Source organism: Camellia sinensis, chromosome 15 (genome assembly GCF_055761805.1).
Source record: "Camellia sinensis isolate YWXY chromosome 15, ASM5576180v1, whole genome shotgun sequence".
Taxonomy (NCBI): Eukaryota; Viridiplantae; Streptophyta; class Magnoliopsida; order Ericales; family Theaceae; genus Camellia; species Camellia sinensis.
Window position 1 is genome coordinate 126,410,931 of NC_138975.1, and position 72,089 is coordinate 126,483,019.

At 39.7% G+C, this 72,089-nt stretch overlaps 1 protein-coding gene, 2 long non-coding RNA genes and 1 pseudogene across 3 annotated transcripts in view; 2 read left to right on the forward strand and 2 right to left on the reverse strand.

Annotated features, from left to right (window-relative positions):
- LOC114282233 (uncharacterized) overlaps nucleotides 1–1,331 on the reverse strand; it is a 2,185-nt gene extending 854 nt beyond the window's left edge. Inside the window, exons 1-2 of the long non-coding RNA XR_014356850.1 lie at nucleotides 468–1,331; nucleotides 243–375 (exon numbers count right to left, since the gene is read on the reverse strand). This is a non-coding gene — a long non-coding RNA (uncharacterized LOC114282233). The remainder of the gene's footprint in view (nucleotides 1–242; nucleotides 376–467) is intronic.
- Nucleotides 1,332–22,393: 21,062 nt separating this feature from the next.
- LOC145813279 (protein FAR1-RELATED SEQUENCE 5 pseudogene) lies at nucleotides 22,394–24,709 on the forward strand (annotated as a pseudogene).
- Nucleotides 24,710–24,765: 56 nt separating this feature from the next.
- LOC145813280 (protein FAR1-RELATED SEQUENCE 5-like) lies at nucleotides 24,766–26,227 on the forward strand. Its single transcript, XM_082908564.1, has 3 exons — nucleotides 24,766–25,812; nucleotides 25,909–25,977; nucleotides 26,084–26,227. Exons 1-3 carry the CDS (start codon nucleotides 24,766–24,768, stop codon nucleotides 26,225–26,227), a joined length of 1,260 nt encoding a protein of 419 aa, XP_082764690.1.
- A 14,521-nt stretch (nucleotides 26,228–40,748) lies between these two features.
- Nucleotides 40,749–43,818, reverse strand: LOC145813430 (uncharacterized). Its single transcript, XR_014356492.1, has 2 exons — nucleotides 43,683–43,818; nucleotides 40,749–41,298 (listed from the first exon to the last, which is right to left on the reverse strand). It is a non-coding gene; the product is annotated as an uncharacterized LOC145813430 (long non-coding RNA).
- Between the last annotated feature and the right edge of the window lie 28,271 nt (nucleotides 43,819–72,089).

Below are 72,089 nucleotides of genomic sequence, written 5' to 3' on the forward strand. Positions count from 1 at the left end.
AGCAGTAAACATTCTCATAAGCACACAAAAAAAAAAAATATCAATTTCACTATGAGAACATTTTTCTGAGTTCTTTTTTGGGAGCGCGAAAACTACAGCATCCAAATAATTCCCACATGGCTGCAGCTTCTAAGAACTATGTGTTTTGTGTGAGACAAAAAGCTAAGGCAACAATACATTGTTTGATTTGTACTTCAGACTAACCAGTTACTTCAGTTGGCAAGAATCAATCTAAGAACTACCTGTGTGTAGTTTGAGACCAAGACAATTCGATCATCTGTTCTCTGGTACAGCTGGGAGAGAAACTGGGCTAAGACATGCATTTTTCCAGATAATTCAACCCAAACCCCCTCGCCACCAGTCCAAGATCCAGATCTAACAGAACAGATAGAACTCCAAGATATCAAAAATATTGGAAAAGAGTTTCAGAAATGTAAACCAAAGAAAATATGGAAGCAATGACTTACCTTCCAGAGAACATTTCTGGAGGGAAAAAGCGCAAACAGTCCTCAAATCAGGTGAATAAAAAAAAAAATTAGACATCAAAAGCATTAGTGGAATCTAAAATCCAAGTAAACACAAAGCACGGTAGTCTCTTCTATGGCTTGGACAGGAGTGAAAAAAGCCCCACAAAATATCCTTTAAACTTTAATCAGCATTTTTTATTAGCCAATGACCATCATGCATGCACCTAATTCAACCCATGAATTGCAAATTTTTAAAGGTGATCCATATATTTGGAAAGTTTGTCTATAGTTTCCTATTAATGTCTAAAACCCAGGGGAAAAAGGGGCAAAAAAAAAAAAGAAATCTAACAGAGAACAAGAAATGGAGAACTTCAACTTGAGCTTGGCATATAAACAAACACGTAATATACACAAATAAATCCAAATATACATACACACAAGATTTGAAGGTAGAGAAAATGAACAGATTGGAGATTCGTACCTCAAGCTAAAGAGAATCTTGAAAAAGGAAAGTAAATGTATATATGGGTAAGTGTATATTCAGAGATCTTTCAACTTTTTCAACATAACAGATCAAAAAAGGATGTGTTTAGACACAAATCAACTCCTCCTCCTCCTCCTCTCTCTCTCTCTCTCGCTCACATCCAGACTTGAAGCAAATACTTAAATCTAGTTCAACGAAGCAGAGAGTGAAGAAAAGAAGAAAAGGATGTGTTCAGACACAAATCAACTTGTAGTTTCTTTCTTACAATTTCAATTTCAATAACCAAATCGAGAGAGACGGGAAAGAAGAGCTTGAGAAAGAGAGAGAGAGAAATCGATACCTCGCTGGTGCAGATGGCGGTGGCGGTGGCGGTGGAGGTGGAGGTGGCGGTGGCGATGGAGCTTCGAAATCGAAATTGCAATTACAGATGCAGATGAAATCGAAATCAGAGAAATCGAGCCGGTGCAGACGGTGGTGGCGGTCGAGCTTCAAAATCGAAATCGCTCTGAATCTCAAAGGTGAACCTGTGAGAATGATCTCAGATTCAAAATAAGCTTCGAAATTGAGAGAGAATCATCGAAACATAGATTTCGAAATCGAAATTGAAATCGAGAGAGAGAGAACTTCGATTAGGGCTACAGTGAGAGATGAATCGATTTGTTGAGACGGTTTAGAGAGAGAGAGAGAGAGTGAGTGAGTGAGACAATAGGGCTACAAAATGTATTATATTTGATATTCACCGCTCGCCCATTTGAAAGAGAGAGATAGGACATTCGAAGGCGCTTTCAAACGCCTTTGGTTATTAAAACGGTGCCGTTTTGATTTTAAAAAAAGCGACGTTTAAAAAACGCCGTTAAATAAACGTCGCCAAAACTCATTTTTCTTGTAGTGCTTAGAGTGTCTCAAACGCTTACTTAGATTTGGAATCAAATTTAAATTTGATGAAACATACTTATTTTTTTTCCTCCAACCCTGACATCATACCTATATCAATTCAGGAGAAAAGCGAAAGGTTTATCCAATTGAGAGAAACTTCAGCGTTCATTAAATTTTGGGTAAATTACGCTGAGACCCTCTAAGATTTCTGTTTAATACAGATCACTCTTCACGTTTGAAAAATTAAATTCCTCTCCCTGAGATTTGTAATCTCATTACAAATTATCCCATGAATTCTTGACGTCATGCCCTAAAATTTTCTAAATGACTATTTAGCGATTTTTCCTACCATTTCTTCTTCCTATCATTATGACTACATTCAACAACTTTCTATCATTAAATTTTGCCTGAACATATTCTTATTGAGTGATGATATAGAAATATAAATTTTATATAAAATTTTCAAACACAACAATATAACTTAATGATGACCTTTCACTTTAAAACAAAAAACCCATAAACTCGATTTATATTTACAAGATCATATCACAACATTTTTACGATATTTTTTGTATAAATTTTTATATATGAATAGAATTATTCATTTTTATTTCCACCATTATTTTTCTTTCTCGTCTATTCACCCACATTTATTACAGTATTACCAAATATCGTCATTCACATTTATTATAGTATTACTAAATTTTAGTATTTTTGTATTTTTTTTTTGTATATGGTGAATTTTAAAAAAAAAAATTTAAAAATATTATACTTCTTAAGTATATCTACATTAGGTGTATCTAAATTTTTTTTTTTAAAAAAATATTTAAAATATAAAAAAATTCAATAAAAAAAAACACGAAAAATAAAAAAAAAATCATTTTTTGGTGTGAATTAAACCAAAGAAAATGATTTTTATTTCTCTTGAAATGACATTAACAAAATATTAGCATTATTTTATTATTTTATATGTATAAAGGCTAATGGACAAATATGTCATTTTAATCTAACAGGAGGGTAAGTGTAATTTTTCAAACGAATATGTATTAACAGAAACCTCAGGGGATGTCAGTGTAATTTACCCTTAAATTTTTTGAGAAAGCCATTACGCTTCACCTACACCAGACGACCGATCGGTTACATGCAAAGTTGCTCATTGCTGCTTGCAAAGTTGCATATTGCTAGTTGTCCTACCAATCTGTTGGCACCATAAATAGTAATATTATTATTATTATTGCAGGACACGTGGCACTTTCTTGATCAATCAGAAGTTAAGATAAGTTACAAGGTAGTGGTCTTGCATGGCGGAACATGAAAAACAACGTGGAAGAAGTTAAAGCACATGTGAAGAATATGATGAACAAAGTAACTTAATGGAAGGTATTGAGAGATATGTGGCATTGTGGGAATAAAGGTGAAAGAGTAGGTAATTTTAGGTGGTTATTGGGTAGTTATTGTTGGATGTTTTTTTTCCCATAAATAGTCATTGATGGCTACATTATGAGGACCTAGACCCAGATCTAGAAATCAGTCTATTTTACTTTGCATTTTTTTCCAATTCTTTACATTTTCAGTCATTTACTTTCTCGCACTACATTTCAGTTTCTTAGGAGTAGTTCTAAGTTAGTATGTTCATTGCTATAATATCCTTCGAAGCTATGGAAGTGTGAAGGTATAATTGTAAACACTTGTTTACTTAATGAAATTTATTTTTTGACACTGTTCTCTCCCTCCTTTTATTATTGTGATTAGTTCCTTTGAATTTTCTCCTAAAACAAGCCACCAATAAAAGTCCTATACATTGAGGCTAAAAGAATTTCGAAACAATTGTCTAATTAATTGGTTGGCATTTATTATTTCTGTAAAGACTTATTGACCCTTGCTGACATGCTTTAATTACACTTTTAACCTTTGAAAGCCAAAAAAGCCAACATATATTATTTTGCACGCCTAGTGGGACGTCAAGTGTAAGAAAAGAAAAATGAATTGGATTCGTCTATTTCAAATAACCTAGTTGAAATATTTTGGCATAAACAAAAAATTTTGGATCTTCAAGAAGAGATCAATTTTCTTAATGAAACAAACTTCCATCCGTTATAATATTATTTGGTGAAATAAAAAAAAAATAATTTAATTGGAGAAATTCATGAACTTGATTTGGACATTCGCCAATAGAATGATGAGTTGTCAACTCTCACTACCAAGTCTTTAACCGAGGCTTTGATGGTCGGAATTGGTAAATTTTTTCAAAATTCTTTTAGTGTTGAAAATGGAAAAAGAAAAGAATTGATTTCATCAATGGCTCGGGTGGTCAAAAAACTCATTTTTAAGGAGCCAATTCATGAAAATAACATGGCTAAAAAGCATGTTGTTGAGCCAAACATGGTTAAAAATGATGTTCCACATAAAGCTTGGAGGATTGAAAAACCTATTCTTGGAGAGTCAAACCATGGAAATAACATGTCTATGAAAACTTTTCATAAGCCATTAATGGCTAAATTGGAACAGCCCATTAAGCCAAAAAATGATGAAACTCATATGGAGAATTTTCATAAGCCATTAATAGCTAAAATGGAACTACCCATTAGACCAAGAAATGATGAAACTCACATTGAGGGTTTTCATAATCCATTAAGGTATAAAATAGAAAAACAGCCCCATTTGTCAAAAAATGATGAAAGTTATTTGGCCGATGAACATGTTCTCAAGCCAAACATGGCTAAGAATGATGAACAATTTAAAGTTCGCGAATCTGAATTTTTGAAATTATTCAAAATGTCAAGTTGTTTGAATTTTTAAGGCCATCTTGTACTATGGTTCTTGGTGTTCAAAATCTTTTTTAGATTTGTGGTTCGCATCAAAATTTAATTTTTGATGAAATGGGTAATAAAAAACTCATCATTAAGCATTGTTTTGATGAGTTTGATGCACTAAACAACAACTTAACCGTTTGAAATGTTGAACTTGGCTAAGAATGGCCAATTTATTCGAAGTAATGGCAATTTAACTTTATTTTATTTTAATTTCTGAAATTTTCAAGCTTTATGGACAACCACATAACACCATAATTAACTTTGTGGAGTGGTTTAATTTTGGATTTCATCTATGAATCCATTCTTAAGTTTGTTTTAACTTTGGGAGACATTGGTTAATTTCCTTTAAGGTAAGACCAAAGTTTGGTCTTAGCATGTATTGGAGATGGCTCCAGGATGTCTTCAAAGTAGTTCTATCAATTATAATTATTATTATTATTATTATTATTATTATTATTTGATATGAATCAAAACATGGGCATTGAAAGTCCTTTTTGTTGAGACTTCGATAGCTTCAAAGGACTGTTTGTTGCATCAACAACTGTTTTGGGTTTCAAACAATCGATGGTTGGATGTGATTATACACCTTCGAAGCTTAGGGAATTATTTTGAAAGTTAGCTACTCGCATTTGAAGCTTCAAGAATTGTTTCAAAGGTTGGTTACTCACCTTCGAAGCTTTGGGAATTGTTTTGAAAGTTGGCTACTCGCTTTTGAAGCTTCAAGAATTGTCTCGAAGGTTGGTTACTCACCTTTGAAGCCTTGCGAAGTGTTTTGAGGGTTGTGTATTTATTGATTTTAAAGTATACCACAGAGCAAGAGAAGTTTCGGGTATGCTATAATCTTGAAGTCGAACATAATATTGGGACTATGTCAAAGCATTTCGAAGGTCCACAGATTTGGCTCGAAGGTGGGTCGAAGCTCCCTTAAAAGTGCTTTGAGGGTCCATATATTTGGTTAGAGGGTAATTCAAAATTCTGCAAAACACTTTAGAGTAGTGTAATTTGAAGAGGTTGTATATTGTTTGTCACTTCGAAGCAATTCGAAATAGTGCAATCAAAAGTGAAATATATTGTTAAGGTCCGAAGAATCATGCTTCGAAGGTCTTGAAATTTCCATAGTCTCATGATGCAACTAAGGTCTCGAAGTAAAGCATTGAAGGGCCAATTGTTACTAATGGCTCAAAGAAAATAACATTGGCATGCATTGTGAATAAATCAAATTGGTGATATTTTGCTAAGAATTCACCATTTCATACACATGCAAAGTAATACAATTTCGAAACATACATTAAAATTCGAAGAATGCGAAATTATTTTAATTATATTTTGAAGCTTTATAAACTTTCCAAGCAGGTAACTATTATATATTCAAAGCTTTTAAAGCTTCTAAAATATACAGTGAGCACCTTCGGAGCAAGGTTTTGGTCCTTTTTTTAAAAAATTAAATCATGTTGTATGATAAAAGAACCTTCGAATGCGTGTCTCCTTCTGAATACATTAATTAATTGCCAAATGTGGTTTAAATTGATGTGCAACTCTTCAAGAATTCGAGGTTCCTCGTTCTGAAAGAGTTGCGCGGGGAGGTGAGGGGGTAATGTTGGCACCATAAATAAATAATTTTATTATTAGTTATTATTTATATAATTGCAGGATATGTGGCACTCTTCTACTCATTTGGAGGTTATGAGAAGTTATAAAGTATTAAACACCTGTAGAAAAATGATGAAGGATAAAATGGAGAACATTGAGCATGAATTGGAGGTTAAAGGAAGTTATGGAGACATTGAGATGAAGTGGAAGATCATGGAGTGTAAAGTGTGGGAGATGGAAAAATATGGTAGTTATTTAGTAGTTTTTTCCTACAAATATTTGCCTATAAATAGTCATTCATGGCTACATTGTAAGTGATTCACACTCAAATCAAAGACAATTGATTTATATTTTTCTTGTCATTTATATTTCCTGCACTTTATATTATGCACTTCCTTTTCAAAGCATAGGAGTAAAGGTAATTAATATGCATTTTATTTTCAACACTTCCTTTTCGAAACATAGGAGTAGAGGTAAATTAATGGTTTTCGACTGTTTACTCTATCATCTTTCCCCGTCGCCCTCTCTTATTCTTTTAATTTTTCTTTTCTCTACACGTATCAATTTTGAAGTCCTCTTCATTGAGGCAAAAGAATCATCAATACAATCGCTTGATAATTGACTTGAATTTAATCTGTAAGAATTTTTCAATCCTTGCTGGCACACTCACATTTATGGTATTTCCCTTCGTCGGAAAAATAAGCCAACGGTTTTTCTAAAAAAATATATATATATTGGCTTTTTTGGCTTTCGAAGGTTAAAAATGTAATTAGAGCATACCAGCAAGGATCAATAAGTTCTTACAGAAATAATAAATGCCAACCAATTAATCAGACAATTGCTTCGAAATTCTTTTAGCCTCAATGAAGAGAACTTTTATTGGTGGCTTGTTTTAGGAGAAAATTCAGAAGAACTAATCACAATAGTAAAAGAAGAAGGGAGAGAATTTTGTCAGAAAATAAATTTCATCAAGTAAACAAGTATTTACAATTGTACCTTCACACTTCCATAGCTTCGAAGGGTATTATAGCAATGAACAGACTAACTTAGAACTAGTCCTAAGAAACTGAAATGTAGTGCGAAAAAGTAAAGGACTGGAAGGTAAAGAACCGGAAAGTAAATAATTTGAATGTAAAGAACTGGAAAAAATGTAAAGTAAAATAGACTGATTTCTAGATCTGGATCTAGGTCTAGGTCCTCCTAATGTAGCCATCAATGGCTATTTATAGGAAAAAAAACTTCCAGCAATAACTACCTAATAATCACTTAAAACTATCCACTCTTCCATCTTCATTCGCACAATGCTACATATCCCTCCATGTCTTCCACTAAGTCACTTTGTCCATCATATTCTTCACATGTGCTTTAACTTCTTACACCTTGTTTTCCATGTTCCACCATGCAAGACCACTAATTTTGTAACTTCGCTTAACTTCTGATTTGTAACGCCCTCAAAATAAACCCATTATATGTATATCATCAACATGCATTACTTAAAGAAAATAATTTATTAGTTCATTCATCAGAGTATTACTAAATAAAAACATTACATGTAACGTCAAATTAAATGCCCTATGGGCTTACATCTTTCCAAGCCAACACTTGGATACAAATATGAGTTCTAACTCAAATACAAATAAAGCCCTAGGCTTGATTATTTATCAAACAAAAACAAACAACTAAAGATAGCCTTCAAAATCCAAATCCTTCCAAGTTAAGTCCTGGGAGGTAGCTTATCACCTGGACCTGAAAATTATGTTCCCATAAAGGGTGAGCCACAGCCCAGTAGAAATATACTAAACCAAATATAAGCATTGGATAAAGCATTAGTGTTTAATAGATGGTTAACCAAGATAATCAATTACATCATTATACAGTCTCATGACACTAATGTCTAAAACACGTTTTACTTTCCAACATTATCAATATGGCTCAGAACCTGGCCAAACTTACAACAGTGAACTATATATATATATCATATTCACATTCTTCCAATGTCAACAAACAATTGAGACTCAGGCTCAAATCAAAACACTTCATACTTCCAGTTTGATACACATTTTAGTGCTGTATCAATAAAACACTTCAATATAAATAAGCACACATAAAAGTGATGCTAATGGAGTCCATCCCCTATCTCCTCCCAAACAAAATCCGGTTTAGAGGTCCATCCCCTATCTTCCCCTAAACCGTGGAGTACATCCCCTATCTCCTCCCACACAAAACAATGTATGCAAACACATAACATATACAACACACAATCAATACACATAATGTCTGTATTAATTCAGCAGTCGAAATTGATGACTTAATCAATGATTAGTTTCAGTTATCCCTAATCCACATGCAGTGTCTACAACAAGCACGACTACCCTCCACCGATAGCCCAAAACAGTTATTTCTAGACTTGGAAATAGATATACCAACAATTCAATAGGCGAGTGATTTACATTATCCAACTACACCATTTAATCAATAAATTTCCCAATTTCATGAATTTAACCAAATTCCCCAATTTCCTTAAATTAATTATACAAATTAATTAATTAATACAACTAGGTTTTTTTCCCAAAATTATTAAAGTAACCCCAACATATCAATATACCAAAACTTAGAACAAAACTTATAGAATGGAGTAGGAAATCCCTACCTTGAAGAAATAACCCGAAAAGAGAAGATGGAGATGAAGACCTAAACTCCAAAGTGCTCCAAACTACTAACAATTCAGATTAAAACGAAGCCCTCGACTCACACACTCTTTTTAATGAAGGATCTAGGGTAGGAACACACCCTAAGTGGATAAAATCTAAGAGAGAAGGTGAGCAGGGTGAGAGAGAAGTCGGACCTTAGGGTTTGGAATCTAAAAAGATGATGAAAAACTGATTAAAAACCCGCTGTTGTCTAATTAAACTGGACAGGCTCGCTCGAGCGAAGACTTGGTCGCTCGAGCGACTAGACACAAGAAATCCTCGATCGAGCGAAGAAAATCTCGCTCGAGCCAAGAATGCAATAACACAGGTCTATACTAGACGCAAACTCTCGCTCGAGCGACCAAACCCCGGCTCGAGCGAAGAACCAAAAACAACAGCTCGTTCGAGCTACCAACTCCTCGCTCGAGCGAAGATCCAAAATTCTGGACAGCAACACTTGGTTTCTAAACCCAACCAACCTGAAACAAACCTGCCCAACACATCCTATAACTCCAAATGAGAAAAAATAAGGGACAACAACAACAATTATACAATGACAGAATCTACGGAACCTAAGTCCGGATACAATAATCAAATGGGAAAGACCGGGGTCGCTATAACCTCCCCCCCTTCAAAGAATTTCGTCCCCGAAATTAAGCATAAGTTTTTGAAAACAGGTTCTTTCTCTTTTTTATAATATGAAAATTCATTAGTAAACTACTTGACCCAAAACTGGTCATTTCATCTCTTATCAAGAAGCATCTCATAATGTGTATATAAAACAACATATATTTCAGCCTGCATCACTATTATGCATTATTCCTTTCAATGTTTGCAATTCCCATATCATATTCAATTGCATGATATATACAACTCATTCAACAATGTAATCAACATATGCAATGTTACACTAAACTTCTATAATGAAGCAAGTTTCAAGATACACCCATTTACCAAAACATACTCAATGTTTTACAACTTAAGACATAAGTAACGCTCTTAAGTTCAACAATATTACAGAATCTAATTATAAGATTACAAATCAACAAACATGTCCGGATATTTCTGGCGGACTTCCAATTCACGTTCCCAAGTGGCTTCCTCCACTCCATGATGTTTCCACAAAATTTTCACCAAAGGGATGGTTTTGCCTCGCAAAACTTGGTCCCGCCTATCCAAGACCCGAACCGGTCTCTCCTCATACGAGACATCCTCATCAACCACTAAATCGGTCCAATCCAACACATGTGATGGATCCGGCTCATACTTCCGAAGCATACTCACATGAAACACGTCATGTACTCCGGACAACTGCGGTGGCAAAGCTAAACGATAGGCAGCCTCGCCAATCCTCTCAAGGATCTCAAAAGGACCAATGAACCGAGGGGACAACTTCCCGCTCTTCCCAAACCTCATCAAACCCCGCCTAGGTGATATCTTCAAAAAGACATGATCACCCACCTCAAACACCAAAGGTCTCCTCCTATGGTCTGCATAAGATTTCTGACGACTCTGTGCTGTAACAAGCCTCTTACGGATAAGCTCAACTTTCTCCGTCGTTTCCCTCACCAACTCCGGACCCAACAGAGGTGCATCACCCACCTCGGCCCAACAAACAGGAGATCTACACGGTCGGCCATACAAGGCCTCAAACGGTGCCATACCGATACTAGACTGGAAACTGTTGTTGTAGGCAAACTCCACCAACGGCAAGTGCCTCTCCCACGACCCACTAAAGTCTAGAACACAACCCCGAAGCATATCCTCAAGGATTTGAATAGTACGCTCGGACTGCCCGTCAGTCTGAGGATGATAAGCCGTGCTAAAGGTCAACTTAGTGCCTAAGGCACTCTGCAAACTCTGCCACAACCTGGCAGTAAAGCGAGGACCTCTATCTGAGACGATCGTCACTGGGACCCCGTGCAACCTCACAATGTCCCGAATGTACAAGTCGGCAAGATGATCGACTGAATCTCTAACACGCATAGGAATAAAGTGTGCCGACTTAGTCAACCGGTCCACAACTACCCAAATAGCATCACTACCCCGCTGAGTCCTCGGAAGACCCACAACGAAGTCCATAGTAACATGTTCCCACTTCCACTCGGCAATAGGCAAGGGTTGCAACAAACCCGCTGGCCTCTGATGTTCGGCCTTCACTTGCTGACAAGTAAGGCACTTAGATACGAAAGCTGCCACATCTCTCTTCATACCCCGCCACCAGAACTGGCGACCCAAATCTCGATACATCTTAGTGCCTCCCGGATGCACCGCAAGGCGTGAATGATGAAACTCTCGGAGTACCTCCTCTCGACAAGACTCCGGCACAACCAAACGGTCTCGGTATCTCACACTCAGGTCGGGATACACCGTCAAACCCTTCTCAACCTTCCCACCGGAAATCTTCTCACAGAGGGATTCTACCTCAAGGTCACCCCTTTGAGCCTCTAACACTTGAGTCACAAGTGTAGGCTGTGCAACAACAGAAAACAAGGCCGCAGCCTCAACGGATTCGCCCAAAAGTAAATCGAACTCCCCAAGTGCACCCAACATCTCCCATTCTCGGATGGCTATACTAGCTATGACACCAACAGGTTTTCTGCTAAGGGCATCGGCCACTACATTGGCCTTTCCCGGATGATAATGCAACTCAAAGTCATAATCCTCTATGAACTCCATCCACCTCCTCTGCCTCAAGTTCAAGTCTTTCTGTGTAAATAGATATTTCAAACTCTTATGATCCGAGAATACCTCAAACCTCTCACCATAAAGATAATGCCTCCAAATCTTCAAGGCAAATATCACAGCTGCTAACTCTAGATCATGCGTAGGGTAATTCTGCTCGTGAATTTTCAACTGACGTGAGCCATAGGCAACTACTTTCCCTTCTTGCATCAACACACAACCCAGACCCTCTCGTGAGGCGTCACAATAGACTGCATAACCCAACCCTCTCTCTGGAATAATCAATACTGGAGCGGTGGTCAGTCTAACTTTCAACTCTTGGAACGACTTTTCACAAGTCTCACTCCATACAAATTTGACTCCCTTCCGAGTCAATCTAGTCAAAGGCGAAGCTAATCTGGAGAAATCTTTCACAAACCGACGATAATACCCAGCTAACCCCAGAAAACTGCGGATCTCAAACACACTCTTAGGCTGTGCCCAATCTTGCACCGCCTCAGTCTTGGATGTATCAACAGACACTCCTTCCCCAAAAACTACATGGCCTAAGAACTTAACCTCTTCTAGCCAGAACTCACACTTCCCAAACTTAGCATAAAGCTTATGGGCTCTAAGTAACTCAAGCACCACTCTCAAGTGTTCCTTGTGCTTCTCCTCAGAAGGTGAATAAATAAGGATGTCGTCCACGAAGACAACTACAAAACGATCTAAAAATTCTCGGAATATTCGGTTCATCAAATCCATAAAAACTGCCGGTGCATTGGTGAGCCCAAATGGCATCACCAGAAACTCATAGTGGCCATACCGCGTACGGAATGCCGTTTTTGGAATATCCTCCTCCCTGACTCTTAACTGATGATAACCCGATCTCAAGTCTATCTTCAAGAAACAACGGGAACCCTTCAACTGATCGAACAGATCATCTATACGAGGCATAGGGTACTTATTCTTAACCGTAGCCCGATTCAATTTCCGATAATCTATACAAAGTCTCAAAGCACCACCTTTCTTTTTAACAAAGAGGGCCGGTGCTCCCCACGGCGAAACACTAGGACGAATAAAACCCTTGTCTAGTAACTCCTGGAGCTAAATCTTCAACTCAACTAACTCAGCTGGGGCAAAACAATAAGGTGCCATAGAAATTGGCGCCGTGCCGGGCACTAGGTCAATAGAGAATTCAATCTCTCGATGCGGTGGCAAACCAACAAGATCCTCGGGAAAGACGTCCGAGTACTCACAAACCACCCTTGGCAACACAATCTGAGTCTCATCATCCTCACTAATCGAAAGGTTAGCAAGTAGACCACTAAGCTCACTCCGTCCTCGCGGAACATACCCCGGTGGCAACACATTACCAACCCGGTCCCCCAGAAAATGAAAATACTCTCCGCTCACGGTACAACAAGTGACCCTCTGGCGGTAGCAATCAATAACTGCCCGGTATGACGATAACCAGTCCATACCCAAAATAACATCGAAACCCCTCATAGGCATAACTACAAAGGAAAATGGGATTCTATGATAATCAACCTCTATATCACAACCCCTAACACCTTGTTTCAAAATCAATTCACCCCCAAGAAGTGACACTACACAAATAGGAGATGTTAACTGCGCTAACTCCAACTCCAAAACAAATGCAAATGCAACAGACACAAAGGAATGAGATGCACCCGTATCAATCAAAACATTAGCAACCGAGTTGCAAAACAAGAAGGTACCTCTCACAACTGATGGTGTCGGCACAAGATCCTGCGCGGTAACAGCATACACGCGCCCAGACGACCTCTGATCAACCTGCTCACCCCTAGGAGCATAAGATTGCTGCACCGACTGGGACGATGAAGCCCCCTGATTGGCCCTCGAGGCCTGACCCGACTGAGCTGGCTGCTGACCCTGAATCTACCTCAAACCAGATGCACCAGGTGTGCCACCCAACTGCGGGCAATACCTCTTCATATGCCCCGGCTGACCACACTGATAACACGAGAGTGGCTGGCCTCTACCCTGGCTCTGGCTCTGAGATCGAGCCGAAGATGATGCTGCTCTCTGCACTCCTCCCCTCTGAGGACAAACTGGAGACTTGTGGCCTAGCTGGCCACACTTGAAACAGGTAATGTCTCCCTGACTGCCTTTCCCCAAACTAGCACTCGGCACAGGAAAAGTCGATCTAGAAAAGCTACCCTAAGACTGTTGAGGATTAAAACCCTTCTGTCTCCTACCATCACTCTGACCATCCTGACTCCTCTTGGAGCCCTTCTGTCCTTCCTCCTCCTCCTGCATCATGATCTCCATATGGGCTGCAGCATCAACCATACGCCCATAATCCCGAATCATAGTTCCCCCAACTCTCAGCTTGAGGCCACGCCTCAACTTCTTTTCAAACTCGATACAACGGCGTTCCTCAGACGCCACCAACTCAGGTGCAAACCTGGACAAACTAGTAAATACAGCCTCAAACTCGGCCACTGAAGAACTCGACTGGTTAAGCTGGCAGAACTGGTCTCTCAGCTTCTCCCTAACTGCTGGAGATAAGAACTTTTCCTAGAAAACATTCACAAAAGCCTCCCATGTACCTCCTATACGACCCTTAGTGAACTTCCACCACTGACCCGCATCCCCCTTCAACTGGAAAGATGCCAAGGTCACTTTCAACCCCTCGTCTTCGATGCCAAGCATCTCAAACGTCTTCGTTGTCTGTTCGAGCCATTCATCTGCCTTAAGCGGCTCTTTAGGATCACCCACAAATTCCTCCGGATTAGACCGGAAGAACTCCCTCTTCAGAAAGGAAGGTCCTGCATCTGCAACAACATCCCGAGCTTGATTCTCAGCTCTGAGAATGCCTACTGACTCCCTGAATGCCCCTGCTATCTCTCGGGCTAGAGCGCCCATAGCCTGCTGGCCTACTGGCTCGGCCACATTGGCCTGGCCAATTCCCTCCTGAACTGCCGGAATCTCCTCTGGCACAGGCACCTCCTGCCTACCCAGCCTACCACGCCTACCGCGTCCCCGTCCTCGTCCTGACATCCTAATAAAGGAAACAAACACATTAGCACATTAATAAATGTGCCGAAGCTAAACACTCGCGTCCTAATACATTGGACAACAATAATTCATTCCACGTAAGCACATAATCACATAAGCACCTACGAATTTCATTCCCGGATAATGATAGTCCCAATGCGTTACTATAGTTCCGCTTGGAAGCAGCAGTGATCAAGTGCCTTTCCAACAAGACTACTAGAAACTCAAGGGTCCAATCAACATCCTAGAAACTACATTCCATACCCACATAATCACATAAGCATGTTGTCACATAAGCATATAACATTACACTAAGTCTCTATCAAACGAGACGAACCCAATGTGATATTAATCACTTCCCACGTACCCAAAGTATTCAAACCCGGTGCGCTCTGATACCAAGTTGTAACGCCCTCAAAATAAACCCATTATATGTATATCATCAACATGTATTACTTAAAGAAAACAATTTATTAGTTCATTCATCAGAGTATTACTAAATAAAAACATTACATGTAACTTCAAATTAAATGCCCTATGGCCTTACATCTTTCCAAGCCAACACTTGGATACAAAAAATGAGTTCTAACTCAAATACAAATAAAGCCCTAGGCTTGATTATTTATCAAACAAAAACAAACAACTAAAGATAGCCTTCAAAATCCAAATCCTTCCAAGTTAAGTCCTGGGAGGTAGCTTATCACCTGGACCTGAAAATTATGTTCCCATAAAGGGTGAGCCACAGCCCAGTAGAAATATACTAAACCAAATATAAGCATTGGATAAAGCATTAGTATTTAATAGATGGTTAACCAAGATAATCAATTACATCATTATACAGTCTCATGACACTAATGTCTAAAACACGTTTTACTTTCCAACATTATCAATATGGCTCAGAACCTGGCCAAACTTACAACAGTGAACTATATATATATATCATATTCACATTCTTCCAATGTCAACAAACAATTGAGACTCAGGCTCAAATCAAAACACTTCATACTTCCAGTTTGATACACATTTTAGTGCTGTATCAATAAAACACTTCAATATAAATAAGCACACATAAAAGTGATGCGAATGGAGTCCATCCCCTATCTCCTCCCAAACAAAATCCGGTTTAGAGGTCCATCCCCTATCTTCCCCTAAACCGTGGAGTACATCCCCTATCTCCTCCCACACAAAACAATGTATGCAAACACATAACATATACAACACACAATCAATACACATAATGTCTGTATTAATTCAGCAGTCGAAATTGATGACTTAATCAATGATTAGTTTCAGTTATCCCTAATCCACATGCAGTGTCTACAACAAGCACGACTATCCTCCACCGATAGCCCAAAACAGTTATTTCTAGACTTGGAAATAGATATACCAACAATTCAATAGGCGAGTGATTTACATTATCCAACTACACAATTTAATCAATAAATTTCCCAATTTCATGAATTTAACCAAATTCCCCAATTTCCTTAAATTAATTATACAAATTAATTAATTAATACAACTAGGTTTTTTTCCCAAAATTATTAAAGTAACCCCAACATATCAATATACCAAAACTTAGAACAAAACTTATAGAATGGAGTAGGAAATCCCTACCTCGAAGAAATAACCCGAAAAGAGAAGATGGAGATGAAGACCCAAACTCCAAAGTGCTCCAAACTACCAACAATTCAGATTAAAACGAAGCCCTCGACTCACACACTCTTTTTAATGAAGGATCTAGGGTAGGAACACACCCTAAGTGGATCAAATCTAAGAGAGAAGGTGAGCAGGGTGAGAGAGAAGTCGGACCTTAGGGTTTGGAATCTAAAAAGATGATGAAAAACTGATTAAAAACCCGCTGTTGTCTAATTAAACTGGACAGGCTCGCTCGAGCGAAGACTTGGTCGCTCGAGCGACCAGACACAAGAAATCCTCGATCGAGCGAAGAAAATCTCGCTCGAGCCAAGAATGCAATACCACAGGTCTATACTAGACGCAAACTCTCACTCGAGCGACCAAACCCCGGCTCGAGCGAAGAACCAAAAACAACAGCTCGCTCGAGCGACCAACTCCTCGCTCGAGCGAAGATCCAAAATTCTGGACAGCAACACTTGGTTTCTAAACCCAACCAACCTGAAACAAACCTGCCCAACACATCCTATAACTCCAAATGAGAAAAAATAAGGGACAACAACAACAATTATACAATGACAGAATCTACGGAACCTAAGTCCGGATACAATAATCAAATGGGAAAGACCGGGGTCGCTATCAAAAAAGTGCCATGTGTCTTGTAATAATAATAATAATAATAATGATAGTAATAATAATAATAATATTACTATTTATGGTGCCAACATTACCCCTCATGGCTCTTTAAAAAATGAAGTTTATTTGAATTTTTGAAGAGCAGAACTAAGCACAGAACTGATATGAGTAATAACGTGCTTTAAATAGCACAATAGCACCAACGAAATGCTTCAAAGGGACACTACACTAAAGTCATGTGCGTCAAATTCAATATGGGGGCTTCAAAGTGATCAATTCAAATCAAGAAACACCAATTTGATTTGGACACAATACATACCAATCATGTTTGGTATGAGTCATGAGTGGAAGCTTTGTACTTTCTTAGGTGGCAAGTTCAAAATTTCAACATGAGACACCAATTCGTAATCAATGAATCCATGCGCTCACTGTGTGTGGTGCCCAAAAATCATGGCTATTACTTCAATGACATGGCAACATTACTATGATCATTATTAAAAAAACCTCTTCGAAGCTCTTTTGAAATCCTTCAAAGCTTCTTTGGCACCCTTCGAAGCTTACTAGAAGGTTCATTATAAAGGACATATTAAAGCCTCATTGAAACTACTTCGAAGCTAATTCAGAATGCTTAGAAGCCACTCCGAAATGATTCGAACTTTATCGCCATGTAAAAGTAGCAAATGTCTCACTTGAGAGTAGCCAATATCATGGCAAAAATAAATTATGAGATGTCTCGAATTCTTGAAACGTTGTAATTCAAAGGATGAAATCCATCCTCTAAAGGTATTACTAGAGAACCAAAATCATTCTTCAAAGGTCGAAGGTGCTGACAAAGGACTAATTACATCCTTAAAAATAATCGGCAAAGCTTTGAAGGTTCATAACCACCATTATTTTTTCTTTGAAGTTATTGTTAAAACAAGATGGAGTGCTTCGAAGCTTTTAAAAAAAATGGAAAAAAAGGCTTTCAAAGCGCACACGTTGACCAACAACAAAGCCAAAATGATAGTTGTTTACATATCCACTTCAAACACAATCTGGAGTATAAAAACATCATGTCTAATATATAGCAAAGACCAGTTTTGGTCAGGAATGATGGTTTTCACATTGCAAGGTAGAAAACAACAAACATATGTGTTAGGTTTTTTTATTGGCAATCCCATTTTTGTTATTGACAACAAACATATGTAGTTGTAATTTTATTCGATCTTTTATTTCAGTGAGGCTATGAGTTTTAGATGCGAATTCAACCCGAATTACGCCTTACAGAGAAGTTTTAGAAGTTAATTCTTTCATGTTTGCCACTTCGTTGACTATGTCGGGTCTGGGGCAGTGCCTAGGCAGGGTCGAGAGGCAGCGCCCCCGAAGCAAAAAGCAAAATTGCAATCAAAGTTGTTTTTTCGCTCGAGCGGCCATTCCTATGCTCAAGCGGAGATCGCGACCTTTCAGAAGTTTCACTCACCTACAAAAGTACTGGGAGTTGTTTTTTTCCACTTGAGCAGCCATTCCTACGGTCGAGTGTTGATCTGCTCGAGCGGAGATCGTGGATCTGTTTTTTATAAATATGTGTTTCAGCCCGATTTTAGGCTACGGCTTCCAGATCTTCTTCTTAGGTATTAGGGTTTTTCTTCTAGAGCTTCTTTGCTTGTTTCCTTTGATATTTGTGAGAGTTTTAATCATGAATTGAGTAGATTATATCAAAGGATTTATTTGTTTTATTTATTCAATACAAAAGAGAGAGTTGTTCTTCAGTGGATTCCGGAGAATTTGGGCTAGAAGCTTTGGTGGATTCTGGAGTGGCTCATCGTCGTGGATTCGACATCGGCATTGTGGATTCAACGTTGTATAAGACAATTCCGAGATGAAGACCGGGCTGGAAGAGGCACATAGGGGTCGGTTCGATTTGAGCGTGGATTCGCTAGGTAATTGAGAGTACATTTGTGTAATTCCTTTATGTCTTCTTAATGGATTATTTTGTGGCTTTTGCTTGTGATTTTTTTTTATCACAATTGAAGGCGCTCCAATTGTGATTTTTTCACGTAAAATCATTGTGTCGATTTGTCTTGATTGTTTGATTCGGATTGTTATTTAGTGCTTAAAATTGATACATAATCACAAATCAATATCTAGGAGATTTTTAGATTTTTCAATATGAACTCATTGTGTTTTCTACAAAGCTTCTTTTTCTTTGGCCAACTGTAAATTTGTATTGGCCACTATTTCACATATAACCATGAAAATAGCCTGGACCATTATTATTGGTCATTTCCATGCTTCCCATTGTGAAAATGTAGGAAAAAATTCTAGACTTCGATATTTTGTTAACCATTTCATCAAAATTAAAAATTCAAATATTTTGAGATTTTTCACATCAAAAATTTTAAATCCACTAACTATAGGTTGCTCATCATTTTTAACCAAACTTGGTTTAAAAACATGCTCCCTAACAAGCTTTTCATAACTTGGCTCTCTACAAATGGATGTATAAACCCCCCGAGCCATATATGGAACATCATTCTTAGCCATGTTTGACTCAAGAACATACTCTTTCGTTATATTAATTTCATAATTTGGCTCTTTAAAAACGGGCTCTTGAACTCCCCGAGACAATGATGAAGTTATTTCTTTACCAATTTCAGTCATAAAAGACTTAAAAACATTTTGTAAAACCCCACAAAATTCAATCATTAAAAATTTGACAAGAAGGGTTGATAACTTATGTCTCCATTAGCAAATTTTCATATCAAGTTGATGAATTAGCCCAATTAAATGGTGTAAATGGTGTATTTTTTCTTCTACGAAATAATATAGTAATGAAAAAACAACTTGAAAATTTTCTTCATCAAGAAAATGGGTTTTTCTTGAATATCCAAAAATTTTCTCTCATGCCAATATATTTTATATTGATAACTTTGAATGGAAAAATCCAATTCGTTTGTCAATTCTTCTTTTATACCTTCTTCAAGGCTCTCATTCTCTCTTTGTCGTCTGCGTCTAACCATTGTAATAGTTGTCCTATTGGGCGTGCCAAAAAACTATTGGCTTATTTTTCCTACGAAGGAAAATATCAAAAATGCGAGCTCGCCAGCAAGGATTGAAAAATCTTTACAGATTAAATTCAAACTAATTATTAAGCGATTGTGTTGACGGTTCTTTTGCCTCAACGAATGGAACTTCAAAATTGACAAGTGCAGAGAAAAGAAGAATTAAAAGAAGAAGAGAGAGACAGACATAGAAAGATGATTGAGTGAACAATCAAAATAACCATTGATTTACCTATACTCCGATGCTTCGAAAATGAAGGGTTAAAAATAAAATGCATATTAATTACCTCTACTCCTATGTTTTGAAAAGCAAGTGCATAAAATAAAGTGCATGAAATATAAATGACAAAAAAATAAAATAAAAATAGAAATCAATTGTTTTTGATTTGAGTCTGGGTCTGTTACAATGTAACCATAAATGGCTATTTATAAGCAAACATTTGTAGGAAAAAATTACTTAATAATTACCATATTCTTTCATCTTCCACTTCATCTCTATGTCTCCATAACTTTCTTTAACCTCCAATTCATGTTCCATGTACTCCACTTTATCCTTCATCATCTTTCTACATGTGTTTAATACTTTATAACTTCTCATAACCTCTAACACTATGTTTGGGAACTTAGGAGAGAGAAAAAAAGAAAGGATTGCTTAAATTATAAGAGAAAAGAAAAGAAAAGAAATGATTGCAATTTCTCTCCTTTTTGTTTGGATAAGGAAGAAATAAAAGAAAAGAAATGATTGTGATTTCTCTCATTCTTATTTGATTAGATTTCATTAAGAGAAAAGAAAAGAAAAGAAATTATTTTATGTTATATTACCAAAACAACATTTTTATATTTTCAATCATCTTATTTCTTTTATTTTTATAGGGACAAAATTGGTATTATGAAAATAGTGGTTTATTTTCTCTCCCAATCTCTCTACTTTTGAAAAGATTGAAAATAAGGCTTATAAGATAAATGAGTTTCTCTCCATTTCTCTCAATTTCTTCCAATTTCTCTCCACTTAGGTTATCTAAACAAGTAAGAGAAATATATATCTCTCAATTTCTTTTCTTTTCTCTCAAAATCACTCAATCCAAACTTGGCGTAAATGAGTAGGAGAGTGTCACATGTCCTGAAATTATATAAATAATAACTAATAATAAAATTATTTATTTATGGTACCAACACAATCAACTAATTATTTGATGAAACTTGAAAAATTAGTGTTGGAATGCGTGGTATGAGATGAAATTTTTTATCAAATCTTTACTCAAATTTGATTTAAAAAAATGCTCTTATGGGAGATATGTATCAAAAGAGTTCTCTTATTATCATATTATGAAACTTGACAAGGAGTAATTAATAATGCTTCATTTCATTTAATGAGATTTAAAAAGATTCAAGTTTAAATAATAAGTTAAAAATATAAAAATCTTAAATACATCTAATTTAATTAATAGGTTAAAAATAAAAGTTATCAAACTCAAGACAATTACTTATTTTATTTTTGTCACAATATATACATCAACTATTACTGAAAAAAAGAGTAACTACAAAAGATGTCAAACTTTCATACATAAGATTTGAATCCCATCACAAAATAATGCTATACAATTATTAAGGGTTGTTTTAGGAAATAAGTTAAAAATTAAATTTTTAACTTTTTAAAAAAAAATATGAAAAAAATAAAAAGGCGATGCGAATGTTAAAAGTCAAAAAAAAAAAAAAAAAAACCTCACCTTTAACCTCTTCTGGAGAGAGACCTAAGTCAAGATAAATATATAATAATAAGGTAAAATAAAAAATTATTAAATTTGAAATAAATTAATACAAATTGCAAACGGGGCCATGAATATTAGTTAGCACGCCATTATTGTAACATTAATGTTTTGGTTAGAGAATTTGAGAAGAGATTTAGAAATAAAAAGAGAAAAAATAGGTGAAATATAAATAAAATATATTTATATTTTATTTAATTTCACACACTTTTTCTCTTTCCTTTATCAAATTCCTCCTAAAATTCTCCAACTAAACAAAAGAACGAAGAAAGGAAAAATTATTTCTTGACCTAAGGGAGGCATGTGGTCATATTCTTGACCAATTATAAATTATTATGTCTCTTTTTCTTTCTTAATCACTCAATATAAAATCGTAAGATTTATTTATTTTTATATTTTTTACTAATTATAACTCACTTGAAACCCGAGTTCAGATCTTCGGCCGCTCTTTCCAGCAGCACTCCCAGCAGCACTACAAAACGACGTCGTTTTGTAGTGAAAAAACGACGTCGTTTTGTTTAGTTGGTTTTTTTTTTTTTTTTCCCGAAAAATTCGAATTTCCCGCCTGATCATTTTGACTTCATCTTCGTCCCTTCGTCCCTATCTCCTCTGTTTTGCCCTAACAAACCACGCAGCTGGATAGAGAGAGAGAGAGAGAAGAGAGGCGCTGGAGAACGGAGAGAACGATGGTGGACGGAGGCGACGGTAATGGAGAGAGGTTGGCGAAGGGACACGAGTCCGGCTGTGACGCGACGATGGCGGAGGGACGCGAGTCCGGCTGTGATGCGACGATGGCGGAGGTATACATGAGTCTCTATATTTCAGTCTCTATATTTCAGTCTATATATTTCAATGATATTTCAATGATATTTCAGATCTTCGGTCTCTATATTTCAATGATATTACAAATATGTCAGTCTTTATATTTCAATGATATTTCAGTCTATATTTCAATCTCTGTATTTGTATGTATTTTGTTTGGCTGTGACGAGGTATACATGAGTTCAGATCTTCGGTCTATTTCTCTATTTCAGTCTATTTCTCTATTTCAGTCTGTATGTATTTGCAGACATTACAAATATACCAGTGCTATATACAATTTAATTTTTCAGACTAATTTTTCAGACATTACAAATATTAAATTTTCAGACTAATTTCTCTATTTCAGTCGTATCAAATCTAATTTTTCAGACATTACAAAGAGATTGAAAGAGATTGAAATAAGTATATATTATACCAGTGTATATATACAAATATACCAGTGTATAAAAGATACAAAATAAGTATAAAAGATATCACTGGTATATTTGTATCTTTTATTGAAATAAGTATATGTTATAAATGATATCTTTTATACTTACTTTGATTTGCAGACATTACAAATATACAAATATACCAGTGTATATATTAATTTTTCCCATTACCATTGCTTTGATTTTCAGACATTACAAATATACAAATATACCAATGTATATATTAATTTTTCTCTATACATTTCTCTATATTAATTTTTATATATAATTAAGGATTTATATATAATTAAGGATTTTGTGAATTCAGAAATTAGTAAATATAAAGAAGAGTGATTAGTAACTATGATTGATTTTTCAATATCATTTACAACTATGATAGTTATATATAAAAGATATCATTTATAACTATGATCTGGTCCATCATTTCAAAGAGATTTACAAAATTATAAAATAATTAATTTTTCTCTACACATTTCTCTATATTAATTTTTATATATAATTAAGGATTTATATATAATTAAGGATTTTGTGAATTCAAAAATTAGTAATTATAAAGAAGAGTGATTAGTAACTATGATTGATTTTTCAATATCATTTATAACTATGATAGTTATATATAAAAGTTATCATTTATAACTATGATCTGGTCCATCATTTCAGAGAGATTTACAAAATTATAAAATAAAACTACCTTAATAAACCACTCCCCATAACCTATAAATCGAATTGCAGGTAATCGAAGAAAATAATGTTGTTAATGAGTTGGCTAATTGTGGTTGGAAGCCAAAATTGGGCATGTCATTTGACTCTGAACAAGCTGCATATGATTTTTATAATACCTATGGCGGAAAGGTGGGCTTTAGTATTAAGAAGCTATATGCACACAAGAACAAACATACTAAGGAAATAACTTCACGGACTTTTGTATGTTACAAAGAGGGAACTCGGGGTATTGACAAGCGAGATCCACTAGTAAAATTTCCGAGACAAGAGGTGAGGTGTGGTTGTCGTGCTCGATTTAGTATCAAGTTAGATAGAAATTTAGGAAAATATGTTGCCATTGATTTTGTTGAACATCATAATCATGATCTTGTGCCTCAAGAGTGCATTCATATGTTGCCATCCCAAAGAAAAATATCTACCACCCAAGCAATTGAAGTAGAATTGGCTGCAGAATCTGGAATTCCTCTTAGGTCTGCTTATGAGCTATTTGGTAGGGAATCTGGTGGAAGAGCATCACTTGGCTTCACCAAATTGGACCAAAAAAATTACTTGAGATCGAAGAGACAAAAAGATTTGGAATATGGAGAAGCGGGTAGTGTGTTGCAATACTTTCGTAAGAAAAGTTTAGAAAATCCATCCTTTTATTATGCAGTCCAATTAGATTGTGAAGAGCAAATAAGTAACATATTTTGGGCGGATGCACAAATGATAATGGACTATGCTCAATTTGGTGATGTAGTGACCTTTGACACTACTTACAAATTAAATAATGAACATAGACCTTTTGGAACCTTTGTTGGATTTAATCATCATCGAGAAACTGTTGTATTCGGTGCAGCGTTGATGTATGATGAGACCGCCGAATCATTCACATGGTTGTTTCAGATTTTTTTGGAGGCAATGTCAAACAAAGCTCCAAAAACTATTTTCACCGATCAAGATGCTGCGATGGCTAAGGCCATTCCCATTGTCATGCCTAGTACAAACCATCGACTTTGTACATGGCATTTGATGCAAATGCTGTGAAGCATGTGAGTTCCCTCTTTCAAGATGTTGGGGTAAAGGGTGTCTTTTCAAAATTTATGCATCAAATTGATGATGAAGAAGAATTCAAAATACAATGGGACCAAATGCTTCATAGGTATGATGCACACAACAATCATTGGTTGGCGCAAACTTTTGGTGTGAAGGAGAAATGGAGATGGCCATATATTATGAATTCTTGGGCAGCTGGAATGAGTACTACTCAACTAAGTGAATCATTCAATGCATTTTTGAAGGATTATCTCAATTGTGATCATAACTTGATGGAATTTTTCAAGCATTTTGAGAGGGTGCTCTATGACAAAAAGTATAAAGAATTGGAAGCCGAGTATAATTTGTGTCAAAAATTGCCAAGGGTTGCCATTCCAACTATGATGTTAAAGCAAATGGCAGATATTTACACCAAAACAATTTTTGAGGAATTCCAAAATGAGTACGTGCAGTCCATTGAAGTGTCCATTGTAGGCACTATTCATGATGGTGAGAGTACCATATTCACAATTCAAACGGATGTAGATGGAAAAAAAGATAAGAATGTGACAATGGATAGAGATGGTTTTTTGAGTTGTAGTTGCAAGAAGTTTGAAGTGAAGGGCATAGTGTGTCAACATTGTTTAAAGGTGCTTAGAGAGATAATCAATGCAAAGGACCTTCCTGCACAATACATACTCAAACGATGGACTAAAAAAGCAAGGGCTGAAACTGTGAAAGATAGGCGTGGGTATGATGTGAAGGCTGATGTCAAACTACATCAAAGCGACCGATATAGGTCATTGATGAATATGTTTAGAGCTATAGCAAGTAGAGCCACCGAAAGTGAAGAAACTTATCATTTGTCACTTGCAAAAGCTGAAGAACTGAGTGTCATGGTTGAAGACAAATTAAGTGTGCACACTTCTGGTCAAGTGGAGATCACTGAATTCAGAAATTCCTCAGCTAACACATGCCCACAGAGTGATGAAGTAGATTGTCCAATCCAAGCCAAGGGACTGAAGAAAAGACAAGCAACTACTAAGGGAAGAAGGAGGATCAATGGCGGGATGGAAAAATATATTGCGAAGAAGAAAAGAATGCAATCTAAGCAGGTAATTAATTGAAGTTATGTCTGATTGTTATGTGTTATCAATTTTGTGTTATGTGTGTTACGAAAATAATTTATTAAATAATTTGGTTGTTTGCAGGGTGATAGTTTTTGTACTCTTGAAGGTCAATATGAGCCTCCTGTTGCCATGGGTAATATTTCTAGTCAGGTAATTTTTACTATTGTGTGCAACATTGTATTAATTTGATGGATTGATTATTCTTGCAACTAGTAGCGTTATATTGATTATTTTTGGTCTTTTGTGATGCATGTAGGATGGTTCTTTTTCTACTTATCAAGGTCAATCTCAACCTTCTTCCGACATGGGTAATCATTCGATACAGGTAATATTTAATTTAGGGTGTTTACCTTTGACATGCATACACGTTAGGGAAATTGAACCTCATACGGAATTATGAACTTTGTCTTATTTTTTGCTTTATGTTGGTTTACGTTAGGGTGTTTACACTCCACAAGGTCAATCTCGACCTCCTATTGCCATGGGTAATATTTCTAGTCAGGTAATTTTTACTATTGTGTGCAACCTTCTATTAATTTGATGGCCGAGCTTCGAGTTGGGTTTTGAGGCCCAAAACGCAGAGGACTAGGTAAAAAGGCCGTACTGAATACTCCGGCCTAGAGTGCAAGGTTACTTCGGCCCAAGGAGGTGAGTTTATTCCGGCTCAAGAAGAGATAGTTACTTCGGCCAGGGAAGAGTAAGGCTACTCCGGTCCAGAGACAACTCGGAGTTAGGCCAGTCTTAGAGTTAGTCCGGTCGCAATATGTTCTGGGAAGACCGGTTTCGGAATTAGTCCGGTCGTGACACACTCTGGTTAAGTCAGTCAGAACTTGTTACTTGGAAGTTTGATCTAAAGCACACCAAGGTTGAACAGGGGCAGCCGAAGTAATGAGTTAAAGGAGAAGACCGAGCTAAGGATAGTTCGGCCTTCTCGGTGGCTCAGCATAGCCAGTGTTATTTCGGTCATGTGGTAGTTCGGCTATGGAGAAAACCATCCCACTTGGTTTAAGCAGTGGGGGAGGGTGTAAAAGGATAAGCATTATCCTTTGGAGTATGAATCCTAGGAGGACTCTGCATGGAGAAATACAAGTCCTACCAGGATTGTGCCACGGGAAACTTATAAAAGCCCACAAGCATCACCTTGGACGAGGTAATTGAACACATTCTTTCTGAGAACTTAGAGCTTTGTCTATTTGTCAAGTTTTCTGACTTAGGCATTGGAGAGGTTTCCGGCACACACCCGCCGGCTAGCTCACGTTTGTGTTTTCAGGTGACAAAGCGACGTCGTACGGAGGAGCGTGGATTTGGTCAACAGGATTATACGAGGAGAATTATTTCCTCCCCGTACAATTGGCGCCGTCTGTGGGAATAACAGACAAGAACAAAGACCTCTTGACTAAGCTTCTCCTTTTCTCAATCAATGGCACACATTGAAGAACCACCACAGTCTGCCGTCGACGGGCTAACTCCAGACGGGGGCGCAAGGCGAGAAGGATTACCCTCTGTTCCTCCTATGGTAGATCTGGAGTCCCAACAACATAACTCCAGGAGGAGTGGCAGGGGAAGGCGGATTAACAGCCCTCGTCACTCTCAAAGTCCTGACAGGCAAAGGAGGAGAATTGATCCTCAAGCCCTGGAAGATCGCGTGAAGGAAGAAGATGAACTAATTCGGAAGATGGCGGCGGACATGGAAGCATTGAAACGCCAGATGAAGACTAAAGAGGTGGCGACAGGAGAGGGGCGCAAGCACAAAACGCCCCCTCGCCACTCAGAGAATCGTAGTAGGAATACTACACCCTCCCAAGGAGAGAGCAGAAGCCTCAGGACAGGCGACACTCACTCTTTATCTTCAAGGACTCGTCACTCCAGGTCTGAGAGGACGAGATCCGAAAGATCATACACTGAAGGAAGCACGTATTGGCCTTCACATTCACACCAAACCAGATCCAGGCAAACAGAGCTGCCCAGGTCATCCGACTTACGAACCGTGCTCGAAGAAAAAGCACGATGCAAGGATGACGCCAGGGCAAGGGATCCACACCGAGTTTCGGCCTTACAGCGGTTGGCTCCTCGGACGCATGGAAGCGTCGAGGTTGGAATGCCAATACCGCGACCGGCCTACGAACCAACGGACAAGGCATTGGCAAGACTACAGACTTCGCCATTTGTTCCAGCGATTGAAAACGCACCCCTACCATCAGGCTTCCTTCAGCCGAAATTCACTACCTATGAAGGGAAGGCGGACCCATATTCGCACCTGAGCCACTTTCGCCAAGTCATGGCTGTGTACAGGCGAAACGAGGCCTTAATGTGCATACTCTTCCCGTCGAGCCTTGGTGACTTAGGCTTAACTTGGTTCGAAAAGCTCCCAGAGGGCAGCATAGCCTCCTGGGCCCAATTGGCAGAAGCGTTCGTAACAAGGTTTCGAACAAATACTAAAACACCGGTGGAGATAGACCAGTTACTCTCCATCGACATGGGAGAAAAAGAGACCCTCAGATCTTACAACAGTCGCTACTGGGAGACATTCAACCAGATTGGAGATTGCCCCACCAATCTGGCCATTGCACAATATAAAAGAGGCCTACCAGTAGGGAATAGACTAAGGGATTCGATTACAATGACGCCACCCCTCACCATGGAGGCCCTGATGGAGAGAGTGCATCAGCACATCAGGGTAGAAGAGGATGGCGCACGTTCCAAGGCAAAATCAAGTGCGACCGCGGTACCAGAAAAGAAAACCTCAGCAAAGGTTAATACGGTGGACCGAAGTAACAAAAACGGGTGTGGCAGACGAGATAACGGAGAAGATCCAGACAAAAGATGGCTGAGAATCCGCACTGCCATAACAACGGTGTTTAAAAAACCAATATATCGGATTCTGAGCGAAATAAAAGACGAGCCATTTGTCAAGTGACCAGCCAAGCTAGGGGAAGCTCAGAAGAATTACGACGACAGATCACGGTGCACCTTCCACAAAGAAAAGGGGCACCGAACTGAGAATTGCATGCCACTAAGACAGCACTTGGAAGAATTGGTGGCAGCAGGCCACTTGGACAAATACATTGAAGGAGGAGCGCAACCGGCCCCCCAAGATCATAATGACCATCCCAACAGAATGCCAATCGACGCCCCTCCACAAGGTATCATTAATGTAATACATGGAGTCTTTGAACCTGAGCGTGTATGCGAGCTCAGGGGATCAATCAAGAAGGCAGAACACTTTAGGGAAGTATTAAGTGCCCAACCTACCATCAAGAAGGGGAGGACAGAGGCAACAAACGTCATGTCCTTTTCGGATAAGGACTTGGAACGAATTTACTGCCCCCATAATGACGCCCTGGTTGTCACACTCCGAGTCAAGGATTTTGACGTCAAGCGGATTCTGATTGACCAGGGTAGTTCATGTGAGATCATGTATTACGACACATTCAAGCAACTAAAGCTGCAAGACAAAGACTTGGCGCCTGCAGTTTCTCCCCTGATTGGATTCAACTCCATGCCAGAGTGGCCAGTCGGCAAAATAATCCTACCAGTCAGAGTAGGGAGTGTAACAAAACAAGTGGAATTCTGGGTATTGAAGGTCCCCTCCACGTACAACATAATCCTGGGCAGAACATGGCTGCATGCCATGCGTTCGGTTGCGTCATCATACCATCAGGTAATGAGGTTCCCTAACGACACTGGCATTATTGAAGAAGTTTATGGCGATCAGATCATGTCAAAACAATGCTTCGCCACAGCGAATGGAAGCCGAGCTGCCAAAGGATACGTTCATTCGGTGGAAGAACCAGAAAGTAATGAACTATTCGCGGACGTCGGCAAAGAGGCTAATCAGAAAGCGATGGAGGACTTGGTGGAGGTGAAGATAGATGAGAAGAACCCGGATAAGTTCTTCTTGCTTGGCTCATCGTTATCCAGCGCTGAGAGGTTAGAGGTCTTGGAATTCTTGACCTCTAATATCGAAGTGTTTGCCTGGACGCCATACGATATGCCAGGTATTGATCCAAACTTTATCAGTCACCAACTCAATGTCCACCCATCCGCCAGACCAGTCATTCAACGCACACGCAGATCGGCACTCCACCACGCCGAAATAGTGGCAGAAGAGGTAGGCAACCTGCTGGAGGCAGGAGCAATAAGAGAGGTACACTACCCAAGATGGATCTCCAACACGGTGGTAGTGCCAAAAAAGAATGGTAAATGGCGTGTCTGCGTCGACTACAAAACGGTCAACAAGGCGTGCCCAAAAGATAGCTTTCCTCTACCAAGGATAGATCAACTGGTGGACTTAACGGCGGGACATAACCGACTTAGCTTTCTAGATGCATACAGAGGCTACCACCAGATCGCCATGCATGAACCAGACCAGGAGGTCACATCCTTCACAACACCAAGGGGGTTATATTGCTACAAGGTCATGCCCTTTGGCCTAAAGAACGCAGGGGCGACATTCCAAAGGATGGTCACCAAGATGTTTGAACCATTGTTAGGCAGAACAATGGAGGCTTACATCGACGACATGGTGGTCAAAAGCAAGGATGAGAATGACCACCTTAAAGATCTAGGCGAGATGTTCCAGATCCTGAAAAAACACAAGCTGCGCCTCAACGCATCCAAATGCGCATTCGGAGTTGGATCGGGCAAATTCTTGGGCTTCCTGGTGACCAACCGAGGTATAGAAGCAGACCCCTCTCAGATTAAAGCGATCCAGGAGTTGGAGAGACCAAACTCAGTCAAAGAAGTGCAGCATCTCACTGGTATGGCGGCTGCACTCAACCGGTTCATAAGCAGGTCGTCAGACAGACTACGACCATTCTTCCAAGCTTTAAAGGCCAAGTTTGAGTGGGACGAGGAATGTGACCGAGCTCTGGAAAGCTTGAAGGAGTACATGTCTTCCCCACCACTACTTGTTACTCCAGTACCTGGTGAAGAACTCTTTTTGTACCTGGCAGTCTCTCAGCACGCAGTCAGCGCAGTGCTGGTTCGAGCAGAAGGAATACAACACTTACCCATCTTTTATGTCAGCAAGACATTATTGGGAGCCGAAACAAGGTACTTGCCCTTGGAGAAACTCGCTTTAGCATTAATGATGGCATCCAGAAAATTGGCGCACTACTTTCACGCCCACACCATAGTCGTCCTCACAGCCTTTCCACTTAAAGCTCTATTTGAAAGGGCGAACTTTAGTGGGCGAATTTTGAAGTGGGCAGTAGAGTTGGGACAATTCGACATCAAGTTCCAACCCAAGACCGCAATAAAAGCCCAATCTTTGGCAGACTTTGTCGCAGAGTTTACTCCTGGGAGTCATCATATCTGCCCAGTCGACCTAACTGACACAACCGAACTAGGGACGGAAGTTGACGCCGGAATAGCGCAACCCCTAGTAGAAGGTAGTCAATCAAGCACCAAGGCAGACCACACTAAGGACAACAAGAAGGAAACAAATAAAGACCCACCAACAGTTCAAACAGAGGACGAAGGACAGATAGCCAACATGGACCTTGAAGAAAACATCATTCTAGACCTCACGGCATCATCTGATCCTTCCACTTGCTGGAAACTATTCGTTGGAGAGATGTGGAAGCTCTTCGTGGATGGAGCATCCAACCGACATGGGGCAGGGCTTGGCGTTGTCCTCATCTCTCCAGACGGCCTGGTTATAGAGCAAGCAATCAACCTTGGCTTCCCAGCATCCAACAATGAAGCGGAGTATGAGGCGCTTCTCGCAGGACTCAAGTCAGCACACTTCATGAAAGCAGCCGAACTAATGGTATACAGTGACTCTCTGCTGGTGGTAAACCAAATTTCTGGCGAATACGAAGCAAAGGACGACAGAATGGCCAAGTACCAAGAATTAGTCAGAACAGAGATCAAGAAGTTTGAGGTGGTAAGGATAGAACAAATTGGCAGGGAGGAAAACTGCCGAGCGGACGAACTAGCAGGCCTGGCCTCAATGGCAGACACATCAATCCCTCATCCATTACTCATCGACTTCTTACCAAGACCAAGCATAGAAGACCCCGAAGCAGAACAAGTATGTTGCACAGAATTAGGCCCTTCTTGGATGGATCCCATCATCCTGTTCCTGAAAGACGGCATCCTACCAGAAGAGAAAAAAGAAGCCAACAGAATAAGGGCAAAGTCGCAGCGATTTTGGCTATCTCCGTCTTTGGCATTATACAAGAAGTCATTCTCTGGGCCTTACCTCAAGTGCGTTCATCCCAGCAAAATAGAAGCATTCCTGTTCGAAATACACGAAGGGGTATGTGGAAGTCATCAAGGGGGAAGGTCGCTCGCTTACAGGGCTATTTCGCAAGGATATTGGTGGCCATATATGCAAGCAGACTCAGAGAAATATGTGAAGAAGTGTGAAAAATGCTAGAAATTCGCGCACCAAATACATCAACCAGCAAGAGAACTCCTACCCTTAACTAGCCCATGGCCTTTCGCAATGTGGGGCTTGGACATAGTAGGACCACTTCCAACAGCACCCGGGGGCAGAAAATTCTTTCTCGCAGCAACAGACTACTTCACAAAGTGGGTGGAAGCAGAAGCATTGGCGTCAATCAAAGAAAAAGATGTGAAGAGGTTTGTCTGGCAGAATATTATCACTCGGTTTGGCATACCAAAGGCACTGATCTCAGACAATGGAACTCAGTTCGACGGCAGGATCTTCAGGACCTTTTGTGAAGAATACAAGATAGAGTTCTACAATTCCACACCGGCATATCCTCAAGCAAATGGGCAGGCTGAAGCATCAAATAAAGTCGTCTTGGATGGACTAAAGAAAAGGCTAGAGAAAGCAAAAGGCAAGTGGGCAGATGAACTTCCTCACGTTTTATGGGCTTACCGCACCACGCCTCGGCGATCAACTGGAGAAACACCATTCTCCTTAGCCTATGGAATGGAAGCAGTGATCCCACTAGAAGTTGGCCTCCCCACAATTCGAAGCGAAAATTTTGATTCAGACTTAAATGGAGAAGCCATAGCCTTAGAACTCAACCTTGCAGAAGAAAGAAGAGAACGAGCGCTAGTCCACATCGCCTCATACCAACGAGAGTTAATCAGAAAATATAGCAAAAAGGTGCATCCAAGACAATTCAAGATTGGGGATTGGGTACTACGCAAAGTGATGGGAAATACCTTGATCCCAGGCGACGGCAAGTTGGGCCCAAATTGGGAAGGTCCTTATAAGGTGGTTGGGTTAGCAGGCAAAGGGGCATACCACCTAGAAGACAAGGATGGCAAGGCAATCCCTAGGCCATGGAATACGACCAATCTCAAGTTATTTTACTTTTAGCTTTTCTTTTTTCAAACATATGTAATTTTCTTTTCCTTCAATAAAATGAGCAATTCTTTCTAGCACAAATTATTCTTCGTAAAAGTTAGCTTTAAAGACTAGATATATTGCAAGCATTCTATTCTGAGTTAGCTGGAAAAACTAACTCAGAGGTTGGCTGGATTAAACCAACACCCTTCCTAAGCCCAGGATAAGGATCCAGGCTGCAGGACATTTGGTCGGAATAACCAAATACTATAAGTTAGCTGAAAAAACTAACTTCAACGGTTGGCTGGAATAAACCAACACTTGTTACTCTTCAGCCGAAGTAAGTGCAAGGCTGAAGAGTGGTTGGCTGGAATAAACCAACTCCTGTTACTCTTCAGCCGAAGTAAGTGCAAGGCTGAATAGTGGTTGGCTGGAATAAACCAACTCCTGTTACTCTTCAGTCGAAATAAGTGTAAGGCTGAAGAGTGGTTGGCTGGAATAAACCAACACTTGTTACTCTTCAGCCGAAGTAAGTGCAAGGCTGAAGAGTGGTTGGCTGGAATAAACCAACTCCTGTTACTCTTCAGCCGAAGTAAGTGTAAGGCTGAAGAGTGGTTGGCTGGAATAAACCAACTCCTGTTACTCTTCAGCCGAAGTAAGTGCAAGGCTGAAGAGTGGTTGGCTGGAATAAACCAACACTTGTTACTCTTCAGCCGAAGTAAGTGCAAGGCTGAAGAGTGGTTGGCTGAAATAAACCAACACTTGTTACTCTTCAGCCGAAGTAAGTGCAAGGCTGAAGAGTGGTTGGCTGGAATAAGCCAACACTTGTTACTCTTCAGCCGAAGTAAGTGCAAGGCTGAAGAGTGGTTGGCTGAAATAAACCAACACTTGTTACTCTTCAGCCGAAGTAAGTGCAAGGCTGAAGAGTGGTTGGCTGGAATAAGCCAACACTTGTTACTCTTCAGCCGAAGTAAGTGCAAGGCTGAAGAGTGGTTGACTGGAATAAATAAAACTCTTGTTACTCTTCAGCCGAAGTAACCAAACACTGTACTCCTCAGCCGAAGTAAGTATATCGGCTAAGGAGTGGTTGGCTGGCGAGCATAGTATAGAAACCAAAACCGAAATAACAGTTGAAGTAAGTGAAGACATTACAAAGCACAGGCATACATATCACGACCGGAATATGAGTTGCGTAAAATTTTCATTCAGAGAAGTCATTACAAGGGGGCTTAGTTCGGTTACAAAGAAAACAAAAAGTACAAAATCAAGCAAAAAGATCTTCGATTTCGGCGTCAAAGGCAGCATCGGCGTCGACCTGAAGACCGGTTTCGGGCGCGAGGACGTTCTCAGGCGGAAGAGTGGTTTCGGCCGGAACCACGGTTTCACTTGGTCGATCAGCAGTTAGATCTTCCACCATGGGCTCCGACCGAACTACCTGGTCCACATTCACAACCGGGGTATCCTCAGTGGCAGAGTCTTCATCTGAGCCTGAGTCCTCAAGGAATTGCTGCTGCATCGTATTGGCGTATTCCAGCAGGGAGCTCGGTATAAAGTAGGCTGGAGGGTTGAAAACCTCGGTCTGAGGATCATGACCGAGCTTCTCAACGGCTCCCCTCCAGCCGCACTTAAAGAAAAGATCCTTGGCAGCATTGCATTGTTGGGCGTAAGCATCCTCTGCCCTCTTGAAGCCCTGCTTGTCAGCCTCTTTTACCTTCTCCTTTATTTCGGCGTCCTTCTTTCTTTCAAGTTTCAACAACTCGCGCAAGTACTTGTCCTTCAGAACTATGGCAGTCTTTTGTTTTTCAGCTTCGGCCGAACTAACCATTCCGGTCAGTCGGCCGACCTCACCTCGGAGTTCGGCCAGTTCCTTTCTGGCTTCTTCCAGTTCGGCCGATTTCGCCTCTGCCTCGGCCGCTGCTTGCCTAGTCACTTTCCTCAGCTCCAGTACTTTCCTGTGGGTGATTTGGTTTTTCTGAATAGCCTGACAAAGCAGCAACTTCCCTTTAGCCGAAGTAAAAGTTAAAAAGAAACAGAAAAATAAACAGAAAAGCGACCGAAGTTACTGACCAGAATCATGGATTTGGTAGCAGACCGGATGGACTTCAGCTCGGTGTTTAACTGTTTTTGGTGATGTTCCATGTCTTTGGGCAGACACACGCTCTTGGCCAGGTTGATGGCCAACGGGTGGTCTTTCTCAGCAACGACCGAGTCTGTGTCTAGAATGTCTCGGTCGTTAAAGGTTAGTTTCGGTGCCCAGCAGCCGATGGTTCGGTCGGAAGACTCCGGTTGGGGGCTCGGTGGTAAGCTTGGCTGAATAGCAGGTTCGTCATCAATCAAAACTCGTTCGGTTTCGGCAGTTCGGGCACGTTTGGTTCGGCGGGAAGAGGATGGCTGTTGGGAAGGGAGGGCGACAACAGCAGGCTGCGATTGACTGGGAGGCGTTACTTCGGGCCTCGTTGTTTCGGTGAGAAGGGCCCTAACTCTGCTCCTTTTCGCCATCTCTTCTTCCGCGGTTAGAGGGACAAGTCTTATTTCGGGCAGAGTTGGGTCCGGTTCAGGTGCTTCTTCAAGAAGGAAGTCAGTCACCCTTGCTTTTCGGCGACCGCTGTAGCGATAGGTCGGCTCAAAATTTAGAAGCTTGGCCCAACCTCTTTCTTTAATCCGAAATGCGGCTCGCAAAACTCCGAGGTTGGGATAGCTATACAAGGAATGGAGATGGGCGAAATCTGCAAAAAAGAGAAGTGTTAGTTCGGCTAATAGACTAAACAACCGAGATAACATACAAAGCAGAAGACCGAAGTAAAATTACCAGGCTCTCCCATTTTCCAATTTATAGGTCGGCCAGGAATTTGGGCTTGAAAATCCTCAAAATTCCCAGAGACCCAGAAGAAGTCATCATCATTAAGGTCTTTGTCCGGTGTGTGCTTAATTATCTTCTCTCGGCGGCGGTGAATCCTAAGGTAATAGACCCACCCAGCATTCTTCGAGCCGATGGAATACTGATGGAATATTTCGGCAAGGCCAAGATTTAGTCCGGTCTGGTGATTTAATGCGGCTATTCCCATTATAATACGGTATGTATTGGTGGACAGTTGGGTGGGGCATAACCTAGTCTGTCTAAGAAATTCGCAGATTAGCGGTTGGACAGGAAACCGTAGTCCGGTTTCTATTATGGATTGAAGGGTAAAAGGGACGAAGCCTTCATTGTCCCAGGGAGTAGCATCTTTTTCGGCCAACGTCAGATGGACATCGTCAGGAATTTGGTAATCTTCCCTAAATTCGGCCATGCCACCAGGGGTCTCAACTAGATATCTATACTTACCCATCTGGTGAATAAATTACTTATAATTTATATCGGTACAAAAATATTGGCTCAGTAGCTCGGTTGAGCACACGCAGGAGTGCCTGGGCAACCTAAGTCTGCAAGGTAGAAAACAAAGGGGTTAAGCACAGATCGTTGGACCGCGCTACAAATTATAAGCAAGATATACAAATCCGACTTCGGCTCAGTGGGCTGGTTCTACCTCGGTTCATCAAGTTTGTTAGCTCGGTTTTTAGCAGATTAGACCGGCTTATCGTCTAGGGGCAGCTTTCCGAGTTCGGTCTAAGAAACTGAGAAAGCTGGTTTAGCCCCAAGGCCTAAATCAGTTGTGGTATGAATAGGGTTACTTCGGTTGAACCTCTAGGGGCGGCTTTCTAAGTTCGGGTTAAGAACCAAGAAAGCCGGCTTGGCCCCAAACGCTTAGTTCGGTTGATAACCAAGGTTCTTAGTTTGCTATATTCAGAACTTGGTGATCTTATTTCGGCTAAAGCGGGTTAGGCTCTGGTAACCCCTTTGATCTTATTTCGGCTAAAGTCCTAGTTCGGTCATTAAATACAGTGATCTACCTGTTTTGGGCAAACAGGATCTAGTTTGGTTGCTAGGTGATTTTGGATCTAAGAGTGGTTTTCTACGCAATAGTTCATAAACGCATGGAGTTCTATTGGTTTCTTCATAAAAGTACAAAAGCAAAGCAGACAAATGAAGAAAAACGTTTGCAGAAAGCATACAAAACAAAAACAGATGGAAAAACAAATAGAAAAGGCGAGAAGGGTAGGCTTACTTACCAGATTGGAGAAGAAGAAGCTGAAGATGGAGCAGTAGCAGCAATGGAGGCACGAACACAGTAAGCGCAAAGCTCAAAAACTCAGGAAACAGAGGAGAAGAGAAAATGAAGAATGGAAGGTGAAGTAATTCGAGAAAGAGTAAAAAGGTTGTTTTGTGAAAGAAGGGAGAGAAAAAGGCGGCAAAAAGAAGCGGGAACAGTACAAAAATTCTGAAGGACGGCGTGACAGTTGGCCACAGCTTATCAGAGTTTGCCACGTGTCACTGGAATGGGAAGCGTTACAGTCGCTGTGATTGAAGAGACGTTTTGACCGGACATAGTGATACCCGAGGTAAACTTAGTTCGGCTGGAAAGGCTAAAGGGTTTTTAGCTCGGCTGTAAAAGCGTAACAAACTCTAGCTCGGCCAGAAGGCTGGTAATCCCAATCATGTTGCACAGATGGAATTAAGGGGCAATTGAGAGGGTAATTTTTGGGAAAAATTGGGCCGAGCTTCGAGTTGGGTTTTGAGGCCCAAAACGCAGAGGACTAGGTAAAAAGGCCGTACTGAATACTCCGGCCTAGAGTGCAAGGTTACTTCGGCCCAAGGAGGTGAGTTTATTCCGGCTCAAGAAGAGATAGTTACTTCGGCCAGGGAAGAGTAAGGCTACTCCGGTCCAGAGACAACTCGGAGTTAGGCCAGTCTTAGAGTTAGTCCGGTCGCAGTATGTTCTGGGAAGACCGGTTTCGGAATTAGTCCGGTCGTGACACACTCTGGTTAAGTCAGTCAGAACTTGTTACTTGGAAGTTTGATCTAAAGCACACCAAGGTTGAACAGGGGCAGCCGAAGTAATGAGTTAAAGGAGAAGACCGAGCTAAGGATAGTTCGGCCTTCTCGGTGGCTCAGCATAGCCAGTGTTATTTCGGTCATGTGGTAGTTCGGCTATGGAGAAAACCATCCCACTTGGTTTAAGCAGTGGGGGAGGGTGTAAAAGGATAAGCATTATCCTTTGGAGTATGAATCCTAGGAGGACTCTGCATGGAGAAATACAAGTCCTACCAGGATTGTGCCACGGGAAACTTATAAAAGCCCACAAGCATCACCTTGGACGAGGTAATTGAACACATTCTTTCTGAGAACTTAGAGCTTTGTCTATTTGTCAAGTTTTCTGACTTAGGCATCGGAGAGGTTTCCGGCACACACCCGCCGGCTAGCTCACGTTTGTGTTTTCAGGTGACAAAGCGATGTCGTACGGAGGAGCGTGGATTTGGTCAACAGGATTATACGAGGAGAATTATTTCCTCCCCGTACAGGTAATATTTCTAGTCAGGTAATTTTTACTATTGTGTGCAACCTTCTATTAATTTGATGGATTGATTATTCTTGCAACTAGTAGCGTTATATTGATTATTTTTGGTCTTTTGTGATGCACGTAGGATGGTTCTTTTTGTACTTATCAAGGTCAATCTCAACCTTCTTCCGACATGGGTAATCATTCGATACAGGTAATATGTAATTTAGGGTGTTTACCGTTGACATGCATAGACGTTAGGGAAATTGAACCTCATACGGAATTATGAACTTTGTCTTATTCTTTGCTTTATGTTGGTTTACTTTAGGGTGTTTACACTCCACAAAGTCAATCTCGACCTCCTTTTGCCATGGGTAGTAATTATGTTGAGGTAATATCACATATTGTTTGTTTTTTAACATGAAAATGTATTATGAATTTTTTTTTAAAATGCATTGTCTTATTCTTTGCTTTATGTTGGTTTACTTTAGGGTGTTTACACTCCACAAGGTCAATCTCGACCCCCTTTTGCCATGGGTCGTAGTAATTACGTTCAGGTAATATTTCATATTGTATGTTTTTTAAAATTAAAATACATTTTTATTTTTTTTGACGGACATTCTTCTTTTATTTGTGTTGGTTTACTTTAGGGTCATGGTCGCGAATCCCAATGTCAACTTTCTTTTGCCATGTGTCATACTAATTATGCCAAGGTAATATTTCATATTGTATGTTTTGTAAAATGAAAATACATTATTACTATTTTTCATTTCATACTTTATTTTTTTACGTTGGTTTACTTTAGGGTGATGGTCGTGCAACCTATATTTCTCAACCTCAATCCCAATCTCGACCTCAATCCCAATCTTAACCTTCATTTGCCATGGGTCGTACAAGTGTACATCATGTCATGTATCCTACATATGATGTGAGTTGTAATTGGTTACATACTTTACATTGAAAATGTAGTATAGATTCTAAAAAAAGTTTAATACATGTATCACTATTTCAGGGAAATAACACGCCTCAGTCAATGCCGCCTGATTCAATGCCTTTACTGTATCCCACTCTGACATCGTTTCAGAAATTGCTTCGAGATAGTACTGCAGTCCAACTGTCACAAGCCTCACATAGTCCTGCTGACAGTCGTGTGGATGGACATCCCTGGAAGGCTTGCACTGAACGATGATGTTATTATATTTGTGGATTTGGGTGTATTTTTTTTTATGTTCGGTGGGATTTGGATATTTTTGATGGACAATTTTTTGTATGTATTTGTAATGTTTTGTGGGTTTTGTATAATTTTTATGGATATATTTTTTATGTATTTGTAATGTTTTGTGGGATTTGTATAATTTTTATGGATATATTTTTTATGTATTTGTAATGTTTTGTGGGATTTGTATAATTTTTATGGATATATTTTTTCTGTATTTGTAATGTTTAGTGGGATTTGAATTTTTTTATGGACATTTTTTATTACACCCAAGAAGGGGTGAGAGTTTAGTATTAACGTATTCATGTTTGGTGGGATTTGAATGTTTGCTTACATTTTTTATTACATCCAAGAACGATGATGTTTTTTTACATCACATGATAAATTCTTCATTAATACGGTCAGAATCCTTTATTTGATTCATAGTTTACTTTGTTTTTCCATTCAATTTTTTGTACTGGTTGGACTGTCCACTTAATTGTGGTAATCTTCATGTTATGGTTTCCATTATAATTCTTCAAACGCCATTTTTCACATTTGTTTAAAAATGTAATTTCTAGAATTGTTTAGTTTACATTCTTAAAAAAAAAAATGGGTGTTTTGTTCACGAGTAATTTGAAAGCATTTTATGCATGTTATGAAAGTGCACAGCTTTAAACTTTGCATGCCATATGATACCAATTCTCACAATTGGGCTATTGAAAATAAGAATGGAGATGTATAATGCTTTAGTTTGGATGACATCATTAAAAACTAAAATCAATGTTTCTATGTCAATTTGAATTTTAAAATTTCCTGTTTTGATTACACCCTGTAATGTAATGGACAGGTTGAACTTATTTCCAGTTATTTACTGTTTTGAGTACACCCTGTAATGTAATGGACATGTTTGATTTTATTTCCTGTTTTGATTACACCCTGTAATGGAGAAAATACACTTATTCCCTATTTTCATTACACCCTGTAACGGACAGGTTGAACAGAATCATAACCATACAAAGTGCACAACATAACCATACAAATTGATTACACAGATTAAACAGCTCTGCTAGACAAAATGAACAAAACAACCAAGTGCCATTACATAACCATATAACCATACAAAATTAACAAGTCCAGTTAACCATACAAAGATATAGTTTACCTAACCACATAACCATACAACCTGCCACTAGCAGCCATGGGTTGCAAAGATTACAAAAATATTACATTTTTATAACTAACACGATCCCAATTATAAGCAAGATACACAACCCATAAATACGACTCGAATTTTGATTTATGTCTGTTTCCAACTTAAGCATCTTCGCCCTCATAAATTGCAGTTCTTCGCTTTGAAATCAAAGTTGTTCATTCATAAGTCGAAGTTGTTGTTCGGTGACAGTTGACATATTTTCCATTTGCACTACTCCTTCACGTCTACCTTGTGAATTTGTAGGCAAGCACCATCCCATAAAATCGCCGCAATTTTTACAACAATAAAATAATTTGTTTCTGTTTTGTTCCGTCTCCGAAATTTGAATAGTTGCTTTCTTATGACATTTAGGGCAATTTCTATTGTTGAACGTCAACTGATCTGAGGTACCTCCGTTAACAGTTGAACTTGACATCTGCAAAATTATGCACACAATTCATAGTAAAGTTATATACACATTCAACTTCAATCATATCATTCCTACATACACCTACTTTTCAATCTTTTGGTTTTTGCTTCTTTTTTTTAAAAAAAAAAAAAAAAACTCTTACGTTGCCCTAAACAGGAAGGTTATTAAAAAAACTTTTAGGTTGCCCTAAAAAACTTTTAAAGTTATGTATGCCAAACATACTTATAAATTAAAAAAAGAAAGAAGTTATGTATGTCAAACATATTGTTGAATGATTGTGAACTTGTGATATCTCAGTTTGTAATCTAAATCCTTAAACTGGCATTCTTCTACACACATATATAAACACAAACCTTGGTATTTAAATTTTGATACTTTCATATTCCAACATTTTCAACATACCTCTCTGTCTTTCTCAAGAATAGAAAATCATGGCTGCTCTACTTAATAAACCTATGCTTTTGTTTTTTTCGTTCGCGGCTAGTTTATGGTTGTGTTGTCATTTCTCTGAGGCTGCACTCCCGCGTTTCCATCACCCCTTGAAAACCGATGGCTCCCTTAGCTTTTTGGTGGTCGGAGATTGGGGACGTAAAGGCCTTTTCAACCAATCTAAAGTTGCTTCTCAGGTCTTTCATTTTTCTTCCCTTAATTATTAATCATCAAATTTTTTTTTTTCAAAATAAAAATATTGGATTTTTGAAATGAGCTATATATGTTTACTTCAGAATTTTCGGGAGTTATTTAATTTAATACCTTTGATAAACACTTGAATGGTATAAATGGACTGATTGTTTTGTTTGGTGATCATACATAATATTGCCAAAGATGGCATATTTGAATTGAATCTTCCCTTTTGCAAAAAAATAAAATTAGTATCAATCTACTAAGGGCCATGTCTACTAGTATAGCCCAAAATTTGCTCGACTCGCATGAAGGGAATGCTTTAAATGAGTGAGGATTAGTTGGGATTATACCTAATTAAATATCCAATTATCAAAATAAATAAATAAATATATATATTTTTGGCCCCATATCAAGTGTAAGTTCTTCACGTCGATAAAGTTTTTTTTTTTATTTCATGATAGTTTGACTAATCTTTTGTTGTTGTTGTGTGAATAAAAAAAAAGTAAAATAAAATTAGTGTTATTATAGTCTAAAAATTAGATTCATTATAAACTTAATGATGTAACAATCTATTAGAATATTTAAAGCAACTCTTTCTCTCATATCTTGTCTAATTATTAATCAATAATCTCATTTAAATATCATTTGATTTAAAAAGTGAACTTGTATATTATTTTTTTAAAAAAGTAATCAATAAAAAATACATAGTTCTATGTGGCAAAATGATAGCCATATTGGGAATGGACATATAAGAGTGAGCCGTATTCGGTGACTTCTTTAATGACGATAGACTTCCATATATGAGACCATCTTGAATGGTAGTTTGGAAAATGGCTCCTATGTAATTATAATGTGATTCACTTCAATGTACTTGTTTACTATTGTATGTTACAAATCGCATCATTTTCTTCAATATGTGATATCCTACCAATGTGAATGCAACAATGCTTTGGTTTTTTCCACTATTGTAGGATAGGACTACCAGGTTTGGGTTTGGTGACTTTGAGAATAACATAAATTTATTAAAAATTTAAAAACTACTTGAATTTGAGAATTTAGAACAAAGTGGTGCATTTGCAATGTCTACAGGTTATAGGAGCATACTTTGACAAACTTGGGTCAAATTCATTTGCAGTTTACTCAATTACAGTGACAGATGCAGATGAAAAATGATTATCATACTACTTTATTTTCTAGTTATCTATTCTCTAATAGAAAGAAATCTATGTTCAACTGAAATATGTTCTGAGAAATAAGAATTTGTTTCTCAAACTCTGTTCATCAAACTCTGTTCTTAAATATGCAGATGCAGATGAAATAGATTTTGTTCTTAAATATGTTAAGAAATATGAGCATGGAATTCTGTTTCTCAAACTCTGTTCATCAACCATTGTCCGAATGGAATCTATGAAACATTGTCCTATTTCTCAAACTCTGTTCATCAACCATTGTCCTATTTCTCAAACTCTGTTTTATTTCAACATATTTAAGAACAGAATCTATGGAATCTATGTCCATCAACCATTGTCCGAATCTATGTTCATCAACCAAAAAGAGTATGGGCAAAAAAATCTATGGAAAATCTATGGAAAATCGAGTTTTATTTCAACATATTTAAGAACAGAATCTATGGAATCTATGTTCATCAACCATTGTCCGAATCTATGTTCATCAACCAAAAAGAGTATGGGCAAAAAAATCTATGGAAAATCTATGGAAAATCAAAAGGGAAAAATCGAAAAGAATGGAAAGGGAGACAAACGAACCTCGTTCTTCCAGATCGTCCAGATCTTCTCCTCTCCTTCGTGTCGTCCTGTATCGTCGCCTCACTCTTCCAGATCGTCCAGCTCTTCTCCTCTCCTTCGTGTCCTCTGTCTAGGGTTCAAAAATGGAAAGGGGAAAGGTGAATAAGAAGAAAAGAAAGGAAAAAAATATATATATATACAAAACGGCCTCACTCTTCCAGATCGTCCAGCTCTTCTCCTCTCCTTCGTGTCTCCTTCGTGTCCTCTGTCTAGGGTTCAAAAATGGAAAGGGAAAAGGTGAATACGAAGAAAAGAAAGGAAAAAAAATATATATATATATATATATATACAAAACGGCGTCGTTTTGTAGTGCTGCTGGGAGTGCCGCTGGAAAGAGCGGCCGAAGATCTGAACTCCTTGAAACCCTACCTGGTTGTACCGCACAACCAGCAAATAAGGGAATGGCAAAGCAACAATGATAGACAATTTTAATTTTGGGTACTTATGTGTAGGTGTAATAAGTAGACTTATTGTTTAATAGGTCTTATGAAAAAAATTTGTCATAAAAAAATTTCACTAATTGTAAATTTTAGCAACAATTTATAAAAATCATGACAAAAAAAAGTCATTAATTGTTAATTTTTAAAGACGTATGTAAAAAATTGTTACAAAAAAATTATTTTTAACGATTATTATATTAAAATTTATTTTCAATAGGATTTTATGGAAATTAAGTCCAATTATTAAGACTTATTGATAATTTATCCTTAATTTTGAAACTCTAAAGAGAATTTTAGTGATATGACAAGAAAAAAATAAAATAAAAATATAGACACATACATCATATCATATGTAGATCCCATTTATTATCACATCACTAAAATTCTCTTTAAAATTTTAAAATTAGAGTTACCACTCTTTATTCAAGGTCAAAGTCAAGCTGATCGACCAAACGGATTGATCAACGTACCACGTCCATCCGTTTTCTATCCCATGTGATGTCATTGACATTGCAAGAAAGATGATGTTATTATAATTATTTTTTAATAGTAATATTTAAACTTTTTTAATAAATTGACAATTATATTAAAATAATAATAAAAAATTTATTTGTTTAAATTTCATTACTTATTTAAGTTATGCTTGACACTGAATTTTTGGCTTAAAAAAACACAAAAGACAAAATTAGCTACATAAACTAATAAGGTAAAATATCACATTCAAATTATAATCATTACACTTTTTCTTTCACAAAAATTAAAAAAGTCAAAAATAAAAATCAAATGTGACTAAAAAAGTCAAAAAATTAAAAAATTAAGCTATTTTAGCTCTTTTCCAAACGATGACTACTAATAACTATAATATTTACATAAGTTAAACACAAATTTTTTTTTTTCAAATGAGAAACGCATTTTAGGTAAATGTTAAGAATACAAAGGTTGTGTTTGGTATAGCTTTTAAATCATGATTCTACACTCAAGCTCCAGTGTGACGTTTGTTTACGGTTTTCAAAACACGTTTCCACACCCGTGTTTGAAAAATAGTGTACTCGGATGTCCGGTCAGTTGACCGGAACAGTGTTCTTGAACCTTTTTTTTTTTTTGCACTTGTTATTTTTATATGTTAAATAAAAAAATATTTTCAATTTTTTTTAAAATTTTTTTTTATGAGTTTTGAATAGAATTTTGGGTTGTATTTGGTTATGAGTTATAAGTTTTTATATATAAATTATGTCACATCACTCAATTCAAAAACTCTTTTACCAAACAAATTTTCTACACTCAAATCATAATTTCAAAACTCACAAACTCAAAATACAACTCATATTCTCAAATCATATTTACAAAACTCTACCAAACGCAACCAAAAACTTCATTTGGCAAATGAGTTAGGATCAATTTCTTTCATTAAAAAATAAAATAGATTAAAAAATTAATAAGACAAAATGTCTCATCTAAATCATAATTATTTCACTTTTTCTTTTACAAAAATATATAAAAAAAATTAAAAATTATTTACAAATGAAGGGGCAGAATATAAACGAGTCGGATCCAAATCTTGAGCTGATTCAATCCACTAAGCCCAAACCCAAGAGGGCTAGACAAGTACATCGGTCAGTCCATTGAGCCTACCTCCATGAAAAACAATCTTCCTAAGTCCTCAAGCACTTCGGGTTAGAATGTTAGGAATGAGGATAAAAATGTAATTTCAAGTTTAGACAAAATTGGAATTAAAAAAATAAAAGAAATGGGGGTCCAAAGGAGAAAGGTAAGTGATAATAGCAGGATTCTAAAATAAAGATAGCATTTGGTTATATACTATAATCATGATTTAGATAAATAAAAAAAATTCAAAACTCATAACCAAACACACAACTCAAAACTCAATTCAAAAACTGTTTTCAAAACTCATAACTATATACTCTTTCAAAATTCTATTTAATATATATATATATATATATTATTTTATTCCTTAAAATTATTTTTTATTTATTATTTTAAAAAAAATAATATACTAGAATCCTGATTTGGATTAAAAATCTTCAAAACTCATAACCAAACACAAAACTCAAAACTCAATTTAAAAACTATTTTCAAAACTCAAAACATACTCCTTCAAAACTCTATTTTTTAAAAGAAATTTAAATATTTTTATTTGGTTCCTTAAAATTATTTTTATTTTTGACGAAAAATATTTTGTTATTTTTTTAAGTATTGGCCAAATAATTTGTTATGATTTATATATAAATGGATGATCCAAAATTTTTTAAAATTAAAAAAATAAAATAAAACAAATTTTTAAAAAATAAATTCAAAAATTCAAAAAAATATTTAAAATAAAAATTATATGTTTAAAATAAAAAATGTAAATTATTAAATATTTAAAAAATATTAAAAATATTTTTAAAAAAATAGCACACAAATGTAGTAAATATTATGTACATAAAAAAATATATATTTACCCTAAAAAAAAATTAAGAAAAATTTCAAATATTTTATAAAAATAAACCCAAAAAGTTTTAAAATACAATTCGAAACTCAAAATACAATTCAAAACATTTTTCAAAACTCGTAACCAAACAGCATTTCTCTTTTCAAAACTCAAAACATAACTCCACACTCAAATCATAATTCTAAAACTAAACCAAATTTTTTTTTCTCATTATACCACATCATTATGGTTAAAATATAACAATTTTTTGAAAATCTAAAACATTTTTCATTATAATTTTCTATGGTTCGCACAAAGCCACTCTCACCCTCATTTGAGGATTAACGCTAGATATCACTAATATATTACTCTTATTTCATTATAATCTCAACCATTTTTTATTTTATTCTTAAATTTTTTTTTTATCTTTTTAAAAAATATATACTAGAATCATGATTTGGGTTAAAAAATTTTAAAACTCATAACCAAACACACAATTCAAAACTCAATTTAAAAACTTTTTTCAAAACTCATAACTATACTCTTTCAAAACTCTATTTAAAAAAAAAAAAGAAAAATTAAAAAAATATTTTTATTTTGTTCTTTAAAATTATTTTTATTTTTGACAAAAAATATTTTGTTATTTTTTTAAGTATTGGCCAAATAATTTGTTATGATTTAGAAATAAATGGACGATCCAAAATTTTTTTAAATTAAAAAAAAAAACAAAAAAATAAATATTTAAAAAATAAAAAAAAATTGAAAAAAAAATTGAAAATATTTAAAAAAATTGAAAATATTTAAAATAAAAATTGCATGTTTAAAATTAAAAAAAATTAGTTATTAAATATTTAAAAAAAATGTTCAAAATATTTTTAAAAAAATAGCGCACAAATGTGTTAAATAAAATGTACATTAAAAAAATATATTTCCAATAAAAAAATATTTACCCGAAAAAAATAAAATTAAGAAAATTTTCAAATATTTTATAAAAATAAGCCCAAAAAGTTTCAAAATATAATTTAAAACTCAAAACTCAAAATACAGTTCACAACATTTTTCAAAACTCATAACCAAATAAGTTTTCTCTCTTCAAAACTCAAAACACAACTTCACACTTAAATCATGATTCTAAAACTAAACCAAACAAAAAAATTTCTCATTATACCACATCATTATGGTTTAATTATAACAATTTTTTGAAAATCTCAAACAGTTTTCATTATAATTTTCTATGGCTCGCACAAAGCCACAGTGACGTAGCGGAATAAATGAGAACTAGATATTGTTTGAGTAGATGAAAGAGACTCTTGAATCCACGAGAAAAATAGAATCTTGAATCCACAAGGAAGAGAAAATATCTTAATATTATTAATTGAACATCTTTCATTACATATGCTTGTAGGTTTATTTATAATAAACTAAACCTGATACTTGTAGGAAAAGTAATTCTAAAATAAATTAGAAAACTTAAATAAATACAAATTAGGAAATCTAAGAGAATAGGAAACTAAAATTCTAAACTATTTAAAATCATAGTCACAATCTAATTCCAAAATAATAAAATTAAGAACTAATATATCAAAAATATTAAAACTAAAAATATAAAAAAATTTAAAATCTTGTCCTACATTAAGCTTCTCTTCTTTGAAAGAACTCGTCCTCAAGTTCATATTAGATATCTGCCATCTTCCATGCCAAATAAAAAGATACTTGGAATATTTCAGGTGTTTGTTCCTTTTCCAAAAATTATATGTAGAGAAATCTACTCGTTGAAAGTTATTCTCTATATGCTTCAACTGGTTGACAAGATTAATTAGACAAGTATTGAAAATCAAATTAAATTGCTCCACACCAAGAAAATCAACGAAGTGTATTTTATGTTGATGTTAGATACTCTCTGGACTCTGCTCTGTCTTAGATTCAGTTGGGCATTCAATTATCATTCTTAGAACATCAATTTCATCCTCAATCAACTTCTCTGGTGTACATGCCAACTTTATTACCTCATCTTTTATTTCTTTTTTTTCATTGGGTTTAACTTGATCTCCTTTTGCGATCTCATAACCATCATAATAATGAAGAGATGATAGTTCCGTCATTAGAAGCTCGTGGCTAACTTCAATGTTTTTCTCTTACTTCACCTCTTCATCGTCTTCATCAAACTTCTTGATCAAAGTAATTTCAGTGACCTCTCTTTCATCAATTTCAATGTTCTCGCCATTGTTGAAATCAACTTGATTTTCTACTTCAATTGAATGTTTGTTTGGGTCTTCAAAATCTTGAAACATTGAATACTCAAAATCTTTTCTTCTTCAATGCGTGGTAGAGCATGACAAATTTGTTGACCTATAAGACTTGATTGACCCAAACTTGGCAAAGCCATAGTCATGTTTCTCGAATAATCTGTATCCACAATTGCATAATAATTATTAAATTGTGAATTAAAATTACCGTGGAACAATTGTTTAAATTCAAACTTTCTTTGATATTGTTGATACAATATTTGGCCATGATTCGATTGAAGGAATCTAGAACTCATCAACTTCTTCATCTTATGTCATGTCCTAATGGGCTGTTTGTATTGTCGCATTCGATCATACTGCAATTATTTCCACTATGTAGAAACATAACCTTGTAACTTACGTACGACATACTTGGCTTGCTTTTCTTCAGAGATTTCCATACACTGAAGGAATTTGTCAACTTTGCGAAATCAATAAATAAAATCCTCGGCATGACAAGAAGCATTAAAATAGGAAATTTCTGGTGGTACTTGATAATCTGAAAAGTCATGATTGATGCAATTATTGCTATTGAACACTAGGGGGCTGGCCGATAGGTCACCCACTCTCCAGATTAGAGGCAACAAGCTCTTGGTCCAAAAACATGTACAAAACAGAGAAGGTTTAGAGGCTTAAAGACAAAGCGTTCCACTGAGGACTTTGGGCGCTCAAAACGATCACAAAAAAGCACAATCATCGAGTGCAGAAACGATGACCTCCAAGTTTTGAGGACGGTAAAAAATGGGGTGTCTACAGTTGCCCCTCTTTGACAGAACTCTGAAGTCGTGAAATGATGGGAGTGAATGTCAAAGCCCAGAGATGACCCATTTTTGACAAGGCCAAAGACTTGGACAAACAGACAAGCAAGACAAAGATGGTTGCGCCCGCAAAATGCCTACGTATCCCTTTACAAGGAATCAAATCAGCGTAGTTCTGGGGCAAGATGTAAGTAATATGCACGATGCAAAAACATAACTTATGATCATGCAATGAGGTTGTAATAAAACATGTAGATGTAAATGTTATGCAAAGAAATGCTACATTTATATCGAAACAAGGTACAACAAACTCAAACGTGAACAAAAGTAAGTACACATGAACCAAACCACATTTCATGCAGAAAGGATGTAAGAAAATAATGCAAGCTTAACCACGGATCACGCAGGAAAGGCGAAGAACAACACAACTATCGGGCGCACCTCGAGGTGTCAAACAAGATTCCAACGCGTTACACACGCGAGGAGAAAGATGGTGTGAACATAGGGACACATCTGAATGTTTTAAACGGGAGCGTCCTACCGCGCCGCACATGAGAGGAAAAGAAGGTGATGTGAACACAGGGACGCACCCGCATGTTCGAACCCAAAGCGTCCTAATGTGCCGTACGCGAGAGGAAAAAGAAGGTGAACACCAGGACGCACCCGTGTGCCCGAAACCAAAGCGTCCTAACGCGTTGAACGTGAGAGGAGAGAAAGGGTGAACACCGGGACGCACCCGTGTGTTCGAAACCAAAGCATCCTAACGCGCCACACGTGAGAGGAGAAAGAGGTAACGAGAACACTAGGACGCACCCAAATGTCTCTAATCGAAAGCGTCCTAACGCGTCGCACGCGAGAGGAGAAAAAGGTAATGAGAACACTGGGGACGCCCCCAAATGTCTCTAACTGAAAGCATTCTAACGCATCACACGCGAAAGGAGAAAGAGGTAACGAGAACACTGAGGACGCACCCAAATATCTCTAACCGAAAGCATCCTAATGCGTCGCACGCAAGAGGAGAAAGAGGTAACGAGAACATCGGGACGCACCCACATGTTCTAAACCTGAAACGTCCTAATGCGTCGCACGCGAAAGGAGAAAGAGGTAACGAGAACACTGGGACGCACTCAAATGTCTCTAACCGAAAGCGTCCTAACACGTCGCAGGCGAGAGGAGAAAGAGGTAACGAGAACACCGGGGCACACCCGCATGTTCTAAACCCGAAGAGTCCTAACATGTCGCACGCGAGAGGAGTGGCTCGAAGGACAAGAATGATTTCACCTGGAACTCCTCTGAATGAACCGTACATACAATATCGTGCATGCATAAGAAAGAGACTCAACAAGCATAACATCGTAAGAATGCATGTTCTATGCACAATAAACAAAAGCATGTTCTATGAAAATGTATTGATAGCATGTTCTATGCAAGATAAATTGGAAGCATGTTCTATGGAATAAGGTGGAAGTGCATGTTCCATGTAGTAATAGCAAAAGCATGTTCTATGTAATAAACAGAGAAATGCATATTCTATGCAGTGGCAAAAGCGTACTTGATAAAACCAACTCTGTAACTCCTGATTTACCTCTCGGAAGATTTGCAATATGTTCAAAAAGGATACACCTCATTGATGTGGGTCAGTGATGAGCCATCGTGCGCCGAAGACACGGTCCGGAGCTTGCGAATCGGCAATTTGAACTCAAAGGTGAACTTTTCTTGCACTTCGTGAAAAAATGAAGACACAAAACAGCATCAAGACCTAATGTAGGAGCACTGGGAACCTGTCAGCCACAAGGGGAGGTCGTTGGCCACTTGTTGGCCACACCTAAAGGTTGTCGGCCACTGATGGCAATTTGGGGCCATTTTGGTCTTTTTGCCTTGGGTCTTTATATTTACACCCCCAAACTTCAATTCCTCACTCCTCCCTAGCCGAAATTCATCCCTCTCTCACTCTAGACCTTTCTTTTCTCCAGATCCGAGCTTCATACGCGTTTTCCAATGCCCCACACGAAGTTGATTCACTGAAACCTCTTGATTTCCTTTGTTTTGAACCGATTGAAATTTGATTTCGGTGCTTTTTTCTTCATTTTCACCACTTGAGGCTTGTTTCCCTCGAGTTTCTCTTGGGTTTGGTGTCTTTTCTCGGGCTTGGTGCTTTTTCTCGGGTTTTGACTTTTTCTCCCATTTTCTCTTTCTGAGGGTTGACTTTTGGCATTTTTCACCCATTTTTCTTATTTTCGCCCACTTTCTTATCTTCTTTCCAGATGGCGAACGACATACCACATGACGAAGCTTCCCTGGAGATGGAGGTGGATACCGAGCCTGTACCACTACCACCTAGGGTTCGACTCTTTGACCCAGAGACATATCATCCTAAGACACATGTACTACTGCTCGACACCATCCGTCATTTCAGAGGATTTGCACGAGGCGTGCTAGAGGACCTCTAACTACAAGAGCTGGCGTCTCATTTATCCTATGGCACCACCGAGGTATACACTGTGTTCTTACATTTTTCTCAATGTACCTTGCATTTCTTGCATAGATCTTGCTTTTGCATTGTAGTTCTTACACTGCCTTTCATCTGTTTGTCTCAAATACATTCATGCACTGTATTTTTTACACTACCTTTTATCTGTTCATTCTGATTACAGGAGGGCTCACACTCAATCAGACGATACAGAGCCACATCCGCCAAGGAGTGGTACATGGAGCTTCCCGTCGGCGCCCGCCAGATTGTCGATGAGGCCGGCTTCGGCTTGTTCTGCATGGGGCTATCGAGCCTCATAGCGAGTAGACCCTTGCTTGGTGCATTAGTAGAGAGGTGGTGGGAGACCACCAACTCTTTCCACTTCTCTATTACGGGGGAGATGACGATGACTCCCTATGACTTCTTTATGCTCACCGGCATAGAGGTAGTGGGTTGTCCGATCCTTTATGATACAAACATGGGCGAGTGGGAGGGCACCTGGATCTACCTATTGGGGGCTCGTCTGCATATCTTCTGGTCGGGGATGGTGCGATACACTTGGTTCTCAAAGCATTTCAGAGGAACAGACTCGGAGACCCTAGAGAAGATCGAGTAGTACACCCAAGGCTTCTTGATGTTCCTTTTCGGCACCACTTTGTTCGTTGACTGAGCAAACACTGTCGGGCTATATCTCTTGAGTGCCTTGGTGGACTTGTCTCAGGTCTGGCTTTTCGATTAGGACAGCACTGGCCTAGCCACCTTGTATAGATATATGAGCTCGACATCCCGCAGGAGCGGGAACAGAGTTGGCGGCTACTGGAGAGCCTGGGAGCTATTCTTTACTTTTCTACTTTGCATTTCCTACCGTGCTTTCTGCTTTTCACCTTCTATACAGTCCACACACATAGTTTGATCTCTGCTTTGCACTTGTAATTTCTGTATGCTGTACTATACATTCTACTTTCTGCATTCTCTCTGTGTTCTGCATTCTCTACACATTGCACAAATATTCTACTTTTCTGCATTGCTTGTGTTTATTTGTTGTATACTCACTGTTGCCTTTTTGCTTTTTTTACAGCTGTGGGTATATGCATATTTTCTCGTGCTTGCTGCAGAGCTGGAGGTGGAGATGCCTCCTATTGTACCTTACTCTCATTGGGACGACGACAAGTGCATGAGGAGGACCAGGGAGACTTTTCCGTTCATTCGCCGGTACTTTGACACCGTGACTGCAGCGGAGATACCTCAAAACTCATAGTTATTGCTACTTTACGTTAGCTCTGCTTCATATTGCATATCTAAAGGCAACTAACAATCTGTGCATTCTCTGTTTGCAGATCTCATGGCATCCCTGGGCGACGATGCCTGAGGGAGTCAGGGACCAGTTTGTCAGCGCTCAAGGGGCTTCCTGTTATCGGGTTGTACTTGAGGGCCCGGTCTACTGAGCCTGGTTCTTAGGTGAGCGTTTCATATGCCAGACGTTGGGCTTACCGCAGCAGGTAGTTCCCATGCCGCCTCCGCCATCTATGCGAACCACAGAGAGCCTCTCCGCCCAGGAGGTGATTGATTTTACTCGAAGCATGGATGTCGACTGCTTTCTTGGAGAGGGGGACTATGCGACATTTATCTGGACGCATCTCATGCCTCCCTTGATGGGTACTCGTGTTCATATAGGGAGAGTAGCAGACATCCCTTCAACGAGCACGGGGCGAGCACCGAGGGGTAAGACCAGAGGGATGCTCCCCACTAGACGGGGCTTCGGTTGGCCAGAGCTTCCGACCGAGTTAACATGTTGGCAGTATACCAAAGAGGCTTACCAGATTCCAATTGAGGCTTCAGCGGCTGGTCATAGATATGTAAGAGCTCTTGACTCATCTTCGGTATGTATCACAGTTTTTCATTTATTTTTCATTCTCTCTTAGACATTCATTCCTTCTGGACACTGATCATTCCCAAATGCATTTGCAGGCACCTCCAGGATACACCGAGGATTTGCTAGAGTCGTTGGCCTCATTTGGGAGTATGATCTTGAGGAGGGAGACACTGCTTGGCTTCCATGGCATTCAGGTAATTTCTTCAGTTTTCTTGTATTTCGGTCATCAAATTTCCACTGACACACGGAAACTGACATTTCAACTGAAAAACTTCCCACACTGCCCTGATACACTGCATTGGCACACTACATTCATCCATTGTACTTACACACTATGTCTGACTTCTGCACACACTCATTCTACATACTGTACTTATATCTAATACACATACTATGGCTGGCATATACCAACTGCCTTTTCAGGTCCCACCTATACCGACAGCACCAGAGGCAGCAGCACTAGGACCATTAGTACCCCTCTAGCAGCAGAGGGAGAGAGACAGGCTCTAGTGTGTAGTTGAGGCCGAGCTAGGAGTGCCCGAGCTGAGAGTGGCCCTTTAGAGCCTATTCTAAGCGAGGATGATACCAAGACCAGTGAGGCCAAGGAGGCAGCGAGTCAGCATGTTGAGTCGTCCGAAAGCGGAGACGATGACGTTGGCTCGGATTCTGCTAGTGGTGATGCTGATGCCGAGGAGGGCTCCGAGGCAGAAGGCGACTATGACTCCGGTTCCAGTTCTGATTCAGCATTTGGTTCAGATAGTGGCGCAGATGAAGACAACTCTGCAGAGTCCGCTCCGCCGAGGAAGAGAACGAATAGGGCCTCTCGAGCATAAGAGAGCTGGCCCTGATCTACCTATATTTTTTTGCTTAGTTTTTCGTTGTTAGTAGTTTTAGCATATTGTACAGCTTCAGACGAGTTTTATTTTCTATAAAAACTCGTACTGCATTTTGTAGAAAGTAACCATGATCGGAATGAAAACCAGCCTTTTTTATATGAAAAAGTGTTATATTTTGCATTCTGAGCATCGCATGAAAATGAGATTGAACATGATTGATGGAAATTGCACATTGTATTGGCATAACCTTCTTAATCAGGTAGTGAACCGACTAATCAACAAAATAAGGAAGACAATGCACAACTCGATAAATAATCAAGTAATATACAACTCAATAAACAGCACACAATAGACAACAACTTAATAAGCACAACAACTACAACTCGATAAGCAAAACAAGACAAATACAACTCGATAAACAAATTGAAACAAAACGGCTCAACAAAACTAATTAAAACAGGACAACACAATGCACAAAGAGCAGAACAAAACACAGGTTCTCAGCATTCTCAACACACAGGTGGACCACAGGGCAGACAAGAAGGTTACTGGCCATGAACAGAGGCTGTCGGCCACCAGTGGTGTCTGTCGACCACAGAAGTGGCCTGTCGGCCATCACCACTGGCCGGTCAGCCATCAATGTGAGAGACCTCCAGATTGTTGCCACCTGTCTTCCACTCAGTGCCTTATCCTTTACAAAAGCTAGGACTTCGTAGTTTCTTCATTCCATCTCTGTTTTTACCACAAATGGAGCCATTCTTTACCGAAAAACTCTCAAATTGGATTTGCCACTTTAGATGGCTCTAAAAAAGTGAATTTTTAGGGTTTCGGGATAAATGCTCTATTCCCGCTGAGTCGTTCTCCGCTTTGTTTCCGTTCCTACATGTTATGGCCAGATGTTGGAATCCAATTACACATGTTTTTAGCTTCGGGGGACAAGAGATATGCTCGACAATCGAATAATTTCAAGTGCTAATGGAGTCCCGGTGCGATGAGGAAATCTTGCCTCAGCCCCATTTGTGCAGGCTCACTTTAAATGAGGCTCGATCTGTGGTTCACAATGGGGAGTTAGACATTCCCAGTCTCATTTATCGATTTTCTGACGCCGGTGACCACGGCGACCGTCTTTGGCAGAGTTTTCGACAGCATGCCCTTTGTTTGTGTATGTTGGCTCATTTTCTCGTTGCCCCAAGTTTCGGAGGGTCTAACATTGGCTTAGCATTGGCCGAGACTTTGATGGGCTTGGATGCTTTCCGTCGGCGGGAGACGACCAAATTCGCAGGAACTCCACTACTTCTTCAGGTAATGTTTCCCATACTATCTCACATGTGTTTCTCACATCATTCAGCACTCATGCTCTGTTTTTCTCTCAAAACCCTTTATCACCTTTTCTCTCCACATATACCTCTCTATTCTTTAATCTCTCTTATTTTTAATCCCTCCCCAGATATGGCTCATGGACAGGTTAAAGGTAGTGGACTCTTGCCCTGCATATTCAGCACGAGGCTATTTCTTTTGCCAATGGCTAGTTGATTTCTCGAACGAAGGGTGGTGGTTCCATTGGATGTGCAATAGGTCTGCTGTTGATATTGGTTGGCGCTGCCCCTAGTTTGATCTGCCCGAGATGAGCCACAGCATAGCTCGGCAACCAAGCATTCAACTAATTGGCCTAACACACTGTGTATTCTACTTTCCTTTCTGGTTTAGGCGTCAGTTCGGACACAACCAGACTTGCCTAGAATAGGGGGTAGAGTGCTCGGCTTCATTCCCAATTCGAGGTTCATAGTTGGCTCGATACCCTAATGCTTGGAGGACAAGAGAACTTTTGGCTCCCACTGCTAATTTTAGTTGCACCATTTCTAGTGAATGCCTGGCTTGGCTCGAAGATGAGGCGCAAACCGGGCCTACTTTAGCATCAGAAGCTTCCACGAGCGCAGGGAGGGGACGCAGGAACACCTGACTCATCTATGCCCCTTGGCTCGAAGATGAGGCGCAAACCGGGCCTACTTTAGCATCAGAAGCTTCCACAAGCGCAGGGAGGGGACGTAGGAACACCTGACTCATCTATGCCCCAAGTTTATTGCTTTGATCTAACTTTTCAAGTTTTCTTTTTGAATGTAATAAAAGCAACTTTGATGTGTATCGAGAGTTAGAGAACTTTGTATTGAAATCAATGAAATTGAAGTTGTGGGCAGTGAAAATTTTCCTTTTGGTCCAAAAATGGTCTAAGTTGTAAAAAGATTAATTTGAACAAAATCAGCTTTTATTAAAACTTTTCAAAACTATTTTCGATAAGGGTCACAACTTGACACACACAGAATCTATCCTCGAGATGTATAACCCCAAATCCATAAATAGAAAATTGCCCCTAGACTGAATAGCATTGCTTAGCACTGTAGCCAGTTCTTCTCTCAAAGTAAGGACCACAACCGAACTTTCAGATAATGAGCAGACAAATATGCCTTGATCGAACACATGGACACAGTTGATTTGGAGATGTTTATCACTGGACTTCAGAATGAAGTTGCCCATGTATCCCGAAGATGGGAATCAGGCCTTACGTAGTTCGGTTCGAGTTCACTCGAGAATTGACACTCTCATTTTGCGCTCTAACTTTTGCTAAGGCCGCCCTTTCTGGGTTTTCAAGCTTGCGAGCTTAGTTTTTCTTTTTTCAAATTTTTCATGCTCTAACTTTTGCCCAGGTCACCCTTCCGGGTTTTCGGCCTAGCGAGCCACTCAAGGATAGTATTTCTTCAATTTGTCTATGTTGATTGGTTGGGAAAATTCTAGGCCATCTAGGTCCATAAGAATAACGATTCCACCCGACCAAATTGATTTGATGATGTAAGGGCCGGTCCAATTGGGTCTGAACTTGCCCCTAGGGTCATGGATGGGGGCTCAGTTGTCCTTCAGCACCAAATCCCCTTCCTTAAGATTCCGAGACTTAACTTTCTTGTTAAAAGCCTTGGCAATCCTGCGTTGATAACCCTGAACATGGTACGGTGCTTTCAGCCTCCTCTTGTCAAATAGTATTAGTTCTTTGAACTTGCTCTGCTGCCAGTCCGCTTCGGCTATCTGGCACTTAACCATAACCCGCAGTGATGGAACCTCTATTTCCATCGGCAGAACAACTTCCATCCCATAAACTGGAGAGTACGGAGTTGCCCCAGTAGATGTCTGAATCGAAGTCCTGTAGCCCCAGAGAGCAAATGGCAATTTGTCCAGCCAGTCCCTATAAGTCTCAACCATTTTCTGCAAGATGTGCTTGATGTTCTTGTTGGTGGCCTCAACAGCTCCGTTATTTTGCAGCCGGTATGTGGATGACTTATTAAAATCCACGTTGTATTTTCTCCAACAAGTTGATCACTTCTCTCTTGAAATGGAAGCCATTGTCTGCAATGATCTCATTCGAGACCCCATAACGACAAATAATGTTTTTCCTGATGAACTTGGCTACATGCGACGTTTTTAGCACTGCATAGGATTGAGCTTTGACCCACTTTGTAAAATAGTCTATTGCCACCAGGACATACTCATGCCCATTCGAGCCTTTCGGTGTAACTACCCCAATAACATCAATTCCCCAGACTAAAAAAGGCCATGGTGAAGTCATGCTGTACAGATTTGACGGCGGGATATTCATGCGATTTGCATGGGTTTGGTATTTGTGGCATCGCCGAACAAAACCAATACAATCCTCCTCCATGGTTGACTAGTAGTACCCCTGCCTGAGAATCTTCCTGGCTAGCATTACTCTGCTCATAAGTGCTCCACACTCTCCCCCATGGATGGCCTCCATTAAGCGCTTCAACTCTTCTGCATCAACACACAGCTTGTGCATTCATAGATGACCACGTTTGTATAACTTACCCCTGCAACTGATAAATTGAGCAGCCATTCGTCATATTGCCCTTTTATCTTTGGCATTTGCCCCTAGTGGATAAGTCTTATTTTCCAAGAAGTTCCAGATATCATAATACCAGGGATTTTGATCTTGCACTTCATCTATTGTGGCAATCAACTCATAGGCCGGCGTGTACCTCTGTTCAATAATGATCAGACGCATCCGGACTCCCAACGGGATGTCTATCATGGAAGATAGAGTTGATGAGACATCAGCGAACCTATTGTTCTCTCTTAGTAGGTGAGTGAAGGTTAGCTTCTTAAACCTAGGAATCAGAACATCTAGAGTTTGGTGATAGATTTTTATCTTTTCTTCTTTGACTTTCCAAACACCGTTTTCTTGAGAAATAACCAGGTTCGAGTCTCCAATGACGTCCAACCTTTTTGCCCCTAGTTCCAGGGCGGCTTCCAAACCAGCGATACATGCCTCGTATTCTGCTTCGTTGTTGGATACTTTGAACTGGAGTTTGAAGGCTAAGGGTATATGGGAATTATCGGGTGCTATCAGTAACACCCCTATCCCATAACCGTACTGGTTAGACGCTCCGTCAAAGTACATTTTCCAGGTTTCTTCTTCGACTTGCAGAATAACCTCATATAGGAATTGGTATTCTATTGCTTCGTCCCCTTCCACTGGGTGATCTGCCAGAAACTCTGCTACTGCTCTCCCCTTGATAGACTTGCAAGTCACATACTTTAAATCAAATTTGGAGAGGAGAAGCAACCAACGAGCTAGCCTACCTGTAAGTGCTGGTTTCTCGAAGAGATATTTGATGGGATCTAATCTCGAAACCAGAATTACAGAGTGAGCTAACAGGTAGTGCCTCAACTTCCTAGTGGCCCATACCAAAGCTAAGCAAGCCTTTTCTAGCGGCGTGTAGCGGGTCATATATTCTAGTATCTTCTTGCTCTGGTAATAGATGGCTTTCTCCACTCTATCCTCAGATTCCTTCGCAAGTATGCAGCCCATAGTCATGTCGGTGACTAGCAGGTATAGAATCAACGGCTTCCCCGGCTCTGGTGGCGACAACACAGGTGGATTCTGAAGCTACTGCTTGATTTGTTCAAGAGCAAACTGACATCGGTCATCCAATTGGAATTTGTTTCCTTTTTTAGGAGACCAAATAGTGGTTCACAAGTCAAGGTTAATTTTGTGATAAACCGTCTTATGAATTGCACTTTACCCAGAAAGCCTTGCACCTCCTTTTCAGTCTTTAGTGGTGCCATTTCTAGGATGGCCTTGATTTTGGAAGGATCTACCTCGATGCCCCTCTGTTTGACCAAGAAACCCATCATTTTCCCTGATGTTACGCCAAAAGTGCACTTCTGTGGATTCAGCCTCAATCGATATTCTCTGATCTGTTTGGAAGAATTTCTTCAAGGCGGTGTAGTGGCCCTCTCTTTCCTTGGACTTAACAATCATATCGTCCACATACACCTCGACCTCTTTGTGGATCATATCATGCAAGCTAGTGGTTGCAGCCCGTTGATAAGTAGCACTAGTATTTTTTAGACCAAACGACATCACCTTGTAGCAGTAGGTTCCTCACGGCGTGGTGAAGGCAGTCTTCTCCTTGTCCTTGAGTGCCATCAAGATCTGGTTATACCTAGAAAATCCATCTATGAAGGAGAGCAGCACATGACTTGCGGTGAAGTCTACCAATTCATCGATGTACGACAAGGGAAATTGTCCTTCGGACTAGCTCTATTTAGATCCCTAAAATCCATACACAACCGGATTCTGTCATCTTTCTTTGGCACCGGAACAATGTTGGCCAACCAAGTCGGATACTCAAATACTAGCAAAAACCCTGCATCTATCTGCTTGGTGACCTCCTCCTTAATCTTCAAAGCCCAATCCGAGCGTATTCTCCGAAGCTTCTGCTTGACGGGTCGGGCCTCGGGATCAAGAGGGATCTGGTGCTGTACAATCTTAGGATCGATTCCAGGCATGTCTTCGTAGGACCACGCGAAAACATCTTTGAAATCTTTTAATAAAACGACTAAGTGCTTGCGTTCCTCCGAAGACAACGTGGACCCGATTTGGACCAGACGTGGATCCTTCTCAGTACCCACATTAATTGCAATGATTTCATCAACAAGGGGTTTTACAAACCTCTCCTCATCTCGATCAACCAAATGTTTCAAAACCAGAGGAATTCCTTCCTTGTCATTTTTATTAAAATTTTGAAAGTCGTGATCAATGCAATACACAAGTGGCATAGAGAAGTAGTTAGAAACTGTTGCAGAATTCTCATTCGAAAGATCCAGCTCATTCCATTCCTCGGTTACAACCGACTCAAAAGAAAAGGAAAAAGACGACTTGAAAAAAACTACGGCATTTGGGTTATCAACCCCAGGAATACCGGACTCAGACTCAGAAGAACTGGAATCTGATTCCGACTCCACAGACTCTGTGCAATCAAATTCCGGCTCACTACTTGATTCAGAACTGCTGGACAGAAAACCCTCCTCCAGTTGTGAAGAGAGGGACTGTGCATTAGATGCATCTAGAATACCACCGGAAGGGTCCACACCTGACTGGTCTCCGAGCATGGAAACGGTAAAGTCATCCTCCATGCTCTTTGAGTTGATCTGAGGATCTGGAAGAAGACATGCCAGCGCTGCTCCTACCTCAAATTCACTGCTGTTGGACTCACTTTCTGTGCTCTGTTCAGCCTCAGCAATTAGTTCAGTCTGTTCCTCTGTGGCTTCACCCTCTTGTAGTTATAGGTCGAAGAAAATCTCGAAGCCGGGTAAACATTACTTCTCTGAAGTCAACCATGGCTCTGGAAAGCCGGAAAATGGGAAGTCTTTCCCCTCCCAGACAAAGCGGCCATTCAGAGTTCCTTGAATTGGTCTATGCACAAGCTCATAGTGCTTCCCAGTTTGCTTTGCTCTGGTTCTTCCAGCCATTTCTTTCCCTTTACTCACCCAGTCCTCTTTGGTGGGTGTATAGCCCAAGCCAAAGACATGAGGGTTATGTGGCACTTCGGCCAGTGCAGTAACGCCCTTGCGGCCGTTTTTTCCTAATCCCATTCCGGGTACATCCTGTAGCTTGTTCATGAGATACACTGATTGAGCACTGACATATAAGCCCTCATCGACAGCCAAGATATTTTGCACTACCCGGGCTTTAGCCAAGGTAAAACCAGACAAGAAGACATCCTCGTTTCCATGTACAATCTCCAGTACGTGTGTGGTAACCTCTGGCAGAGGATGTATATAGGAATTTCCGAACACAATGGTTACCCTCTTTCCAAAAGGGTACTTCAGTATTTGGTGCAAGGTGGAAGAAACAATTTTTACTTGGTGCAGCCAGGGTCGCCCAAATAACAAGTTGATAGTAGTCGGAACATCTAGGACGTTAAACTCAATATCCTGTTGGGCCGGCCCGACCTGTGTTCTGATCTGAACTGTTCCCATCACCTCTCTGCATGTGTTATCGTAAGCTTGGATCACCTGGGCCGTTGGTACAAAATCCGCTGGCTTCAAGCCAATAACATAGGTTGTGCGAGACGAACAAACATTGATTGCAGACCCAGTGTCAACCAATACAACCGGCACCCATTTCTCTCTACACTGAACTGAGATGTATAACGGTTTGTTATGTGCGGAGCCTTCGGGCAGTAATTCCTTATCCGAGAAGGTCAGAGCTGGCTCAACTCCTCTTGGGAAGACAAGTCCCACTAGTTGCTCTGGAGTGGTGTCGACAGACAACTTTGTTTTATCCATCGTTGACAGTACAGCTTGCCGGTGCACGTGCGAAGCCATAAGCAACCCCAGATAGATATGTCTGCTTGAATCTTCTTCAACTGCTTCAACATAGCCTTTTCCTCGAATAGTTTTTCCTTCTGTTTTTCAGCTTCCTTATCTTTTCCGGATGCTTCGGGTTGGTCTAACTACGGGGGCTTGAAATACCGCCCGCTTCTAGTCATATGATCCACCTCCTCAGAACACCAAGTGTCGTCTGGCAAGTCTTGGCCCCAATCCTCATCAGTGTGGGCAAGATGCAGATCATTATCTTCCCACCATACTCGTCTAGTAACCGACAGGCAGTTGTCTGGTTCCATTGTAATTACTCTTACATCACAGTCATCCTTCCCAGGGTGTTTGGCTTTTCCAGTTTTCTGACTATTCTCATCCCTTTCCTGTTCAAACCACTTCAGTGCAGCTTTTTGTTCCGTGTCAACAGTACAAACAATGCCCGATTCCTGAGCTAAATTCTTAATACTGGTGCTCTCCAACAATTTTCCCTTGTCCTTGGCCCTTCCAGCCTTCGTAGTAGTTCCTGCTTCTAGCTCTTCCAGCTTTGGTTGAAGTCCCTCATCCACATCAAGTTCATCACTGAGCCACCTAGAGTTGTCTGTCGACCCGTTCAGATCGAACCAGCTAATGTGCACATCTCCTGAATCTTGCTCATCGAAGAACTGCAGGTTGTCGATGTCTTCCTGCAGGTCGGCTAGATCATCTAATCCCTAGCTTGGGCCATCCTTTCAGACCACACTCACCTCCATTCCTGCTGGCATCTCCATCTCTGGTTTGGCCTGATTGGCTAGCACAATATAACAACATGGGTTGTATTTGTCCTCAGAAAAATCCACGGAGCCCCCAGGCACTGAACTGACATTCCCATTCTCCACCAAGGCTACCTTGCCTTTATCTACCACGGTCACTACCACAGGTTTGGGTTGGGCTGTGGACGCATTCATCATGCACAAATTTGTGCTTTCCGGGATGAATAGCGCTGGCTTGGGTAGGTGGAAAGGTGTGATATATATACTGGGGTCATAAAGGATGGCCAGTGTATGGATAAGGTTTATTTGTCGGGGTGGAGGGGCTTCGTTACATGGTGGGAGAGGATTTGTAGTGACATTGGGTTTTTCATGAGGTGCTATCGCTTTATTGTCAATGAGATTCTGAATCTCATGAGGAAGTTTAAAGCATTGGTCAGTATCATAACCATGCTGTTGATGAAAGGCGCAGTATTTGGTCAGGTTGTGTTTAGGAGGGAGAGGATTGGGCAATGGCCGTTGTTCTAACTGCTTCAGAAGCCCTTTTTTAATCAGGACCCTCAGGGCTGCAAATAAGGACATATAGAGTGGTGTGAAGACCCTCTGGCCTCGGGCTTGATGGCTTGGGGTTTGAGAGGTTCTATTGGATGTGCTGGCAAAGGGGTTAGCAGTCTTGGGTGTGGTGGCGACCATACTCACATCTAAAGACCTTGCAATTACACTACCGCTAGTAGTCCCATTGGAACTGCATGTGAAAACCCTTTTGGGCTGCTCATTCTCGTTGTCTATCAGACTCTGCTTCATTGCGTCCTCTATTTGCATCCCTATTTCGTGTAGGTAAGAAAATGTAGACAGAGGTAAGACTATAATCTTCTATAACAGTCTTGGTTACAAATTACGGACCACCATTCTAATCTGGTCCTTTTCAGCTAGTCAGATGGTCAACATGGAGGCCTTGGCCCCCCAACGAGTCACAATATCGGAGAAGCCCTCCTTGGGTTCCTAGCAAGTTGCTTTGAGATCACGGGTAATGACCTTGATCTGAGTATTATAGGAGTACTATGCTATGAAGGCCTTAGCCATTTCCTTCCAATTTCTCTTCACAAAATCTTCAAGTTTGGCATACCAAATGGCTGCTGTCCAACCAAAGAGTGACAACTTCTATAGTCTAGTGAGACCCATGGGTCGTAAGATGTTAGAGAATAGCCGTGATGGACCATAGGATCTCCGGAACCGTCAAACCAGTCTATATGCGGCATCTTGAATCTATCTGGCAACGTCACTGCCAATTCAGTATAGCCATCCTCTATGTCAGGGATCGAATTCACGCCCTGTGCCCATTTGTAGAGCTTTTCTAGCTTGCTCACTTTCAGTGCAGTAGGGTCGACCTCGATTTCAAACGGCGCTTGTAGACGTGCCTGAACGCCACGGCCCCCGCATTGCGAAATTGGCACGGAAATCCATTTTGTTCATTGGACTTACTACTACAGTTCGGACTCATGTCACGGTTCTGAATCAAATCTCGCAAAGTGCAATGCAAACCGATAAATCACCAAAGAGTCCAAATCCGGCAAATCATTTTGAAAAATTAATTTTTTGTAAAGAAGTACCAAACATGGACTGTTTTTCCAGATACAGAGTCGCCACCTAAATATTTTATTTTGGAGGAATTTAGGAAACCCTGACTCGTGCCTAAGGCCACGTGTCCGTCATCACCAAAGTTGCTTCGGCTCGGGAACTTGGGTACGTGAGGAGAAGGTCATGCAATGAGCACCCCCGCTCGCCCGATCAAAGATTGGCCTGTACTAAGCATGATATCTTATTTTTGAAAAGAAATGTATTCTTATTCCGATTGATTAGCTAATCTTACTATGTGATGCGCACAACATACAAGTATAGACTAGATCGCCTAATTTGGAACAAAACATTGCATATTCGTTTATTTGAAAATGGTTTGAAGTATGCTACTCGCAAGTAGGCTAAATCGAGGATTTCAAATGAATTGTTCCAATTCAAGCAATCCAACCTTCACCCACAGTCATTCAAGCAGTTATATCACATAAGCAGTTAGCCTCATGGCAAGCATGCTATCATGGCAATCAATAACACACATGCAGTATGCTAAAGCATAACACTTACAGTGTACTCCGAGCCAAAACAAAAACTAGTTAGAAATCATGCATGATCCTAGTTCATGTTAAGATGGCTAATGCGACACATGCAAAATGCAACTAGAAATAGGCTCGGCTATTCTAAGATGACATATGACATGCAACAATTGTTACATGTATTCAACTTGGTATTGAAATACGATGCAGTTAGCATGATGCGCCGAGCCCGGTGCATGCAAGATAGATAAATGATGCAAACATGCATAGCATAAGGTATGCTAAATGAAATATGCCCTAAAACTAACCACTGAAAGCAGGTAAGTAAAAGGGAGAAAGAAATGGGGGTTGGAAGACATGCATCGCACACACGCACGCTTATTACAAAATTTGCCGTCTCGACGGAGGGTCCGAATAAATAATACAACCCAACTAATTAACTAACTAACAAGCTAATTAATTATTACATAACTGAATGAATAACTAGCTACAACTAATTATTACAAAACTTAATTAATTAACAAATTAATTAATTAAATTACAAATTCAAATACTAATTAGCAAGTAGGAAAAATAGTAAACAATGTTGTTCCAGCTCTGGTTGGGGGAGAAGAGGATGCATGTTCCGTTACCGTCCCGAAAGCTCTCCAAATGCTCTTTAGAGGCTCTGTCTGCAGGGTGTCCTCAAGGAATTCCTGCTGAATCTTACCAAAACAGTGCTGAGGAGTGCACCAGTGGCCTGCCGGCTATGGGGAGTCACTGCCGACCATCCTGCCGGCCAAAAATGCACACTGTCGGCCATCAACAAGAGGGTGCCGACCACTAATGTGCTGGGACACCAAGCTGCAGTAGAGTACAAAACAGAGGAAATGGAGGGTCTCCCAAGGATATGTACGGACTATGCCACCCCATATCACCTCAAAATATCAAGGGAGAGGCATAGTCGGATCCAAGACCAGCAATCACGTATCCCGATGCATGATGGCCAAAGATCCAACTTGTGCAAATCAATGTAAAATGAATGCACAAATAAACACATAAATGCCTAGAACTCTATCATGTTTAATCAAGAGCGTCGGCGATCGAGAATTGAGACACGTTTCATCACTTGAAGTACGAAACGTCCCTCGTTTCTCGTGCTTGGATTAACATTTAATCCAAACAACAATGCAACACAAGCATGGCATAGACAATGCGACGTAAAGCAAGCATGCAACAACATGTAGTGGAACTAGCATGTGACAAAATGTAATGTACCAAGTATGTAATAAACATGCAACAACATACAAGACAAACATGCAACAACATGCAAAGATGGAGCGAGCATACAACAATATGCAAGACAAGCATGCAACAACATGCAAGGGTGGACTTAAACCAAAATGGGAAGACCTCAGCCATGTCCAAATCGGTGGCCATTAGGATGAAATAAAAGCACCAAAAACATACACAAGCATGCACAATGCAATGGCCCATTCAACTAGGCCCAAGAGGACGACCCTCAAGAAGGCTCAAAGAGTGACAAATACGCAAGTGTAGCAACACTAAGTGCACTGAAATCAGACAAGAAATGATGCCAAATCACTTAATCAACACAAGCAAAGCATGCAAGAATCCTGAAGCATGAAAGCTAACAAAGAGGATTACTCCAGAGACATGCAATACATGGCAAATATGCATGAACTAAGCACGAATAGAGCTCAAGTAGGTCTAAACAAGGACCTAAACATGCTAAGATAGGGACTCAAAGACCTAGGCAAGATGGCATACATGCTAGGCCAAAACAAGGCAACAATGCACAACACTTAAAGGCACTTAAAGGCACTTAAAGCATGAATGAAGTGGGAATATGACAATGCTACATGCTCTGAAATCAAGTATTTAATGATGCCAAATCATCTAAATAGCTCAAAGATAACATGCATGAGGCATCAAAACACAAAGCTAGCAAGGCCAATTGCACTACCGCTATACAAAGCATAAAGGATATGACAAAGGCAACCCAAAACAGTCCTAGAACATGTTAAAATGAGTCTAAAACATACATGGAAGGAAGCCAAAATGTGCTAGCATGAAGGGCATAAGACATGGAATATGCAAGGCGAATATGGTGGATTACACTACACCTATTAAGACCAAGCAAGTGATGATTTAAGCAACAAAAATCAGAGTCATATCATGGCATAATAACCCCAAATAATTACTAAAACGATGGCTCGCAAGCAAAGGCATGAAGGCATACACGACGACTCATGTAAAGGCATAAAGGGGGCAAACCCTCCAACGCATTGAAAGCATGTCAAATGCAAGTATATGACCACATTACATGGACTGAAATAACATAACAAGTGATGCCAAATCATTGAAATAGGCTAAGTAACACATGCTAGTGGACTCAATACACAAAGCCAACAAGCTACATTGAACCAAGGCTATACAAAGCAAGTCATGTATAACCAAAACAACACAAATCAGACCTTAATCATGCTAAAACATGAACAAAGTCTCCTCAGAGCTAAGCCAAAACCATGCTAGAATGACATGTCAAAACATGATGCATATTAGGCTATTTCATGGAATTACACTACAAGTGCATGAAGCATGCAAAGAGCTATTAAACTGAACCAAAACAGAGTCATGACATGGAAAAACATCACCAAAAACATACTGAAATGGAAAGAAAACAAGCTAGAATGGCATGCTACTTCATGAGGGATACAAAGCTAGTTTGTGTGATTTACACTACAAGTGTGTTATGCATGCATGGAGTGACAAAATCAACCCAAAACAGATCTAAGGCATGGTAAAACATCACCAAAAACCTACTGAAATGGAGCCAACACATGCAAGAAAGACATGCTACTTTGATGGGCCACAAATGGGATTACACTACACATACAAGGAGCATGCAAGGGGTGACCAAACCAGCTATGGATAGAGTTAAGGTAGGCCCTAAAAGACACAAAAAAGTACCTGAACTAAGCCTCAAAAGTATAGAGGTGCATGCTCCTTTGATAGGTTAATAATACAAGCAAACAAAAACAAGAAGAGAGGGGATCACCCCCTCTGGTTTGAGGCCTGAAAACCACATGCCTACCACTGAAAATCCACTGGATTTCAGTGGCTAAAAGGCCAAACAAGGACTAGCCCAAAGGCCTCAAAGCATGGCTCAAAACATGGCCAAACAAGGCACACAAGAGGGTAGAACACCCTTAACACCAAAGAGGCCATAAACAAACATCAAAAGCACTTAAATACAGAACGTTTTTCAGTTGAAAGGAAGGCCTAAAACAATATGCAAGGATGGCCAAAATGAGATACAAATAAAGGCTTAAATGGGGAAAACACTCGCCCTTGAAGCACAACTTCGAAACCAGCAATCTCAGGGGCCAAAAACCCACTTTCGGAGCTCAAGTAACACTTCCAAGAACCTCAGCTCAAAGATGGTGGTGTATCACTATGTGCTGTAGTGAAAAAGTGCAAAAAAAATGGACTTTAGAGCACTATTCTATGCAATATATAGAGAGAGAATGAGAAATATATATATAGAGAGAGATATATCTTCTCTAAAATGGCTGAACTTCTGTAAGGGAGAGAGGGCCTTTCCTTATATAGAAGAAAAACAATGCAAAGCTTGTTAAACAAGCTTGGAAAGGGGCTCATCCCTCCTTCCACATGTATGGAGGAGAGATGAGTGAAAACCAACTGGCTCAAAAGATCTGGCATGAAACCTGCTGAGACAAGGGTTCTGTCGGCCATCAGTGGTGGCCGGCAGTGGCTCACTGATGGCCGGCAGGCTTCACCAATGGCCGGCAGGGTAGAGTGGATGGTCGGCAGTGCCAAACCATGGCCGGCAAGGCATCATTAGAACCTACATGGAAGGACCAACTCATGGTCCAAAAAAAGGGGGCAGAAAGGATACAGGGTTTGGAAAGCTCAAACCTGTGACGTTCCGCCGCAAAAGTCGAGTACTCGACGAGCAATCGAACTAATGGCCGGATGTACCTGCAAGCACAACCAAGTCTTGAGGACAGTCAAAATGGGGTGTCTACAGCGCTTCTGTTGGGTAAGCCGGTGCCTTAGAGGTCTGAGGCAGGATAGGATCTGCCTGAATGCCCACATTTTCCTGGACATTAATTGTGACCCCGGGCGCTGGAATTCCTGCTGGGGGTGTATAGGATGCTGATGCTACTGCAGGTTGTGGTTTTTGGTGTTGAAGCCTTTCTATTACCTCTGCTTGGCGGGCTACAACCTCGGCTTGGCGAGCTATGGCCTCAGCTTGTCGGGCAGCATCTAGCTGCATGTTCGTAATAGTCTGTTGGAGTTGGTGAAGCATATCTTCCATGTTCATTGGAGGATTTTGAACTGTCGGGATTGGCGAATACCCTCTGTATGGAGCAGAAGTAGATGATTGGGCCTGACTGGGCATAGGCGAGGTAAATGGTGACTACTGAATTGGCGAATTATGCTGAATCCTCCTCCGTCTAGTAACCGGCGGGAGTGAAACAAACACTGGTTGTCCCCTGACTAGATCCCCAGATCTATAAATCCTTCTAACTCGGGTCCAGAGTGCTTGGCGGTAACAGACTCTTCTGAAGCAATGGTGTAAAACTACCTTGCAAAAAAAATAAAAATAAAGCAAAAAGAAACAAAAATCAGAAACCGCATAGCACCTCGGCTCAGAATCAAACAACACGCAGTTACAATCATAAGCTGGAGAATTGTACTCAACACTGATTTCTGCCCCAAAACTGATACCCAAACTTGCAACTGATACTTACATTCCTGCAGAGTTTCACTCTAAAAGCATGTATCAAACAACTGAGAGCCAAAACACCCCTATGATGGGGTAGGATTACCCTGTCCTAATTTCGTTAGGAGCTAGGGATTCACTATGCAAACAAGCAGTTTCATACAATTCCTGGATTCGGGTTAGCAGCCTGTCCTAGTTTGGAACAGTCTCTATGGTTTCTGTGGAGAAGTGGTTTGGAAATACTTTTTGGATCCAATAGGATGCTCGAGATCCTTAGCTAATCACCTAAAAAGGAATGAACACTCTGGTCAGGGGTGCCAGAATTAGCACTCCGACGGATAAGTTAGGGTATACTCTCTTGGTTGCTTATATCTTAAGTTCAACTTACTTGTTCTTACATGCCCCCTCTTAGCTGATGCTCTTCTTATTTATAGTCGTCCTTGATGTTGATGGTTGGGCCCACCTTTCGTCCAATGAATAATCCCTCATTCGGCTAACTTTTCGTACTCGGCCAGGTCTACAGCTAATTCTTCGGCCGATCTGGTTATTCGGCCTCCGTCCCACCAGGATAGAGCCATATAATACATAACTTGGTTTGTTTCTTCAAGTTATTTGGCCTCCGTACGCAATAGTCTTATTCGGCCCCCACAATTGCCCTCCAAACATCCTATTAATGTTAGTTAGTCAGCATGTTTGGTCCTTGCACTTAGAGAGTCAGAATATACGGCGGTATCCCTTATTCCAATGCAAGTGTTAGGACGCCTACTATTTTTAAGCATCATTACAATCTCTCGCCCCTTCGTACACTTCATTCATTTAATACGATTTGAAACCGTGTTGCCTTTTTGTCTGTGTGTTCTTTCTTGAATGTTCAAGGTTTCTCGTTGCCCGTTAGTTCACCTCCCTCGCTTCTCGCCCTCTGTAACTTCTTTCCATTCTTCATTGTCCTTCTCATTTTTTGTAAGTTTCTCTTTCTTCCATTTCGACTCCCTTTTCCTTGTTTGTTTACTGTGTAGAGTGTTCATTTTTCCTGCTGTGATGGCAAAACATTTGAGAGCCCTTCTTTCTGCGGAGCGAGTCTCTGGTTTTCGTCGCCATTTTTCTATCCCTGACGACGTTTATCTGTCACTTTTGGCAGAGAACGTGATTGACATGGAGAGGACTGATGAGAGTACAATCGTCTTTCCTCTCCTGTCAATCGCGGAGGGCAAAGTTCGTTTCCCCCGTCATCCACTTTTGAGGGCTGCCCTTTGCCATTGGGGTTTAATCCCTTCTGAGCCGAACGTAAATTTTTACCGAACAATAATGGGAATTGAAGAACTAAACTGGTGCCTTAGGCTTAACCTTGGAGTCCCTGCCATTTGGCATTGTTATGCCTTGGCCAAGTCCTCTGGCCGGCAAGGGCGCTACTTTCTTAGTGCCAAGGACACCGACCATCATTTGGTCACTATGCTTGCCAGCTCTGGCAAGCGTGTTGACGATGTCATGGTTGTTGTCCGTGGCAACTGGGAATTCGGCGAGGGCGAAGATCGTCATGATCCAATGCCCAGGCGAAAGGGGCAAACCAAGTGGCCGTTTAACCCCCCATGAATTTTTCTTAAATATTTATGGTTCAAATTCCATGTGTTTACCGTTTTATTTATGCAGGAAACAATTTGAAGAAAGTTCAAGTTTCGGCCGACGACGCCATACTTGCGCAGATCAGAATGATACTCCAGTTCTTTGGCCATCCGAATCTCCAGAAACAAAAGAGGGCGGCCCACATTCTTCTGAGATAAGAGCCAACCTATACTACTTTATCGACCGTAGAAAATATTCCGATTCTGGGGGCTGAATAGCACCTTACGGCGCTTGTTTTTTCGAGCTTCAAGAACCTTAGGCAGATTGGTTTTGAGGCTTCAGACTCAGAGCCGGCGGACGAACAAGCAGCCGAAGGAGTCGCTGAGCAGCCGAATCAACCATCTTTCGATAGATCCAACGGACTAGAGGAGGAGGTT

Coding starts and splice junctions, on each gene's coding strand:
- LOC145813280 (XM_082908564.1), top strand. CDS start 24,766: ATGCATCAAATTGATGATGAAGAAGAATTCAAAATACAATGGGACCAA. Junction 25,813..25,908: donor AAAGAATGCAATCTAAGCAG/GTAATTAATTGA, acceptor GGTTGTTTGCAG/GGTGATAGTTTTTGTACTCT. Junction 25,978..26,083: donor TGGGTAATATTTCTAGTCAG/GTAATTTTTACT, acceptor TGATGCATGTAG/GATGGTTCTTTTTCTACTTA.